At 36.5% G+C, this 72,089-nt stretch overlaps 4 protein-coding genes, 1 non-coding gene and 1 pseudogene across 9 annotated transcripts; 1 reads left to right on the top strand and 5 right to left on the bottom strand.

Moving 5' to 3' along the window:
* Positions 1–4,031: 4,031 nt before the first annotated feature.
* LOC130947993 (uncharacterized) lies at positions 4,032–6,317 on the bottom strand. The gene is made up of 2 exons (XM_057876703.1): positions 6,091–6,317; positions 4,032–4,386 (listed from the first exon to the last, which is right to left on the bottom strand). The coding sequence occupies exons 1-2, from the start codon at positions 6,199–6,201 to the stop codon at positions 4,252–4,254; spliced, it is 246 nt and encodes an 81-aa protein (XP_057732686.1). The 5' UTR covers positions 6,202–6,317; the 3' UTR covers positions 4,032–4,251.
* Positions 6,318–11,336: 5,019 nt separating this feature from the next.
* On the top strand, positions 11,337–12,044 carry LOC130949172 (uncharacterized). The gene is made up of 4 exons (XM_057877969.1): positions 11,337–11,365; positions 11,519–11,614; positions 11,685–11,778; positions 11,864–12,044. Exons 1-4 carry the CDS (start codon positions 11,337–11,339, stop codon positions 12,035–12,037), a joined length of 393 nt encoding a protein of 130 aa, XP_057733952.1. The 3' UTR covers positions 12,038–12,044.
* A 6,423-nt stretch (positions 12,045–18,467) lies between these two features.
* On the bottom strand, positions 18,468–27,235 carry LOC130948570 (long chain acyl-CoA synthetase 8). Its single transcript, XM_057877339.1, has 12 exons — positions 26,986–27,235; positions 25,009–25,596; positions 24,820–24,900; positions 24,435–24,698; positions 22,508–22,639; positions 22,262–22,435; positions 20,961–21,190; positions 20,642–20,759; positions 20,323–20,454; positions 20,081–20,215; positions 19,757–19,963; positions 18,468–19,111 (listed from the first exon to the last, which is right to left on the bottom strand). The coding sequence occupies exons 2-12, from the start codon at positions 25,543–25,545 to the stop codon at positions 18,947–18,949; spliced, it is 2,175 nt and encodes a 724-aa protein (XP_057733322.1). The 5' UTR covers positions 25,546–25,596; positions 26,986–27,235; the 3' UTR covers positions 18,468–18,946.
* Positions 27,236–30,805: 3,570 nt separating this feature from the next.
* On the bottom strand, positions 30,806–35,486 carry LOC130949171 (uncharacterized; annotated as a pseudogene).
* Positions 35,487–38,883: 3,397 nt separating this feature from the next.
* Positions 38,884–46,699, bottom strand: LOC130948717 (uncharacterized). Of its 5 annotated transcripts, none has more exons than XM_057877564.1 (10): positions 46,392–46,698; positions 45,781–45,946; positions 45,613–45,688; positions 44,402–44,576; positions 43,805–43,848; positions 42,113–43,078; positions 41,646–41,801; positions 39,946–40,236; positions 39,787–39,843; positions 38,884–39,348 (listed from the first exon to the last, which is right to left on the bottom strand). In XM_057877564.1, exons 3-10 carry the CDS (start codon positions 45,631–45,633, stop codon positions 39,187–39,189), a joined length of 1,872 nt encoding a protein of 623 aa, XP_057733547.1. In that variant the 5' UTR covers positions 45,634–45,688; positions 45,781–45,946; positions 46,392–46,698; the 3' UTR covers positions 38,884–39,186. The 5 variants fall into 5 exon arrangements, with proteins under 5 accessions (XP_057733547.1, XP_057733548.1, XP_057733549.1 ...); XM_057877565.1 differs by having other exon boundaries at positions 45,616–45,688; XM_057877566.1 differs by lacking the exon at positions 45,613–45,688 and having other exon boundaries at positions 39,787–39,857; positions 46,392–46,699.
* A 17,769-nt stretch (positions 46,700–64,468) lies between these two features.
* Positions 64,469–64,576, bottom strand: LOC130952167 (small nucleolar RNA R71). Its single transcript, XR_009074348.1, has one exon. It is a non-coding gene; the product is annotated as a small nucleolar RNA R71 (small nucleolar RNA).
* Positions 64,577–72,089: the final 7,513 nt, after the last annotated feature.

Here is a 72,089-nt window from a genome sequence, read left to right as displayed (position 1 = left end):
CGTCGTGGCTGCTCTTGATGTGTGTGTGTCGCCTCTTTACCTTCTTGCTCCATCGTTCCAGTATGTACCTAGGGGACACTTGGCTTACTTGTTCGAAGCTTAACACGCTTAGTGCGTGACGGCACAGTATCCCTCTCGACTCGAATAATAAACATTGGCATTTTACCTCGGCTGCAACTGAGTCGTAGGTAACCGCGAACTTGTCCAATATTGAGCTGGAAACTTGTTCTCCGACTTCGTATACTGAATAGCCTAGAGCAGAATTCTTTAATCTGGTGATGCAATTCGCCTTTCCTCTGAATTGGGCTTGGACTTCCCTAAACTTTGCTTGGGTGTACGCATCTTGAAACTGAGTTTCGATGGGGGATTTCGTTGCACATGGTATAACCGTATGAAAATCTGCAGCATCTGATTCTCTCTCTGCTTGCTCCCTGCTTCCGAGGCAATTATCGTACTGTTTGACGAACTGAATGAGCGAGCTGTTACGGGTGATGTACTTGTTAAAAAATGAATGCATGCTCTCGCTCCTTTGTGTGCTTCTCATCCCTGCCCAGAAGTGGTGGTCCAGATAGATAGGAACCCATATGTGACGGTCTTCGTACAGATCTGCATAATACACCCAAACACACACAGTAAAATACACCCGAGATACAGTACAATTTACACCTCTGCTGCAGAATTTAAAAACACATTACCTGAGAGTCACTTGTTGTCCGCAAGACCAAAATTCACCAGAAAATCGTTCCAATTCCTATCGAATGAGTCTTTGCTGTGAGAGTTCCAAACAACATGGCTCATTTGTTGTTCGATATCGGCGTGTGCCTTGTAGCCGTTTAATTTGCTTGGAATTTTCTTCATGATGTGCCAAATACACCAGCGGTGAACTGTTGTTGGCATACAGGCCTCTAGAGCCCTTTTCATTGATGCGCACTGATCGGTGAGAAACCCTTTCGGAGCGTTTCCTCCCATGCAACGAAGCCAACATTGAAATAACCATTTGAATGATTCAATTTCTTCGTTCTTCATCAAAGAGCATCCGAGAAGTGTTGACTGGCCGTGGTGATTCACCGCGACAAAAGAACCACAGACCAAATTATACCTGAAACGAATTGCCATGGTCCAGAATGCAAAATCATTAGGTACACCCCAACAAATGCTTATAATACACCCAATGACACATCCAATATACACCTCTGCTGCGGATTATTAAAAATAAATTAATTTAGCATCATAAAAAGGGACAGTTTGTTACCTGTTTGTATTGTAGGTGGTGTCGAATGAAATGACGTCTCCGAAATACTCACAGGCCGCTCTGCTTCTTGCGTCGGCCCAAAAGGCCAGCTTAATCGATTGATCCTCCTCGAGTTGGAGCTCGAAAAAGAAATTCGGATTCTTCTCTTTCATCCTTAACAAATATTTCCCGAATTCCTTTGCATCTTCTTGTTCGGAAACATTCCGCACTTCCCTGGTAATGTAATTCCTCACGTCCTTTTCGATGAAATTTAACTCGCGGTGACCCCGGCAGCCGCAACAAATGATTGGTAGGTTTTGCTTGGTCTGATACCGGCCTCGTCGTTATTCTCTATCGTACGACGAATGGACATGCTTAGTTCCCTGTGCTGTTTGAGCATCTCTGCTTTGCTTGGACAGCAGGGGTGTGAATGATCCAGCACAACCTTTGAAATGATCCAAGCACCGACATCCTTCAATGTGTGTATATAAATTCTTGCAGGACAGTTTAAACCGGCTGTCGGATTGGTCTTCTCGGTTGGAGATATTTTAGATTTCCATTTTCCCTCTCTGCTACATGTAATCAGTTGATTCTTAATCTCGTTTCCCTTCCTATTTGTGCACCGAACTCTTGTAGAGAAACCTGCAGCCTTGGCGTAGTTCCTGTAAAATTTTCCGGCATCTTCAAGGGTCCTAAAGGTCATTCCGACCTTCGGAACAAGCTCGTCATCAACAACAGAGAGAGGCTGCACAATAAACCGTGTCAGAACTGTGAATACACCCATAGATAAGATACAAAATACACCCAATCATGTCTTATATGATACACCCGAACCGAAACAACTCAACTACAGAATGACCTTTAAAGCCATAAACTGTGAATACACAGACTGCAGAATACACCATCTCAAAAACTAAAAACACACACAATCATGTCTGATATAATACATATAATACAACTGAACAACAACAACTCAATTAAAAATAACAAAAAACCAGTAAAGTGTATATACACCCACACTAATAGCTAAAATACACCCAAAGAAGAGATTGATCTACACCCGAGCGTCTGCTATAAATTCCAGATAATTAAACTACACAATGCTATACAAATTACTGTAAATCAAACCTCAGGAACTTCGTTAGATTCAAATTCATAATCCACATCGCCTGGATTCAGCGCAGAATCTGAGCTTGAAGGATCCATTATCTTCAAAACGAGTTCGAACTTTGATTTCAGAAAACAACAACTCAACAGAGAAAACGAAGCTCGAGTTGCAGAGAGAGAAAAAGAGAACGTAAACGAAGAACATACCAGTGAGAAAAGAAGAGGAAAAGATCGATGGAGAAGAATGAGCGAAAACGCGCGAGAAGAAGAACAACCAAATCTCAAAATAACGAAAACGAAGAAGGAAACAAATATTTTAAATTTGGAAGTTAGATATACGCGGCATATTATATAGCGCGTGTAATCAACGTAACTGGAGGAGCGAGTATCTTAAATTTATTATTTAATAAACTTGTAAAGCATACAAGCCCTAATGGCTTGTATGCAGAGCTTTTCCGTTTCTTTTTTACCTATTGCTATGTCCAGCTCTTGTGAACTCTATATATAGAGCAGTATCCCTGCTTCAATGTACACAATATTCTTCTATCTCAATGAATAAACTTCAGTTCTATTCTACTGCATTTCAGTTTTTGTTCTCATAGTTTGAACTTAACTTTATGCATTCAATTCTTGATTCATGTTCCATTGTTATCAAGTATCTGTGCAACTAGTCGAGTATATGAGCAGTGCAGGTTTAAAGTCTCTGGCTCCATCACCCTAACTTCATCTTCTTCCGAAAACTTTACCGTTCATATCAAACACTCAAATCTTCATCTAATTGACCCCTCTTAATTTTATTGTTTATTGTAGATATTTAATGCTAATTGCAATGGTTTCTGAAAATATTCGTCTAATTTTCTTTGTTATTATTGTTAGGGCTAGCAAAGATGTTCCCTTGTATTTTCACTGGGTGAGTTGAAAAGCATATCTTCCTTCTTAATTTGCAATGACAAAAAGAAGAATCAGATATCTAAAATACTTTTTTTTTGTTTATTTATTATTAAAAAATATTTTTTTAATTATTTTAAAAAAATATAAATTATAACTTCTCAAAAAATATATATTTTTTAATTTTTTTAGTATTTTTATTTTTAATGCTAGAAATTTATTAAACACATTAAAAAATAAAAAAAATTCTTTTTTATTAAAAAATATCTTTTTTATCAATTTAATGATACACAAATAAACACTAAATTAAAAAATGGATGAAGTAATAAAATAATACTTTAATCATCTTTTAATCAATATAATGGAACTCAAATGATAAAATTACAAATTCAAAAATAATTGAAGTATTACTTTATCATTTTATCATTCTCTTTACTTTAAAAGATTTTTTTTAATCTGCCATTCTATATATGTGCTACACGTCAAATTGAGAATCATTTTGGCCAAAACTGAAATACTAATCATTTTTTCATTGAAGTTCACAAACTTCATTAACCATTTTGCGTATCAACCAGCCAGTGCTTCATGTAATTTTTAGTATCATTTTTCACATAATGATCTAATTCATGAAATTGATGTTAAATAGCAACAGAAAATACCAATCAATCATAAAGTTGAAAAGTGAAATCAGCAATTCAATGACTTTCTTTTGTTCTACTCTAAGCACCATGAACAACTTATAAACGTAACTTTTAAAATTCTGTAATTTTCATGGTAGTACAAAGATACGATTTTAACATGAAAGTGAGAAGGGGAAAAAATTCTTTACTGCTATAATTTGAACACAATTTATATTTCAGACATAAATTGCTCCTTATCAGATTGTGAAGAAGTAAGATAAAATAAAACTAATGCCACCAAGATATGAACATCTAAGAGAACGCCATTCCCAGTACAAGCGTAAATGAAGACACTAATTCATAAAACAAGTAATCAAATCATGACCATAAACAGCTTTTGAAACCTTAATAACGTGAGTTATCAAAGACCCACGGCTCATGCAGAAATAGCTCCCTGCCATTCATCTGGACTGTTCCTGCAGCAATATCCTCTGCGCGTTTCCTCGATGCCTCAGCTTTTCTGGCTGATTCAGCTGCATCCTGCAGAAATTTGCATGAATACTATAGCTTCAACACCATATGGAGGATAAAAAATGAAAAACTCCATGCAACTGAAAAAGGTTCCTCACAAACAACTAGCATAAAAGAATTTCAATCTGTTTTGGCAGTCTTTTCACCTAGGAAGTTCCAAAACACCAATGTAATATTACACATTATACGATATCAATATTAATAAATAACCATGCCATATGGTTATCCAATTTTCGTTTCAATATAAAGTAATCATATATATATATATATATATATATATATATATATATATAGAGAGAGAGAGAGAGAGAGAGAGAGAGAGAGAGAGAATAAATTAATTTGCTCAAGCAGAAGGCCTGACTTTTGAATTGAATGGGGATGGAACCTCTTCTGAATTTTTTATATTGATTTGTTATGCCCATCCGCCATACATGACATTTGATACTAGAAATTGATGTATCAAAGATTACACGAGACAAGTCATGTGAAAAATTGACATGAGAGGATCCACTCCAGAATTGAATATATTTGTAGTCTAAGTTCCTTGCTTTTTCTCTTTTCATCTCAAAGGTATTATATATCACAAATGCAACCAAAACTTCAGAATACATAATACACATCCACTCTACTGTAAATAAAAGTCTATATCGGCAGCATGTGCCATCTTATCTTAGAAATTAGAAAACAGTTTGTTTTAGTACTAATTTCATAAACTTCAGCTATAATACTATAAGTATAATGTGCCAAACGCAGTTTATCAAACAAATCATATACAGTGTCCAGATAATACAAAAAGTTAGAAACTAAAAGGAAATCATATGATAAAATGAGTATACTTCCCTTTGATCCATCAAGTTTTGTACGTGAGTCATTTTAGTCTCTAATTTCGAAAATAACCTTTCTAACAGAAAGAGTCAAATTAGTCCTTAATTTCATTTTCATTTTTGTGTTGTCGTGTGTTCATTAATATGTCACGTTGGATGACATGGATGCATTCCCAGTGGCTTCCAACATGTCATAGATAACAGACAAGCTAAATTAGATCTTGAAATTCCTGAAAATGTATTACAAGCCCATGTGAATCGAGTATGTTGGTAACAAATAAAGGTAATATAGGTGAACTAATCTAAACATATTCTCAATACTATCTTAGTTGTCATCATGTAAGGTAAACTAATCTATATTTTAAAATTTTGAGGATCAAAGTCTGTGACTCAGAATTTGACTAAATTTTTACACTACACATCCTTCAGTTCCCTCTATTCCCCTCTAAAATCCCAACGTGCAAATAACCCCTCAAGTGAACATTTACTGCATCAAAATCAGTGCATAAACTGAAAATCCAGCTGTCCTAAGGAATTTAGTCACAACCATGCTCAATAACAAGACTACAGAGGCCTCTTATTGCACAGTGGAATTCAAACAGTAATACAAGATGGTTAACCACTTTTCATAATAGTAGCCTAAACCTCCTTTATTATCACAACTTACTCGCTCCCCACGCTAACATGCAAAGAAAGGCTCTCTTATACTTTGTTAATGACATCATCACTACAATACAAGAAATTTGAACAGTTTCTAATCACCTAAGAGTTATGAAAGATTAATTTGTGAATTTAATTTTTTACCTATAAGTTCATCATAAATTATTGTATGAAAAATAACAACGTCGTAGATCAAGTTTACAAGAAAACCCTAATAGAGAGAGAGAACCTTCTGGCGCTTCCAGGAGAGAAATTGATCTTGTGAGAGGGTAGGAGGTGTTGGCGTTGCTGTTGGCGCTTGTTCGGCGGGGTTGCCGTGTGGCGGTGGTTGTGCTCCCATCGTTAATTCGTTATGCTACCGGCCTACCGCCAAAAACCACAAACATTTTTAACCCCAAGGACTCCCCACTCCCCAGACCCCAACCCCACAAATCTGCAAAGTCCTCAAAACCCTGTCGTTTTTGTGCTGCTGTTATTTTATTTTTTATTTATTTTTTGGGTACATTTCTAGTGTATCCTTTGAAGTAAAATATTTGGAATTTCGGGCCTGCTACACTTACAAGTTGGCCCAACTCAAATAGAACTCACGCGCATGAAGAGAGATAACATGGCGCGTCAAAATCACGCGCTCAACACTCAAACGGTTACGTATGGCAGACTCTTCCACTTCTTCCACTTCTCAAAGCGCTTTAAAAACAAGGAAACTCTCCCATTTTCGAGCGAAAATCAAAGTTCAAAATATACAAATCATTGTTCGAAACCTCCATCAAAACACCATCAAACTCTCCGTGAAGAATCTGAAGAGAAAACAAAGCAACAATACTCAACGTAAGTTCATTAAGATTCCTGTATATTTTACTTTTCTTCTACGTCGTTCTTCTAGGGTTTACTATTATTCTTGCTTCTTTGTTACACTGTTCTAAGTTCTACATCATTCTTTTAAGTTCTACGTCGTTCTACGTTGTTGTTCTAAGTTCTCCTGCTATTGTTGTTGATTTTTGGGGGTTTATTCCGTAGATTGGGGGGTGTATACTGCTTAACCTTGTAATGTGGCTTGATATTGAAGCATGGTTGAGTGATATCTGACTAATATCTATATGTATGCATCTGAATAATATCTATGGGTGTATCTCACTGTTATCAATGGGTGTATCTTGCTGATATCTTTGGGTGTATCTGACTCATATATATGGGTGTATCTTACTGTTATCAATGGGTGTATCTGACTCATATATATGGGTGTATCTTACTGATATCTTTGGGTGTATTTTTCGTTTCAGAGAAAATGGCAGCAAGAAACCAAACAAAAGACTTTAAGTGTGCCACACATCTCCTGAGTGATAAGTTTAGAAACATGACTGAGGAGAAGAAGGCGATTGTGAGGGATCTCAGATTTGGTGGGTTGATGCACATCCCACCACTAAGGGTGGATCACCAACTCTTAAGGGAGCTGGCAAACAACTTCAAACTTGGGGAGAACAGACTGAAGACAGGATATGGTTCTTTCCAAATAACCCCAAAAAAAATAGGTCATGCGCTTGGCATCAATGCAACAGGTAACTAGCTTAAAATTATAGGTGTATATTAAGTTGTTGCTTGGGTGAATTTAAGTTGATGCTTGGGTGTATTTGAACCGACTTGGATACTTTGTTGTCTTCCTTTTTGTAGGAGATCTATTTCCTGAGAAAGTTGAGTATAAGAAACTTTCTGATGATGACAAAATAATTTATAGAAGATTCCAGGGTAAGACCCTCAAAAGGCTTACCGATGAAATGATGGAAATCGGCGTTGGCAACGAAGAGGAACGCCTGATGTTCAAGAGGATATTCATCCTCTACATACAGATGGCGTTTCTTTTGCCAACGACGATAAACAAAATATCGCCCGTGCACCTGGCCCCAATTTTTAAGATGGACGGCATATCGGAGAGAAACTGGGGGGGGCATGTTTTGACCTTCATGGTAAAGGGCATCACAGACTACCAGGAGAAGAAGAAGAAGGCAATTAATGGCTGCCTCTTCGCCCTGATGATAATCTACTTTCATCTTTCAAAAAACAAAGGCAAGAACATGGCTGAAAGACCACCAAAGCCCTGGATTGCCAACTGGACTAAGGAGCAGTTAGTGGAAAGAATGACTGCAGAAAGAGAGGAAATTTTGGTAAGTAAACATAATAAGTTGGTGTATTTTATTTACCTGAATGCTGCTAACTAAAATATCTCATGTTTCAGGGGATTGTGAAGATGGCAGAGACAAGAGAAAAAATGAAAAAAAAAAAAGAAAAAAAGAAAAAAAACAAGAAATCAAAAAAACAAAAAAAAAAGGAAGGCGAGTCCAATATCGTCTTCGGAGACAGAAACTACTGACAGTGACACTTCTACCTCTGAGTCTGAGGCTCAAGAAGACTCAGAGGATTCAGGAAGAAAACACCCCAGCAAAAAGGGAAAAAAGTAAGTACCATACTTGGGTGTAATTTCTTTTTCGAGTTGGGTGTATTTTGTTTGATCACGTTGGGTGTATGTAGTTTATTAAGCAGGGTGTGTTTCGTTTGCTGCGTTGGGTGTATATTGTATATTCAGTTGGGTGTATCTCGTGAATTCATTTGGGTGTATTTTTAGTATGTTCTAAATGATGATTGTTTGCCTTCCAGAATGGACTCCAAAAAAAGAAAGCAGAGGCAAGAGGAGTCAGATTCTGATTCAGAATCTGAATCTGAACCAAGTGATGAGTAATGTCCTGAAATTATTACTCCTTTCTTTTGGCTTCATTATAAAGATTTCGTGTATTAACTGAAGTGTCTATTATTAACTTATAGGAGCGAAGAATCATCACCTGCGGAGAAGGAGAAGAAAAAGAAAAAAAACAAAAACAACACCAAAAAAGTAAGTAATTCTTTGGATAATATTCTGTGATAAAATTAATTTTTTATTTCTGATTGGTACTCTCTTTTTTCCACCCAGAACACAACAAAAAAAAATTGTTGTGGAGGATTCACCTCCTGAAGAAGATCAATACTTTGACGGGTACAGTACCTCGTAAGCTATATTACGGTCTATCATCGTAATTATTTTTGTTAACATCTTATTTTATGAATGTAGTGAGAGATATGAAATATCAAGTGACGAACTCGATGAATGGCTAAGGAAAAACGTTGATAAATCTGCTGCAGAGGGGTATGTCTTGCTGGGCTGTGTATTTGAGATTTTGGTGTGTTTTGTTTGCTAATAATTGTTTTGTTTTGTTCGCAGGGAGAACCAACCTAACCTACGATCGACAGAAGGTCGCTATGTGTCCTCTGAAACGTAAGAAGCTTTATTATTTAATAAAATCTTGTTATCATGATTTGGATGTATTTTGTGGAACCATTTGGGTGTATTTTGTGGATCAAGTTGGGTGTATGTTGTTTACTAAGTTGGGATATTTCGTTTGTTTTGTCGGGTGTATATTGTCCATTCGGTTGGTTGTATCTTGTGCATTCATTTGGGTGTATTTTATATCTGTATCTTATTTTGTCTGAATAACATGAAATCTGTTTAGACTACCGGCTGTGAACTTGGGAAGTGATGATCCTTCCTCTCAAGGACGCACAGAACAGAGTAGTGTAAACCAGCCGTCACAGAGCATGTAATTTCTCTTTCAAATAACCGTTACTTTTGTTCTTCTATTACCTTCTACTTCTAATTCTGTATATATTTTTTTTAGAAAAAAAAGCCCTTTATTATTTTATTCAAGAAAAAAAAGGCAGCAAAAAAAAGCAAAAACTGCAAGTATGTAAGTTCTCAAAAAACAAAGCCTGTCTTCTTTTTGAATTGTTCGGGTGTATTTTTTGACCTTCTTTGGGTGTATTTTAGGTTGAGTCCGACTAATTCGAATATGATGGTTGTGAGGGAACAAACACCGTCGGAAGCGCTTGCAGTGTGAGTTTTCCCAAGAATATTTCAACCTTATAACCTTATTATTTTCAAATATGTTGTTAACCTTTCATTTTTCTTCTTGTTTAGAGTCCCGATCCAGGTTTTTGTGCCGGCATCCCAAACAACCACTGAGACAGATTTTGAACCAACCCTTATGCTACGGATTGAAGGGACTACAGAAACGTAAGAAATAGTATTGGGTGTATATTTGTTTAGAGTTTAGGTGTATATTTGCTAACAGTTTGGGTGTATATTGTTCCTGATCAATTTTTTTTACGCCATGATTAATTTTGTGTAACTGTGCAGCACTCCTGAACCCCCCAAACAACTTCAAGAAACCACACCCACGCTTCCCCCAGCTCCAACTAAAATGTAAGTTCATCAGACTAAAATCAATCTTTGCTTATCATCCGTATATTTATTCTTACTCTTATTCTTATACATCATGACGCAGTCATCCAGCCGCAGAAGACGCTGCTGCCCTGTTGATGATGGCACGGACAGCAACCTATGTTCCTAAAACAGATCCAGGGATGCCATCATTCAGCCTTGGATTGACTGATTCAAGCCAGGAGGGGGCGTCAACGCATGAGACAGAAAGGGAAAAATCTCCAGAAACTGCAAATTTGCTAGAACAATTAGACAATTTGGTCCAAAAATTAGCAAGCAATGCGGCGAAGGAAAAAGACGAAAGTCCACAAATTCAGAGGGAGACTGGGGGAGAAAGTTCTGCAAAGTTTGAAACTCCTGGGGGAATAAATCAAATTCCAGATGATATGAAACAAAAGTGCTACATCTGGGGGACGAGACTGAAGGAAGACGCAGATGGCAATACTAACGAGTATGAGGAGATGTGCACTCTGATTGGCCAAGGAGAATACATTTTGATGAGAATGCACCTTGCATCCCTCCAGGCAAAAAGTGATAGTAGAATCTCAGGTAATATTAGACTAACATTAATGTTTTTACACCAAAGTCAACTGTAATGTTTATTAATGTAAAATTGATTTCGGCATATATTTCTAGATTGTATCTGCCATCTGCCTCATCCTAAACCAGAAAAATGAAAAGAGGTTTCAGGAACAAATATACTGTCTCCCCCCCGATATTGTGGTAAGTGTTACTTCTACGAACTTTGGGTGTATTTTCTGTATTGATTTGGGTATATTTTTTAGGTTCGATTGGGTGTAAGTTGTGTATTTTCAGTATTTCATTTCTTGTTTCGCAATTCTTGCAGAGCATGGCACTTTCGGATCACCCAAAGGGGGAATTCATATCACCGAAAACGAAAAAAGAATTCAGGGTGGAAGTCTACCCGAGTTTCATTCCCTTCATAAATAGAAAAAAATTAACTTCGCATCCATATGTAAGTTTTCGTTTGCTAAATTCGTTAGTACGCTTATTTTCTTATATGCCAAATAAAATAACATACTGTTGAAATGTGGCAATCCTTCAGATTTTTGCTCCTGTTTGCCACTCGGGGCATTGGTGGTTATGGCTGATAAATACAACAAAGCGGAAATGTCAAATACTTGACCCACTACACAAAAAAGCTCCAAGCGATGAGAGAAAGGACATTAATAAATTCACTGTAAGTTGCCTCTGTCTTCTTTACTTTAATAGATAGGTCTATTTCGTTAGTTGTGTTGGGTGTATATTGTCCATTCCGTTGGGTGTATCTTGTCCATTCATTCGGGTGTATTTTCTGATTTGTTTTGGTATTTAAGGGATATGTATTTTCAAGATCGATAACATATGCCGGCGGAGAACCTCTGCAGAAAGGGGAGAACGAGAAGAAAATTAAAGCATCATATGTTAAAATATCAGGCCAAAAAACAAGGTATAAATTTGTGACTCTGAACATTAAACTTTCCTAAATGAGATTTGTAATTTATTTTCTTCGTTTTCAGCTATGACTGCGCTATCTACGTTATGAAGTGGCTTGAGTTAATTGAGCCGGAAAACATCAAAAAGGGGAAGTATGAATGGGATAATTGGCCACAGGTAACTGTCTTTAGAACTATATAACTCTGTATTACTTTACTGAATTAATATTGTTGTTTAAACAGAATATACTTTTTAATTGTAGGAGGAGGTGGACCACTATAGAGTGGAGTATGCTTCCCGGATACTATTCAGTGAGATGAATAAACAGAGAGATCGGGCAATTAGAGAGAGTAGTGCTATAAGGCTGTCGAAGCCATCCTCTGTATTATTGAGTCCGTTTTGTCAGATTAATTCTGCTGATATAGAAACTGGGTAATCCAACTGCTGGGTAGTATGTAAATTGAACAAATGATGTAAATATTTGCCATTTATCAACAACTTCTATTCCATGTATATTTTTTCCCATAGTTAAACTATCTGTGCTGGTAAACTGTTTGTGATGTATTCAAAAACTGTATTACATGTGGTAAAATATGAAGCAAAAAATCAAGGCATATATAAACGCAAATTATAAACTGTTACACCCAACGCAAGTCTAATAATACACCCAAGATTGCATAAAATATACACCCAACTGTCTGTGCTGTATTCAAAATGTATGAATTACATGTACTAAAATATGAAGAAAAACATCAAATGAAATATACACCCATAATCTGCGAATTTTTACAACTTTTGTTCTATATGTATCTATATATGTGTCTATATGTAAATTGTGAATTAACAAAAATACAACCAAAAGAAACAGTGCTTTTACACCCATATTCTATAAAACTATACACCCAAAGAGTTATCCCCTGCTGCTGGTACCCTGAACTGATAATTCATAACGTGTCCTTGATATTGGCTGGAATTTGAATGCGCCGCTGATGCAGCATCAAACAGGTTTATCTGAATATAACACTCACACATTAGCTAAACTATTAACGAGAAAAATAGACTCAATCGCCACAAATTTAAAGAACATTACTTTTACCTCGCTTAAAACTTTCGTCTTCTTCTTCTTTGTGGCATTTGCAATCTGTTTCTCCAGCTTTGAACCTAGCCTGTTTTTTGGACATCCTCTTGTTCGAATCCTTGGCGGGTTTTGAAGCTCGTTAACGGATTCCAAGTTGGCGTCTTCATGGGATAAAGAAGATGTCCCCTTCCTTTTGGCTTTTAATGCTTCCATCTCGGCCATGACGTTATCGTACGCACGGTGCAGAATTGCAGTCAGCTCCTCCGATTCGGAGGTAAATTCGCAAATATTTTGCAAACGAAAAACCAATTGGTCGAACCTCTTGCTTCTTGGCTCCATTAGTGGCTCGTCGTGGCTGCTCTTGATGTGTGTGTGTCGCCTCTTTACCTTCTTGCTCCATCGTTCCAGTATATATCTAGGGGACACTTGGCTTACTTGTTCGAAGCTTAACACGCTTAGTGCGTGACGGCACAGTATCCCTCTCGACTCGAATAATAAGCATTGGCATTTTACCTCGGCTGCAACTGAGTCGTAGGTAACCGCGAACTTGTTGAATATTGAGCTGAAAACTTGTTCTCCAACTTCGTATATTGAATAGCCTAGAGCGGAATTCTTTAATCTGGTGATGCAATTCGCCTTTCCTCTGAATTGCGCTTGGACTTCCCTAAACTTTGCATGAGTGTACGCATCTTGAAACTGAGCTTCAATGGAGGATTTGGTTGCACACGGTATGACCGTATGAAAATCTGCAGCATCTGATTTTCTCTCTGCTTGCTCCCTGCTTCCGAGGCAATTATCGTATTGTTTGATGAACTGAATAAGCGAGCTGTTCCGGGTGATGTACTTGTTAAAAAATGAATGCATGCTCTCGCTCCTTTGTGTGCTTCTCATCCCTGCCCAGAAGTGGTGATCCAGATAGATAGGAACCCATATGTGACGGTCTTCGTACAGATCTGCATAATACACCTAAACACAGACTGTAAAATACACCCGAGAGAACATACAATTTACACCTCTGCTGCAGATTTTAAAAACACATTACCTGAAAGCCACTTGTTGTCCGCAAGACCAAAATTCAGCAGAAAATCGTTCCAATTCCTATCGAATGAGTCTTTGCTGTGAGAGTTTCAAACAACATGGCTCATTTCTTGTTCGATATCGGCATGTCCCTTGTACCCGTTTAATTTGCTTGGAATCTTCTTCAAGATGTGCCAAATACACCAGCGGTGAACTGTTGTTGGCATACAGGCCTCTAAAGCCCTTTTCATTGATGCGCACTGATCGGTGAGAAACCCTTTCGGAGCGTTTCCTCCCATGCAACGAAGCCAGCATTGAAATAACCATTTGAATGATTCAATTTCTTCGTTCTTCATCAAAGAGCATCCGAGAAGTGTTGACTGACCGTGGTGATTCACCCCGACAAAAGAACCACAGACCAAATTATACCTGAAACAAATTACCATGGTCAAGAATGCAAAATCATTAGGTACACCTGATGAGCGGATAATTTGTACGCTTTTTGGCATTGTTTTTAGTATGTTTTTAGTATATTTTAGTTAGTTTTTAGTATATTTTTATTAGTTTTTAGCTAAAATTCACTTTTTCTGGACTTTACTATGAGTTTGTGTGTTTTTCTGTGATTTCAGGTATTTTCTGGCTGAAATTGAGGGTCCTAAGCAAAAATCTGATTCAGAGACTGAAAAGGACTGCAGATGCTGTTGGATTCTGACCTCCCTGCACTCGAAGTGGATTTTTTTGGAGCTACAGAAGCCCAATTGGCGCGCTCTCAACGGCATTGGAAAGTAGACATCCTGGGCTTTCCAGCAATGTATAATAGTCCATACTTTGCCCAAGATTTGATGGCCCAAACCGGCGTGGCAATTCAGCCTCAGAATTTCCAGCGTTTAACGCTGGAACTGGCATAAAACTTGGAGTTAAACGCCCAAACTGGCATGAAAGCTGGCGTTTAACTCCAGAAAAGGTCTCTACACATGAAAGCTTCAATGCTCAGCCCAAGCACACACCAAGTGGGCCCGAAAGTGGATTTTTCTGTCATTTATTCATTTCTGTAAACCTTAGGTTACTAGTTCACTATTAATAGGATCTTTTGACATTGTACCTGTACCTCATGACACTTTGCACGTTTCTTTGTGTACTTTCCACGGTATGAGTCTCTAAACCCCATGGTTGGGGGTGAGGAGCTCTGCTGTGTCTTGATGGATTAATGCAATTACTACTGTTTCTTATTCAATCATGCTTGCTTCCATTCTAAGATATCACTTGTTCTTAACCCGGATGAATGTGATGATCCGTGACACTCATCATATTCTCAACTATGAACATGTGCCTGAAAACCACCTCCGTTCTACCTTAGATTGAGTAGATATCTCTTGGATTCCTTAACCAGAATCTTCGTGGTATAAGCTAGAACTGATGGCGGCATTCAAGAGAATCCGGAAGGTCTAAACCTTGTCTGTGGTATTCTGAGTAGGATTCCATGATTGAATGACTGTGACGTGCTTCAAACTCCTAGCAGGCGGGGCGTTAGTGACAGACGCAAAAGAATCAGTGGATTCTATTCCGGCCTGACCGAGAACCGACAGATGATTAGCCATGCTGTGACAGAGCATAGGAACGTTTTCACTGAGAGGATGGGAGGTAGCCACTGACAACGGTGAAACCCTACATACAGCTTGCCATGGAAGGAGCTTCGCGTGTTTGATGAAGAAAGACAGTAGGAAAGCAGAGATTCAGAAGATGGAGCATCTCCAAAACCTCAACCTATTCTCCATTACTGCAAAACAAGTAACCATTTCATGTTCTTTTGCTTTTACAATCAATCCTGATAATTTCTGATATCCTGACTAAGATTTACAAGATAACCATAGCTTGCTTCAAGCCGACAATCTCCGTGGGATCGACCCTTGCTCACGCAAGGTATTACTTGGACGACCCAATGCACTTGCTGGTTAGTTGTGCGGGATTGCAAAAGTATGATTGCAATTTCGTGCACCAACACCCCAACAAATGCTTTGAATACACCCAATGAAACAGCCAATATACACCTCTGCTGCGGATTCGTAAAAATAAATTAATTTAGCATCATAAACAGGGACAGTTTGTTACCTGTTTGTATTGTAGGTGGTGTCGAATGAAATGACGTCTCCGAAATACTCAAAGGTGGCTATGCTTCTTGCATCGGCCCAAAAAGCCAGCTTAATCGATTGATCCTCCTCGAGTTCGAGCTCAAAAAAGAAATTCGGATTCTTCTCTTTCATTCTTAAGAAATATTTCCCGAATTCCTTTGCATCTTCTTGTTCGGAAACATTCCGCACTTCCCTGGTAATGTAATTCCTCACGTCCTTTTCGATAAAATTTAACTCGCGGTGACCCCCGGCAGCCGCAACAAATGATTGGTAGGTTTTGCTTGGTCTGATACCGGCCTCCTCGTTATTCTCTATCGTATGACGAATGGACATGCTTAGTTCCCTGTGCTGTTTGAGCATCTCTGCTTTGCTTGGACAGCAAGGGTGTGAATGATCCAGCACAACCTTTGAAATGATCCAAGCACCGACATCCTTCATGTGTGTATATAAATTCTTGCAAGACAGTTTAAACCGGCTGTCGGATTGGTCTTCTCGGTCGGAGATATTTTAGATTTCCATTTTTCCTCTCTGCTACATGTAATCAGTTGATTCTTAATCTCGTTTCCCTTCCTATTTGTGCACCGAACTCTTGCAGAGAAACCTGCAGCCTTGGCGTAGTTCCTGTAAAATTTTCCAGCATCTTCAAGGGTGGTAAAGGTCATTCCGACCTTCGGAACAAGCTCGTCATCAACAACCGAGAGAGACTGCACAATACACCGTGTCAGAACTGTGAATACACCCATAGATATGATTCAAATATACCCAATCATGTCTAATATGATACACCCGAACCGCAACAACTCAACTACAGAATGACCTTTAAAGCCATAAACTGTAAATACACAGGCTGCAGAATACACCATGTCAAAAACTAAAAACACACCCAATCATGTCTAATATAATACACCTGAACAACAACAACTCAATTAAAATAACAAAAAACAGTAAAGTGTAGATACACCCACACTTCTAGCTAAAATACACCCAAAGAAGAATTGATCTACACCCGAGCGTCTGCTATAAATTCCACGTAATTAATCACAACTAATACATTGAATCGACAGATTCATGTTAATGTGTTACTTTCACAGTCAATGTTCAGCAATTTTTCAATTACACAATGCTATACAAATTAATGAAAGAAAATTCATACTAATCCTATGTAAATCAAACCTCAGGAACTTCGTTAGATTCAAATTCATAATCCACTTCGCCTGGATTCAGCTGACAATCTGAGGTTGAATGATCCATTATCTTCAAAATGAGTTCAAACTTTGATTTCAGAAAACAACAAATCAAAATAGAAAACGAAGCTCGAGTTGCAGAGAGAGAAAAAGGTAACGTAAACGAAGAACATACCAGTGAGAAAAGGAGAGGAAAAGAACGATGGAGAAGAAGGAGGGAAGACGCACGAGAAGAAGAACAACCAAATCTCAAAATAACGAAAACGAAGAAGGAAACAAATATTTTAAATTTGGTAGTTAGATATACACGAGATGTTATATAGCGCGTGTAATCAACGTACGTGGAGCAGCGCGTATTTTGATTTTATTGTTTAATGAACTTGTAAAGCATACAAGCCCTAATGGCTTGTATGCAGAGCTTTTCCGTTGGAATATATTTGTTAGCCTTCTATACAAATTGGACATTATTTCGTACTACTACATTCTATAAAAGAAGGGTAAATTATTATTTTTATTCAAATATTTAAAATACTAATAAATTTATGTACGAAAAAATAAAATTAATATTGCATCTATAAAAAATAAAATTTATTGTATTTATTTTTTGTCGGTACAATAATAATTTTATTTTTTATAAATAGATTCATCAGTATTTTAAGTATTTATATGTAAAAAATTCATTTGTAAAAGAATCATATTGAGATCAAAATTCTTTATGCGGCTATTTTGAAATGATTAAATGGACATTATTGATTCTTCTTGCGTTTAAAGTAATAACAATAGCAATTCAATAATGCTAGACTTAATTATCTTGGTACATAAAACTATAAAAGTAATATATTCTTAAAATAAAGATAAATTTAGTGAGATAATTGATAATTTTATACGATAATCGGTTTTTTATATAAATAAATGTTAAAAATAGATTAATTTCCAAAATATGCGCTAAGGAAAAAACTTTGTACTCAACATAAATGTTTTGACCATCAGTTAGTTATTAATATTTAAAAATAGGGTTTATCTATCTTGTACCCTAAGAACATATATTAAGATTACAAATTAAAAAAAAATTATTAAAAATACAAAAAATTTAAATTTTCAATGTATTTATTTTATATCTATTAAATAAAAAAATTAAAAAACTTTCACAAGCCAAAGCCAAGGAATTACTACATGCACAAGGCAGGATTCGAACCCTCGACATTTGCTTAAGTAGACGAGTGAGCTAACTACTCGACCAACCCAAATTGGTTTAACTTTTCTCAATGTTAAATAGTCTGAAATCAAATATTAAAAATCCTATGTCAAAATATATACTACTTTTGGAGGACTATATGATACAAATACTTTTTTGAAATACAAATTCTGGGTAAAAAATTTTTTGGTGTCAATGAATTATAGAATGACATGGTTGAATTTTACAGGACACAGCAAGCAAACAAATAAGAAATATATATCTTTAAAGGGCCAAGAAATAATAACATTTCCTCTGAATCTTGAAATCCTAGCCGACTGTTCTTTTTTATGCCAAGAAAGTTGTGATGATGGACATCTTATTTTAACACCAAATCTGTGCAAGGAATTGTGGATATTTTAAATTAGTTGCAGCCTTGCAGGTCATACGTTACAGTGCCATCCATAATTCTTATTAACATGAACATAATGGTATAGTACCATAATAAGAGCCTTTATAAGGCGTCACAAAATAGTTTCACCTCCTCCATTCACTCGAAGAAGGGAGAGCCTAAACATCAAACAAAATGTCATCGGAATCACAACCGAACCGTTCAAGTGAAATGCTTGCTCATAAATTGCTCATTTTTCGAAGCAAGCGAAGTGTTATGGGTTGTAAAGCCAGAACAGTCGGATATCACATACGGTGAAAAGACAGTCAAGAAACGTGGTAAGATACTGATTCCCAAAAAATGATATATGCTTCATTCATACAGCTTCTTCAGATCATCTTTGAATTTAGCTTTCAGCTGTTCTCTCTTTATCTTAAGAGCAGCAGTGACTAATCCAGATTCTGGTGTCCATGGATCTGGAAGCAACTTTATCTTTGCTGGGATTTCAGATTTCTGCAGTTTTCCAGCTTTTGCAACCTGCAAAATAAATGTAAATAAACAATGTGATTTACCCAATGAAAAGATAAATAGAAGATAAGCCTTGTCACAGCAGCGACAGGCCAACCAAAACAATACAAACACGGCGACACCACTGGAATAGTTTGTCAACTCAACATGACACTATGGCAACTTAGGCATGAATGAACATTTAAATGGTTAATATTTTATTTATTTTTCATTTCTTTTATGCTTGAGCTAAAAAAGAAAAAGAAGACGACATGACAGACAGAGAGACATGGCAAATGCAGACTTTATCTATCTAACAGTTGTCTGGAACTACTACTAACAAGCAATAATTCATAACTTATGAACGGATATTTTTGGGTTTTGAGAAAGAGAGATAAAGTGAGTTCTGGATTCTGAAATTTATTGAACTAATGAGTTATAGTGTATGTTCATGTATTTATATGCAGAACATATAGCTTCTGCAACACGCTAGTCTAACGGTAGTTTAGAGAATCATATTCTTATGTTAGTTACTGGCAGCTGTGGCAGTTAACCAAGCTGGCATAGATATGATCAACTCAAACTATCTTCGTTTCACTCTATTAAATGGATAATCAGCTAATCTAGACAACTCCCTATAGCAGCAAAACAAGCAGTCATCAATTATTAGCTCACCTTGTTAATGGCCTGCAGGACTTCATTGGTACTTTCAGTTTTGCTACAGAGTTCAGGAAAATCTTTGTATTCAGTACCAGCTTGCTGAGCCCAATTCTCCAGAGACTTGCGTGATGGAACAATAAGAGCAACACAGTAATTATGAAAGGGATCTGCATGAACCATGACACTGTCCACATAATTACAAGTAGATAGCACTGCTTCAACCTGCAATTGAGTGAAAGTGGAATATAATTTTAAAACCCAACAAAATACTGTGAAACTTGTATCAGCACTTAATTTTGGAATCCAGAAGAATTAAGGTATAGCATTAGCTTAAGTCACCTTTCCAAGAGAGAGATATTCTCCATGTTGAAGTTTGACGATATCCTTCTTCCTATCTATGATTTCAAGACAACCATCTGGATGGAATTGCCCAATGTCGCCAGTATAAAACCAGCGTAAGCCATTTTCATCAACCTATTAGAAGTTAAAATTTGAGAAATGCAGTTTAAGCAACAGTAGGAGATCCAAAGCAGGAAATATTGAGGAGAAAATGACATGCATATGTGCATGATTGAACATACCTTGTACACTTCATTAGTTTTCTCTTGATTCTTAAAGTAACCACCAGTAACACTGAATCCACCAACTACAACCTCTCCTCGTGGCATTGGTTTGTCTGAAGTCTTGTACCCTCCTTCTTCCCAAGAAACTAGCTATACAACCAAATTAATACAGATTAAAATTTCCCCATTTAAAGCTCTTTGCTGTCAATAGCAGGAAGTTCTATTGCAGCAAGACACTATAACAATTAATCAACATTACCATAATAGAAAGCAACATTTACAAATAGAAGTCGGTTGTTCAACACTAAAATTCTCATTGACAGGATAGATAGCATACCTTAATGTAAGCACAAGGAAGAGGTGGACCAACACGCCCCACACTGTCATCATCCCACTCAGAGAAGGCAGCCCCAGCAAATGTTTCGGTCAACCCATATCCTTGCCCAATAGGAGCTCTGTAGTGTTTGGACAAATACAAGTATAAATCAGAAAAAAGTATAAGCATGTTGACTATAACATGTTCAATGATAAGGTAGAGATTAAAATAGAACCACATTCCCCTAAAGGTACAGATGTATGGTAGAACACACATGGAAGCACATGTATAAAGATGACTAGTTGAATGAAGTATATAGTGCAAAGAAAGGAATCATCACCCTATGCAGATATTGATAAAGTGCTGTGAATCTCCGGATAAAGGGGCTCCACCACAAAGCATAAATCGTATGCGGCCTCCTAGTAAAAGGCGAATTTTTTTAAAGACAATGGTATCCCACACCAATTTTTCTATTCCCCAAGCCCCTAGCCAGCTTCCCTTAACTGCAGCCAGTCGGCGATTGTATGCTATCTGGAAAAGATTTTTCACAATTCCCCCCTTTTCCTCAACCTAAATTACAATATAAAGAAGAGTAAGGAAGAATAATAACCATTTACCTAGTAGTTTAAATCATTGAATATCCATGGGTGGATAGAGAAAATCAGAGTTAATGCAATTACTGACAGCTGTTAAAATCCATGATTAACAAGAAAAATAATAGATTAAAGAATAACTCAACAAATGAGAGAAAGAATATATTACTCTTATGTGATTTGTTATACGAGAGGAATTCTAACCTCTACTTATAATACTAATAGTAAAACTGTAATGCTATATAATTATATATTGGTGAATATTGAACAGCGAAGTTCTAGCTAGGAGCCAAAGCCAGTGTAATAGTGATGACAGATGAGACGGTCAAGATAAATAACATTATCAACAACATTGTTTGTGGACAGAGTTTAAACTTGTTTAATAGTTTGCTTATGTGAGAACAATATAAACCAGAAAATAAAAGATAAACTAAAGGAAGCTATTCACATTAAAAATGATGGACAGAGATCTAAAAGTTGTTGGTAGAAATCATTAGGAAGACCATACATTAAGTGTAGTTATTGAAAACTTAGTTTTAGTACAATTTCCTCCTCTATTATGAAAAACCAACCAAAACTCTTTGATTTTTGCACTATTAAATTGTAACAAAGAAACCAAATAACATGACCACTAAGTACAAAATATTCATTCGCATAAGAATCACCAATCGCATCACTATCTTGTCAAACTCAATTCCTGTTGTTGTTTATAGCCTTAAATGATAAAAAAAGGGAAATATTATTAAATGTTAACAAAGAAACAAATAACACCACAACTGAGTGCGAAATATTGACTAGCCTTAAATAATCATCAAACGAATCACTATCTCATCGTTCAGTGGCCAAACTCAATTTCTATTGTTGTTTAGCCTTTTATATTGAACAAAAAAAAATGTGAAAATCAAATTCATTTGGAGTTGCTAATAAAGAAAAAATAATAGGGGGATTTGTGCAGTAAAGACAAATAGAATACAGAGGGAGGAGTAAATTGTTTAAAAAATTGTAAATTTACAAGCAAAAGATCTACCAGAATGAGTTCAGTTCAAACCTTTGAAACAACTCCTTCTCGAATACGATCAAGAATAGCTGGTACAGCAGTCAGAAGAGTAGGCTTCAATACACTAACATCTCCCTTGGTTCCTTTCTTGATTTTATTAGATGTGTCTGTGAGAGTCAAAGGAGAGCCATAACCAATTGCAATCCCGGTAGCCAGCATAACAGACTGGACAATCACTTTAACTTAGGGTTAACAACATCAACTATTGAGACAACTATACGGTTAAGAAGATATTACCTCTGCAGCCATTTCAAAAACATGTGCAAGGGGCAAATAGGCTAAATATACATCCTTGGTACCCAGATTTGGAATCACCGTGATAACAGCTGCTGTAGTGGCTACGATGTTACCATGAGTAATCATAACACCCTACACAAGTACAAATAATTAGCACATCATCAGATTACGGCGGAAGATATATTGAGCATATGGAGATCATATTGGCTCAACAATGTTAATATACAACAAATGTTCTACTGGAGAGCCAGAGATTGATATTATGATATGCATAGATGAAGCAATGGACGTGGTGTCACAGCTGCACAGGCTAAAATGGATTATATAAGGTAAATCCCATTTCTAATGCTGGCACATGCTTGGAGGAAAAGAAAGTTTACGATCAAGATATATGTGATCAAGCTGTTGTTTGCCAGAGAATTGTCAAAAATCAACTGACTCAAGAACAGGAAATATCTCCTTAAGAAGAAACTGCACTCTTTAAGCAATGGAACCAACGTCAACATAGCTACACTATAAGAATTCTTTCCTGCCAAGTTTCATGGTTTGTCACCTAGGAGGAAATCTTTTCAGCAAAAACATTGGCTTTTCACTCCATGCCTTGAGGACAAGGAGATATTTTAGGGAGGGAGGTGGAAGTATTGATCCCAAGTTTGATAGTAGTTATGAGTATGAGCAGAGGAACTAGATGGGTCTAATGGAGCAAGAAAGTGGGGAGAGGGGGGCTAGTTTTGTTGACATGGCATACAAGAGAAAATGTGCAAAAGAATTTGCGGGTTTTTGGGTAGGAAACAGTTACGGACTTTGGTATTGTAAAATGTCCAAAGTACCACATCAGTAGCAGTATGTGATGCTTAATATTGTATTTAAGGAGGATGGTTCTTCTCCCTTAACAGCTAGCTTTCAAAATGTGATTTTCCCACTTTCCTTACTTAACAATGGTATCAGAGGCAGACTGTCAGTGGCACAGAGAGGGCTAAGGAGACAAGATGAGGCTTCTGATTGACAAGAGGCTAAATAAAGTACCATAGATGCAGGGATGCTTGGTGTTGTATTTAAGAAGTGATTCTTCCCCGTTACTAGCTAGATTGGTATATGAATGAGGGAATGTATATTACATAAAGCAAGACCTAGGAAGGTGAAAGGTCCTTCTACCACCCAGGAGTATGTTTGTTTGCAGCATTTTTTATTTTCTATACCATACTTGTTAGTCCATTTGGACTGTATTTCACCTTGGGATCTTAGTATCATACCAATCTACAAGAAATGATTCAGCTGAACGATACAAATTAATAATGTTAAAAAGTAGAAGGTACATGAATGTTAAGGACCACAGAGCAGGAACGGCCTAACTAGCTTGCTGACTCAGCAGGGGGTGAAGGTCAAAGAGGGGTAGGCTTCATTTCGGTGACACTAGAAAGTGGGATTGCTTAGCTCCCTTAATTGTTTACACATTTTCTTGCATTTTTGTTTCTGTTCTTCTCTACCTAAGCTGATATCACTCTGATAAAACCAAAGAGAGTGATGATATAGAGAGTTTTTCTTCATTATTTGTGTAAATTCAGTGGCTTTTTTCCCCAGTCAATATACAGAGCATATTTTTTATTTCTTCACTGATATCAGTTTTAACAATAGAGTTTTACCCCATGGTACAGATCTTGTGCATATTTACCACCTAAACCAGCATATAATAAGCCATAGCAAGACCCCAGTCAGAATACCAAGGTCTCTAGACTACATGCTTTAACAAGAACATGGTTTTTGAGAGTTGATACATTTATTAAGCATCATTCTGCAAATATAATAACATTTAGCACACCCACAGAAAACTAGAAAGAGAAATATAAGATTTTACATATGATATGCACACACACATACACACAAAAAGGAATAATAACATACAAGAAAACTTGAAGAAGAAACCAACCTTTGGCAGCCCTGTACTACCACTTGTATACATCACAACAGCAATAGCATCCTTGGAAGGAAAGCTCGGTTCAATGGGACTTTCTTTCCCAAGTTTCTCAACTTCACTAAAAGATGCAGTTTTCCAGTTGCCCAAACTTCCTGAGGAAGCATCTTTGTCTTCATCTTCAAAGTAAATAATGTTCTGAATAGATGGTAGCTTAGAACTTATTGCATCCAACATCTTCAACTTCTTTGAGTCGCATATCAGGGTTGAAACTTGGGTCTGTGGATATTCCAAGCAACGACATACCATACCACTTATATTATTAGATCATATACTTTTCTTATGACTACTATAATCTAACTACACACTGTATAACTATGCAAGAGATAACTTTTCCTACCTCATTTAGTGAGTGAATTAGGGCATCCTCCCCTAAAGTAGCATAAATAGTAACAACTGTTATACTCTGTCGGAAGCAACCCTGCAATCAGCATGACTTCTGTTAAAAATTTATGAACAAAACCATTATTTATCCTCAAGGCTACAAATGAAATAACACACAGAAATGAAGCTGATAAAGCAAACTTACCTGAAGGGAAATGAGCCACTCAGATCGAGTATCAGCGAAAATTGCAACACGGCTATCTATATTATGGCCAAATCTAAGGATACCAGATGCAAAGTTGCACACACGAGCAAAAACCTGTCCATATGTTTCCCATTCATACTCTCCTAAGTGTACTTTCTCAAACTTCCGGCCATCACTAGATGTAACAAAATCCTTTCCGATTAGCTTTCTTGTTCCTAGACATTGATTGTTGGTATATTTCTTACAACTTTGTTCAAATAGATGAGCCATGGTTGTAGCTCCTTTCCAAGGAACTTCAACCAACTCCTTTTTCCGAGCATTACGCACTGCGTAACCTGCCTCACCACCAACCTTTACTGGAACACCTCGTACCTTTCCTCTTCTCTTTCCCAAGAAAAGAGTTGAAAACAAGATAGGAAGTAGGATGCCTATGACTATAGCAGCTACAACTCCATATTCTCCATGATCTTTCATGAAATATATATTGTTGATATTAAGACTTTTTAACCAGGAGGGCATAGCATTTTGGTCGGCCATTTATTATTTTTTATGATTTATCGGTCCTTCTTAAGCAGCATACAAACTTACCTAAAAGCAGTAAAAGAAATTCAACATGAAGTGAGAAAAATGCAGAAGGATTGGCGGAAAAGGAATTCATTTCGGCAAGAGTATAAAACAGAATATAGCATTCAAATATAAATGAATCAATAAATAGATAAATTTAAAAAAAAAATTATGTACGGAATAAGGACAAAACATGATGTGAAGTTTATGTACGGAATAAGGACAAAACATGCTATCGTTACATGTATGAAATTCTTCAACTTCAATAACTGAAACACTTCCAATTACAACAGCATAACCAGTCTGCCTAATACTTTATATTAAAGCTGTCAAGAAATTCAAATAATAGAAACTAGAAACCGGATGCACACAAATATCATAGGATGGGAAGATAAAAAAAAATAAGTTTCTAACTAAAACCCAATTCCCAAAAGGAAACATATTTTGTAAATGTAGATTAGGAATTAACTAAATCAAATTTCAGAAAATTGGTGACTTGATTTTCTGTTAAGTGTAGTCATAACTTCCTTTTACCCACAAAAGCTAGAGGTCTAGATTAGGGAATCCATATCGGCCTATGAAAAGAGCTACATATAGGTCGGATTAATTAAGGTGCAGCGGGGAATATAATACAGAATATTGAGAGATGACTGAATCTCCTGTAAGACTTGCACTGCAATTTTTTTCCTTATTTAGAAGAATTTGAAGTTTTATTCACTTTTCATCATGCTTCACAAAAATTATGAGAAGTTTTGAGAAATGTGGAAACCATTAAACAAATTTCAGGTTTCAAAATCCATCTTGAAATCGGATATCGGTTATATAACTTATATCTAACTTATATCTCACCGCAACTTTGAGATTAAAACAAAATAAACAGCTGTTTCAAGCGATATTGAAAACTAAATCCGCTCAAAGATAATAGGCACAAACCACTACACATATAAAATAAGGCATATAGATAACAAGGGATCTAAGTTAAACAGAACAAGAATCAAACAAAAAATATACATGTCTCTCAATTCATCGCAGTAATAATTAAGGTCAAGGCAGTAAACCCTTTTAGCAGGATAAGTTCAATCAGATAAAAATAAAATAAAATAAAATAATAAAAAAGTAATCTGATCAAATCAACGATTCACCCATAAAATACAGAAAGCAAGGTTCATGTAACTTCAGCATTAGCTACAACAAGACCTAAGGCATTTTCCCCCAAATGAAATAAATCGACCCTTCTTCCCGTGAGGTGAAACTGTTCCCAATGAAAAAATATCAAAGCAGAACTCAACGCCTCAGTAACAAAATCATGAAATTAATTTTGGTATAGAATACAAAGCTCTATGGACGATTTGATTATAGCAACAATGGAACTGAACAGAACTCCCGAGTGGCGATGACGTGGACAAGAAGTACCTGAACAACAGAATGGCAGACCTGCAGTGTCAGCCTTGAGTGCAATGGCCAGGGAATCTCGCCGGCGATTGAGATTTCTGAGTCCGGCGGTGGTTGATCGATTCACGAGGTTCGGCGGTGGTGGGGGTAACGGAAAAGAAACGAAATGAAGAGAAGAGAAGAGAAGAAAGTGGGTAGTGGACAAATGGAAAAGAAGATGTTCGAATTATCAAATGTTGATTTCTTTATTCTGTTTTGTGTTTAGAGGAATCCACACTAAGGGGACGGGTGTCCCTAGTTACACGTAATCAATCACCTTGTCATATTCACACAAGTGCAACTCCAGTTTTACTGTTTTAGTTTCAGAGTCTAAGTACTATGTTTTCTATGAATAAAGGGTTTTTTCCGAAAAAAAAAAGGATTTATGATATATATTCTATAATAATATATATTTATATTATAATGTAGAATATTATTCAAAAGAGTAAGGTTAAGTAATTAATTTTTTTAATTATTTTATTTATTTTAATTTTTAGACTCTAAATTATAATTTTTTCTATTTTATATCTTAAATTATAAATACTAATTATTAAAATTGGTTAATATAAAATAACAAGAAATTGGGTTTTTAAACTTTTTCTACATAAAAACTAGGGATGTTTAAATCCAAACCGATCTAAATTAAACCGCTCATCCAATCCAATCTAAACCAAAAACCGATTAAAACCGCACTAATTCGGATTTGATTGGATTTTATTTTTTACAAACCACGAGATCAGATCGGATTTTGGATCTACTTTTCACAACCGATCCAATCCAATCCAAACCGCACAATGTGTTATAATATTATTATTTTATCATTATGTTTATAATTATACTTATAACATATTCAATTTATTATACATTTTTATATTTTTCATGTATTATTATTATTTAATAGATGTTTTATGTTCAAAATGTGATTTATTTATTTATTTTAACTAACCTATAATTTTATTTCTATTGTTATGTTATCGTTGATTTTTTAAGATATTGTTAAGACTTGCTATGTCATTGTTGGTTATTTAAAATTTGATGTTGAGACTTGTTATATATATTTAGTTTTTTTAATTTACAAAACCGCAAATCCAATCCAATCCAAACCACTCGAAACTGGATCGGATCGGATCGAATTTTTTTAAAAAAATCATCCAATCCAAACCGCACCGCAGATAAACATAGTGTTCGAATCGAATGAGTTTTTGACTCAAAATTGATGCAAACCGCACCGCGAACACCCCTAATAAAAACCACACAAATTTATGTGGTATTTGGTGGGTGGTTGTATAGTATTTATGACTTTAAACTCTCACTATTAGTATTTAATTACAAAGCTAAACAATTTAGAATTTGGTTATTGATTTGGTAGTAGAACAAACTTAACCAAATTTAAGCCAAATTTTTGGTTGCATTAAATTTCATAAAAATTTGCATATTTCTATCATAATAGATACAAAATATATTAATTTAATATTTTTAGACATAAATATTTATCTATGTTTAATTTATAAAATACAATTTTATATTTTTGTATTTCTGTTTTAGTATCCTGTGCCTATAAACAAACATAACTTTATAACACTCATTTTTAAATATCTATTATAAATATATTTTGTTAAAATCTCACTAAAAAAAATTCAATGAAACAAAAAATAGCAAAAAGTTATATAATATATATATATATATATATATATATATATTATTTTTAAATGAGAATTGTCACATCAAAAACTTTGTAAAAATAATCATTAAGAACAAAAATCTAACTAAAAACGAAAAGTACATTCTAGGATTAATCACTAAAAACGCTCTTGAAATATTCTAACGTTCACAAAAATAACCTAAATTTTTATTATCGATAAAAATACTCTTAATTAGGTTATTCCTGTCGTTGTCAAGTCTCGTTCATTACTGGTGTCGATTGGACTGCTGCCACTATTGGATTCCAAGGGAGAGAGAGCTCGCTGGAGGGAGGCCACTGGGAAGAGTGAGACGCAAGGCAAAGAAGGCGCGGTCATCTTTGCCGGTGTCGTCGTCATTAAGTCATGCATCCTCAATTGCATCTTCTCTCTTCTTTATTCTCAGATCTTCTCTTCTTCTTTTTATATGCTTTTCACTTTTTGTTAATGGTTATTGTGTTGTGGTAGTTGTTGGCCGTTGTACAACAGCTTCTAGCATTGAAAAGAGAAGAAGACGAAGCTCTCGCAGCAACGGTGGCTATGGCGCCACGAAAGTGGAGGGATAGAAGTTGAGAGAAAAGTAATTTCAGATTAGGTTATGTTTAATTTGGGAATAGAGTTCTATAATTGAGATAGCAACATTGATTCTTTTCTTTTTGCAGCTCCAACATCACTGTCCTCTTATTTTCCTCCAAGTATCCTGTGCAAACACTCTAATAAAATATGATGACTTGGGATATGAGAAATTGAGGACTTTTGGTTAAGAAGAAGGTTCTATAAGGTGAGGATAAGAGTGTTGATGGTTGTGTTAGTGGTTAAGGTTTGAGAGAAGAAAAGTAAATGCGAAAAAATGAAAGAAGAAGAAGAGGTGCTAGTTCGCCGACAATTCTGTCACGACTGACAAAGGTGATGCGGATGGAAACTTAGAGGGTATGTGAGAAGAGAAGAGGGGAGGGCGAGAGGAAATCAGGAAGAGATAGGAGAAGAGGGTGCGGGCTACATCATTGCTCCGTTTGCCATATAAATTACTTTGTTTGCCACATCACTCTAAAATGTTCACATGCCATGTCTATCTTTACGGATAGGTAGTTTTGACACATTTTTAAAATATTTAAGAGTATTTTTGTCGATAATAAAAATTGGGGACGTTGTAGTTGCTTAATCCCTCCTAATGATAGTATTTAAGATATCAAAGTCGACGTCTAATCTTATGTGCCAAATTTTTAATAAAAGATGTGAGAAGTGACTTTGTTAATAAATCTATCAAATTATCACTTGAGCAATTTGTTGAACATCAATTTCCATTTATGGGAATCAAAAAATTGTATTGCATTTGTATAGCTATTTGTAACTGGGGTTCATACAAGTGAAATAATTCTATATCAACTTTTTTAGGAGATACTGAAAAACTTCCTTGATTCTATTACAATGTATTCTAGTCGGAGAGAAATTATAATAAACTAATAAATTTATAGTAATAATATATTGGGTTGTGTATTATTATTAACAAGATATATTAGTTCTCTTATAACGCCAAGATATTAAGATGTATTTGGATTGAATTTTTATTTTCAGTGTTTTCTATTTTTTGAATTTTGTAAAAATAAAAATAATAAAATTTTATTTTCTATTTTTTATTCTCACTTCTTGTTTTCTCTTTTCTCACAATTCTAAAAATAATAAAAATAAAAACAATTCTTATATTTTAAGACCAAAGACATTTTCATTTTCTTTGAAGAATATTTTTCTTTTACATAAAAAAATCTAACAACTATTGTTCATATATAAATCGAGATAAAATTTAGTTTTTTCAATCTTTCATCTCAAACTTTTATTTTCTTTCAAGACATTTGTACTTTTGTGATTGTGAAATCATTTTAAACTTTTAGAAATTTCAATGATATTTAAATTATTGACATATACAACAATTACGATGAATATATCTAAATTCTTTATATTAAGTTATTAACATACCAACTACTATCATTCTTGAAATTTTTTTAGGGTAAAAAACCATAATAAGCCAATGCTCTCCAAAATTTACGTATATCAGCCAAACCGAATTTCGTTTCAGCAATAAGCCAAGGCATATTTATATATAAATCGAACCAGTGTGGTTCGAACTACAAACGTGAATAAATCGAACCAATCAAGTTCGAATTAGGGTAAGAATGGTATGTGCATAATTCGAACCAAGGAGGTTCGAACTCAAAACGCTCATAATTCGAACCAAGGTAGTTCGAATTACTCATTGGAAAGTGTTGCACGTAATTCGAACCAAGCTGGTTCGATTTTAGGGAAGAGTAATTCGAACCAAGCTAGTTCGAATTACTCATGATTCGGTTATATAAGGAGTTCGAATCAGTCTCATTCGAACCATTCTTCCCTTCCCCAACCCCACCAAATCCCAGAGAAAACGACCCAGATTCTCTCCGACGAAAACCTGAACGGAATTCTCTGCTGAATGGGGGACGATCCGGCACGGTTATATCGCTTGGACAGAGTCGCTCATATAGCAGGGGTCATCAACGAGGAGGTTAGTACAGAAATAAGTTCGTGGTAGTGGTATTTTTGAGTTATTGGTTTTGCATGCGGTTTTAGTGGCATGTTGATGCTAGATGGTGCTTCAGTTGGTGGTTTATGTAGGCGGTTTCTTTTAGTGATTTCTGGTAGCGATTTTTGTTAGTGGTTAACGCAAGTTGTTTTATGTTGGTTGTTTTATGTTGGTGGTTTAGTTGGTGGGTTATGTTAGTTGTTTTATGTTATTGGTTTATCTTAGTTATTCTATGTTAGTGGTTAGTGTTAGTTGTTTTATGTTAGTTGTTTTATATTTGCTGTTTTATGTTAGCCGGTTTTATGTTAGCCGGTTTTATGTTAGCGGTTTTATGTAAGCCGGATTTATGTTAGCTGTTTTATGTTAGCCGGTTTTATGTTAGCCAGTTTTATGTTAGCTGTTTTTATGTTGGTGGTTTATGTTAGTGGAATGTGCTAATTGTTTTATGTAAGTTGGTTATAACAATGCGGTTAATGTCATGTGCAGCCCCAGCGATGCATTAGGAGCATGCGGCGGCAGCAGGGCATGCGACTAGATGACAGATACGTTCCGTACTTGCAGATGGCAGGACTATACCATCTTGTAAGGCTGAACGATAGATGGTTCCGGTTAGACGAGGCCCTTGTCAGTGCATTTGTCGAGCGATGGCATCCGGAGGGCGGGGATGGTGCCGAGGCTGTTGCAGTTGGTGGTGTTAGTACCCACGATGGCGGATATGAAGGTGAGTGGTATGGGTCAGGCATGGGTGATGGGGGTGAGCCTGGTGACATTGGACTTGGGTCTGGGCCTCTTGGGGATTATTTCGTCGGTGTACCCGCCCATGACCAGCCTCAGCAGGAGGGTACCCCATTAGTTATTACGGAATCACAGTGGTCAGACTTCCTTGGCGCAGATACGCTTGATCCGGACTTCGGGAGTCCACAGTTTCTAGCGGACATTACCGCCATCATGCAGGAGGACGTGCCGGCCAGGAGGCGTGGTGAGACATCCGGCACGCAGGTACCGTTAGATGTTGATCTGAACGAGCCTCCTACGACATCTGTTGGTGATCATTTTGGTTTGGGAGGCACCCCACCATCTGCCTACGCTGCGGCCTCAGAGTCTGTTGCTGGGTCGTCTGCTGCCCCCGTTCATTTTGCGCCACCGGCACAGCCTGCCCCGGACGAGGACGCCGATGAGATCGAGGATGAGGAGCCTTTTATCCGCAGAGGTCAGAGAGCACGGGTTCCCCGTCGTTGCTTTACGGGCTCGCATCTGTTTAGATGATTCACTTTTCATGTATTTTGTTCCTTAGAGTTCATTAATGTATAAATTTGTTGTTATTTTGGAGCTGAGTTACTTTGTTCTTATTTTAGAGATGTTTTCCTTTGTTGTTTGTTGATTGATATGTACTTTGAAAAATGATGTATAGCAGTCGTTATTAGTGATATTTTTTTCATCATCGCACCATTAAACAGTCTGTTACATACATTTATTTATTAAATTTTGCATTTAGGGGACTATTCATAAGACTCAAAGTGAAACATAACATATTCATTACTTAACGCAGCATGCACAATACATTATATTAGAAAAATCAACATTAAAACTTAACTAAAACAAGTACTAACGCTAATAACATGGCTACTAAGGGCCCCCAGTGTGGGACGATCGACCAAGCTGTGGGCAACTCCGTCGGGTGTGTCCGGGTTGGCGACATAGACCACATCTCTTTGGACGGTTCGGATCTGCCTCGTCCATATTTGTTCGTATCCTGGTGGACCTTGGACGACCCTCTCTCGCACGCCTCTTGTCAGGGTCCGGTATGACAGTAGGCCCGTCGTATGGTGGCCAGAATCCCTCTGGAATGGGAGGGGTAAATCTCATCCGATACACACTGAATACCGAACTAATCTGGTACACGCTGTGAACATACGTAGTCCAGTTTACCCGTGAGTAGGCACAACATGCAAGCGCGTGCTGACAGAGAAAATGAAGCGCCTGGAAATAGCCGCAGTCACATGTCCGAGAGGCAAGCGATACTCTGTAGCTACCCAATGAGAAGGAACCAGTCGGAGTGGTTTCTGTCACGGTGAACTCGGAATTATCCCTGTCATACAAAGTCACCGTGAAGCACCTCGCCGTCTTCAGGTTTGCCTCAATACACTTTACCAAGTGTTGACTGAATTGTTGTCCGGTTCCCATCTGGGCCTCAGCCTCTCTCCCCTTGCGAACAAATAGTTTGGCAAGCCTTCCATATGTTGCCCTCACTAGTGAGGATACCGGTAGGTTTCTGACACCCTTGAGGATTGAGTTCACACATTTCGAGATATTCGTCGTCATGTGACCGAATCTCCGAACCTCATCACGATGCTGAGTCCACAATGAATAATCAATCCAGTTCGCCCACTCACACATCGCCGGGTCTTCAGACCGCAGTATATCAAACCAGTAATCAAATTCAACCTCGGTCTTGGCATACACCGCATTCACAAGAAGCCTCCGTGCATCTTTGCCCTTGAAGGTTAGGGCAAAATTAGCAGCTACGTGTCGAATGCAGAATGCGCGGTATGCAGATAGAGGTAACCAACCTCCATCAGGAGCCTCTAGCGCAGCCTTAATGCCGTTATGCCTGTCCGATATAACCAGCAGACCCGGCTGCGGTGTCACGTGCTGACGAAGGTGGGAGAGAAAGAATGTCCAGGACTCAGCATTCTCACCCTCTACTAGTGCGAATGCAACAGGTAGAATGTTGGAGTTCCCGTCCTGTGCAATTGCGATGAGCAACGTTCCCCCGTACTTGCCATACAGATGGGTGCCGTCGATGCTGATTAGCGGCTTGCAATGGCAGAATCCTCGATGCAAGGTGGAAACGTCCAGAAAAGCCTGTGAAAATAACATTGAGAATCGTCTACCTGCCCTCCAACTCGAACGGGGCTAGTCCTTAGGACTGCAATAGTTCCAGGCATCGTCAACTGGACTCCCAAAACCCACCTGGGCAGCTCGTTGTATGACTCATCCCAGTCACCGTAGATGAGGGCAATAGCCTTCTGCTTCGCCATCCAGACCCTCCGGTAAGTCGGCCTAAACCCAAAGTGTGCTGCCGTGGCATTCAGAAGCACCTTGATGCTAACGGATGCATCAGCCCTAACCATTGGCATAATAAACGCCGATATCACATGATAATCCAAACTCCTGTGGTCACTGGATATGGAGGTGGCAAGACAAGTGTGAGGTCCATTGTATCGTTTGACCTCCCAAATGCCCTTGCGCTGCCGCAGACTCAGTCGAATCAACCATGTGCACCCATTCCCAAACTCAGAACACTTGCCCACATACCGACGATAATCAGACTCCACAACCTTATACTGTACCCCTCGCCGGATGCTGTAAGTCTTGACACTTAATAGGGCCTCATCTTTATCCTAAAATTGCTGACCAACCTGGAACTTTGTCAGACCAACAGTCCCTTCCGCATCTCTAGCTCCGAATCTAACTAAGTGCCCAGAAACCCCCTCCTGCCTCATGGCATCCAAGTCCAGAGAGGAAAAATGTGGTGGATACTGCTGTGTGCCAGAGCTAGAACCACCTACCGCCAATGCAGGCTCACTCCCTCCAATATCATCACCGCTGTCATCGTCAATCATATCCGGCTCGACGTCATCCTCCTCTGCATCACCCAAAAATCCGTCTCCAATGCCAACCGGTTCAACACCCACTAAAGCGATCGGCATATTTTCCCTTGCCCCTACCTCGTCGCCTACGCTGCCATTGAGGTCAACAGCAAAAGACGGGGAGGCGACAGGTTGGACCACTGGTGGATACATAGGGACGGAAGAAGAAGCAACGGCAGGCCGGGAACTAGAACCTGCTGGAGTGGCTAAACTGGTCGTATTCCGGTTCGAACCGCATGAGCCGGATACCACATCAACCAGCCGTGCCAATAACTCTGGTGTCCTCACCTCCGGAAACTGCCGCCGACAAAGAAACATTACTTGTAAGTCCACATCACTACTAATCGTGAAGCAATCATACTTCACGATATTCTGTAGCACCATGATTGGAATGCGATAGAAAAACCTCTTAACCCGCTTTGCACCCTCCAGACCGAGCTTCGTCAGTACGGCTCTAACAAGGTCATCATAGCTCGTCGTAGGAGTAACGACAATACAGAGAGGATTCTTATCTGTGAACTTCACTCCGGAACGGGTTTTCCTCTTAACAGATCCTCTGTGGTGAACCAAAACAACAAAACTCTCCTCACTAGCCATCTTACTCCCTCTAATGAGACTAACTCATGTTTCCACCCATATATATAGGCCTCGGTCTCCAACTAATTCGAACCGGTCTGGTTCGAACTAGGATTTGTGTAATTCGAACCGGCCTGGTTCGAATTACTTCCAGAAGCATCTCTCTATAATTCGAACCAATCTGGTTCGAATTACATTCATTATTAGTTCGAACCATGCTGGTTCGATTTATTAACAACCCACAACAAATAATTCGAACTGGCCTAGTTTGATTTATTACCAAACGCAATTCGAACCAACTTGGTTCGAATTATATTAATATATGATCTGGCTTATTGCTGAAACGAAATTCGGTTTGGCTGATATACGTAAATTTGGGAGAGCAATGGCTTATTATGATTTTTTACCCTTTTTTTTAGGTAAGATACTCAATTGGACAATTATACCACATTTAAAATTAATTTAATATAATTCCTAAGACAATTCATTATATGATTTATATATCTTTTAATCGTTTAATTTTTTTATATAAATATTACAATCTAATGATCTATATAAATAAAATTTAACCATATTTATTAATCAACTAATATAATAATTCAAGATTTTATCATAGAATAACCAAACTTTTTTTATAACAAAAATGTTTTGCATCCAAGTGATTTCACTAATCAAGTCCAACCAAGTGATTTAAAATCACGCGCCATTTATAACAGACTTTTAACATAGACCTCCCCTTGTTCGTTCTCTTCAACGTAAACGTCCCATTTTTTTCTCATTTCTCTATATTTTTGTTTGATTATCATCTCTTTCTCTTCATATTTTTGTTTTCATCTTCGATTTTCTTGTGTTCTCCTTGGACTTTATTCTCTTTTTCTCTTCAGATTTTTGATATGCATTTGTTTTTTTTTTTAAATCGAACAGTGTAGTTAAAATCGTTTCGTTTTTGCGTGTTCTAAAATTATGAATTATTCAAGTTCAAATAAGTTGAATGAGAGCGATTTGGATTATTCTTCTGAATCGAATCAAGTGGACGAGGTTTGAATCATTTTTAATTTTATCTAGTTTCATTCTTCAACAATTTTGAATTGAATGGAATGGAATCTAATGCAATTGAATAAAGTGATAATAAATAATTTTATTCTTCTTTGCTAAAATCAGTGTTGTTTATGAATTTGAATTTGGATAGAATGCAGGAGTTTTTGAATTTATAAAATGCACAATTTTTGGTTCATTTGTTATTACACAATGGTGTTGTTATAATCATATTTCGGTTTATTTGCAGTCCAGGTGTATTTTCGATGAACAATTTGTCCCAAAGGTTGGGATGATTTCAAGACAAATTGAATGGAATCTAATGCAATTGAATAAAGTGAGAACGAATAATTTTATTTTTCTTTGCTAAAATCTGTGTTGTTTATGAATTTGAATTTGGATAGAACGTAGGGGTTTCTGAATTTATAGAATGCACAATTTTCGATTCATTTATTATTAGAAAATAGTGTTGCTATAATCATATTTTGGTTGATTTGCAGTCCAGATGTGTTGTCGATGAACAATTTGTCCCAAAGGTAGAATGCACAATTTTTTATTCATTTGTTATTAGACAATGGCATTGTTATAAACTTGTAATCATATTTCGGTTCATTTACAGTTTAGGTGTGTTGTCGATGAATAATTTATCAAGACAAATTAAGTTGGAATTCAGTTTATTTGAGTTTTACTCATATAATGTTTTTCCTTTACTGAAAATGAGGATTAATTTCTAATTTGTGTTATGTTTTATTGAATAGTCACTTTTTGGTTTTTCAAATTAGTTTCTATAATTGTGTTGTGGTAATCAGTTTAGGTGTTTATTAGAATAAATTTCGGTTTATTTGTATTTTTGTCGTTGTTGAAGTTTGATAAATGCATTCAATCTATTTAGTGTGAACCTAGATTCATTCAAATTAATGTGATCTCAATACATCCCATACATTTTTAACAAATAAATCAAAAGGAACTTAAGAAACAATTTTCAAATATATATTAACATTTACAAAGAGTCAAAGAAGTGTTTGCCTCTTTACAATTTCTTACAAAATAGTATTCAAGAATGTCAATAAAAATTCATTACAATTAAGAGATTGAACCTATTTACTTTCTATTTCCTCAGATGATAATCTATAGAAAGGACTTGAGAGAATAGTAGATGGCTTTGAGATTCTTATGCTTTTAGATCCCTCAATGACTTTTTTCAATTTATTTATCTTGTCCAAGAGAATGATTGGACCATATTCATGCTTGAAAGGATCAATTTGTTCATACAATTGAAAGAAATTTATTAATATGTATTAACTTATTTAGTAAGAAATAAAATTTTGGTCAATACTTAATAGCTGTATCAAGTGAAACTCAGTTAATTCACAAATGAGATGAAATTAGTTCAAATTTGAACAAGTAGTCAAAAAGACTCAATCATCAACAAAAACATATTGAATTTATTTCTGGATCCAAATGAACCTCAAATAAACTAAGAAATGAACCAAAATTATAGTAAAATGTAGTACAACTACTACAGTTTCATTCGATGCCCTAGTTACAGAAAAAAAAATTGAATCAGAGAAATTCAATCTACTAAATAAACGAACTTGATCCACTAAACTCTAAACCAAACTAGTAAAAATGCAAGAAATGCAAAGGAGAAATCTGAACAAATAGTTTTGTTAGTATCTTGAAGAATTTTTATTCTTTTTTTTTGTATTTTTTTGTTGATGATTTCAAATGCAGAACCGAATTTTCCTATAATTTCCACAGAGAATTTGAAAGATTTTTGAGAGATTTTAAATTTCTTTATTACAATTTTAAGTAGGAAATGTGAACGGTTTTTCATATTAGAGTACGAAGCAAGAGGTAACATTTGTTTGGAATTTCGATTACGTGGTATACACTCTTTTAATGAGAGCACTTTTTGTTAATGTTGAACTTACTTAGTTGAATTTAAATGGCAGGCAATAAAATTTGAATGTGTAACAAATCTGTTTTTATAAATACCAAATCTATATCCCTATAGATAATTATTCATGTAACATTATTGATTTAACAATTTGTTGGCTATTCATTGTTATTGTTATTAATAATTATCAAATATACCAAAGAATCACCAGTTCTGTTAAAATTTCCAGATTTTATTTAACATTCATGTCAATCTTTTTTTTTTTTTTTTGTCTTATACAACACACACACACTATTACAGCTACTACATGCAGCTCCTAGTGAGACAGATGATGGCATGATGCTGCCATTTATCCAATACCTCGGCTGCACGTTCATGTCAATCTTTAACCGCATCAAGTCGAACAATTAATACACAAATAAATAAAGCAAAAAGTCCTATCTATCGAAATTGTATGAAATATGAATGGCCTACAAGGGGATATATTATAAGGAGTAGGTAGTATTAATAACGTCATTACCATGACTAAATATATAACCGTTTAATGATTCTAACCAACATTATAGCATACTAGGACAATTTACAACCATCATCAAAACAGTTAAAACATACAACTCAACATAACATGACTCTAACAAGCATTCATCAGTTCACTAAAAAATCTACAAAAGATCGCATGTATCCTATGCTCCACAAAGCGCTGGCCTAGGAAAATGCAGAGTTAGCTCTTTCTTCCAAAGTTTTTGTTTTTTTTTTTTTTTTTTCTTTTGGGTATTATTTACAATACTACAAGTACCCTGGTCTATCTCCGTGTGCATTTCCGGCACCAGCTACTAACTTGCTTGAGCTGAAATTTGGAGGTGCCTGAGAATTCATCTGCGCAAGCTCTCGTACTCGTAGCAAAATCGGTTCCGGGATTGGCGCTGTACCATGCTTCCGCACGTTCATCTATGTCAAGAAAACAAATTTAACAAGGAAAATAAAGTTGGAACTCAAATTCCTAATCTAAGAGTTATTATAGGTCGGATGGCAGAGAAGAACAACTCAGGAATTCAGTAAACAGAAGAATTAGGTCAAATTTTTCCAATTGTAATCATCCTATTAAAGAGAAGAGGAAAGAGGAAAGAAGCGATAAGGAGAGTTGAGGGTAGTTTTGTAAAATCAATCTAGTTTATTAAAAAATCAAATGTTTCCAATTTCCTTAATTCCCATGCCTAATTAATTTTGGACAGGTAGTAAAATATTAAGCAACTTAAGTCGCATGCATGTTGAAACAGTTCCTGGAATGTTTGTAGGAACTAATTTCCAAATAGTTTTTAAGCACAAATCATGTTTATATAAACTCACTAATAAGCAAGATTAATTTTGCAAAATCACGACTCTTACCCCTTCATCTGCAGGTGCCTGAGCAAAGCTAGCCTTGAGCAAATTCCTCCACTTGTCCTGCAAAGCAAAATCTGTTTTCAGTGCAATTTAGTGACAACAAAATCGAGCCATGTACTTTGCTGACTAGTTTTAACACGACCAGACCTCAAAACTGCTTACCTTAAGATCGACAGAGGTACGATACGAGTGTGATGAAAAGGAGAGCCGTTTGATCTCAGACCACCTCCCTGCGCCACACCGTGATACACCGTCAACCAACTTCATTACCTCAACAAGAGTCCACGCTCGATGATGTTTCCTTCTCATTCCACCTTTAGCAGTGGGAACAGTAACTATACTGTCCTCTGAGGTATGGCTGAGTGGATCCACCCTTTTTGGTCTCAATTCCTGCTGTGGTTCACTTGTGCTTACTCCTGGAAGCTGCTTCTCTTTTTCAGGTTCACAAGAAGGCTGTACAACAAACGTCAACAACACGATGAAAATAACAAAAATGTTTATATTATGGTAGATATTGAATTAAAAAAGAAACAATGGCATATCTGCAATTTCATGTTTTGGGGGGGGGGGGGGGGGGGGGACTTCAAATTTAATCAGGAGAGAGGACATGAGTACCAAAGAGGATAAAGCATCCTCACAATGAAACCAAAACTGAATTAAGTGAATAAACTGTGTATTAAAGAACATAAATAGCTTTGAGCATCTGATAAAGAAACCATATTAACATTAAAAACACCATGAGCAAAGCAGCAAAAGAAGGTAAAAGGTAATCATATCCCAAACCCCCAAAGAAAATCTCTAACTAATTATTTTCTAGTTACTTTTAAACTAGGGACGGCTAACAAATCTTCGCTTCTTACAATTCCGAAATCTCTGAATTCAGTGAGGATAAAATGATGAAATATATAGGCAAACCCAAGACCCTCCAAAAATTATAAAAGGCCAGTTCCAAAATATTTCACCCATATAAGGCAATGCAGAAAGAGAAGTTCATGACTCTGCATCTATACAACACTTTATGCACATGCTTGAGGACAAAGCAGTTGTTTTGGTGTAAATATGGAAATTCTATATAAAAGGACCACAAAATGAGTCACGGAAGTGCACTTAAACTCTTCTCTAACTCAACTCCAGAAGGCTTGCCTCCACTCCGCCTCATTAAGAAAAAGAAACCAAAAGAAAAGAGAAGAGAAAGAGGGGAGGTGCAGAACTCGAGGCAGTGACCCATTATACTTTTTTTTTACAGTGTGCAGGAGCATGCTTGGAATGAAAATGAGGGACACGGGGTGGCATCTATGGTGGTCTAGTGTACCAAGAAGAGAAACGATTAGCAGTGCCAGTGAATGCATGCACTTCCAAGTATAGGAAATATTTTTTATGATCCCCCCGGATGACTGGTGGCCACTTCAATCAGTGGTGTGTGTAGTTGGAATCAACTCAATCAATCTTACTCAATCACTTCTGCTAAAACATGCGTTCAAAGAGAAGGGTGCGAGAGAGCATTTTCGAAATTCAAGTTGAAAAAATTGCATATCAGCAGCAGATTAGCCATCTCCTATTCCCCTTTGCAAGTTAGGACCTTAAAAGTACCAAAGTGAAGGACTATGAGGAAAAAATTGCACAAATAGTGCAGTTTATTAAGCGAATACTTCCATTAGTTGTCATGAACAGAGATCCCATTAACATCACAATATTAAAGAAGCTCCACTTAAATTATCTCCCCCCACCTCCCCCCCCCCCCCCCACACACACACACACAAATGAGGGGAAGGGGGGGGGGGGGGGGGGGAGGTGCAACAAACATAAAATATATAACTAAAAGAAAATGTAGTGGAAAAGAAGAAACTACAATTTAGTATTACCAAAGTCTCAGTTGCTCTCACTGGCTGAAGCTTTCCAGGAGCGGATCTTGCCTTCAGGATTTTGTCTGGATTCTCACTAGCAGCACAAGAACCATTTTCTGCAAGAACCTTATTATCTGATTTTGCAGTCTTGGCAATGCCAATTGGAAGGAATTTCTGAAATAAAGTTATAACGGTTTATATTAGTCAGAAAATAAACAGTTTCCAGAACTATTAGGAGACCGCCAGTAAGACGCAAGAAGAGTACAATAATGCTGGAAAAAAGCACAGCAAGAAAGAGACATTTTCCTACAGGTGCAAGACTAATGTACTAAGTAGAAAGTACTAAGTTCCTAGGTGTATTACCTAGTTTATATTACAAAAAATCATGATTGTCCTACAATAAAGCATGAACCATGCTATGGAGCAGATAAAGTTAAAACTAAGTGTCGCTTTCATATAATCAAGTATGAAACAGTGTCACTTACCGTAAGTGATGTAAAATCTTTCCTTGGATGACTTCTTCGAACCCGAGAAACACAAGGAACTTGAACATCAGAACCTCCGAGTGAGTCTACCCTGGTGATAAATGTTCTCACCTCTGAAGAAGCATCCCCAGAAAGCCTCACATATGAAGTTGTAGAAAGTCCAGGTCCCATATTTCTACTTGAACTTAACGATGCCATGGGGTTGGGCTCTCTAGATTCATTTTCAGAGAGCTCTTCAATATATCTCTTGGTGGGCTTCCGAATTCTTTTTGCAGCTCTTTGGTGATCCTCACCTCCCAATCCATGTTCCATATCATGTTTTCCCAGTTTTGTTTCAAAAACAACTTGATTATCTTCAGTTCCACAACCGTCCAAAGCAGATGAATCCTTCAAGTTAACATCTGCTTCTACAGGTGCATTTTCCATGGAGATTACATCTTCAGCATCTCCATTTCCAGAACTGTCTTCACATTTTCTTACTATTTTGTTATCTTTAATAATGAAAGTTGTTGCTGAAACATCACGCGAGTTTGTTAAACTCATGGCAATCCTCCTTTTCAGCCACTGCTTGTCTTTCACAGTAGTTTCCCGACCAAAAGTTACTTTAAACAGTTCATGTAGTTCTCTGATGGATAGCTTGTCCAAGCATATTTCTCCATCAAACATTGAAAAATTGGACTTCAAAGCGGAATAGACAGCAGAAGCAGATGATCCGCTCTCAATCACTCCTTCTGAAGGTCTGGAACACTGATCAACACTCCCAGATTGATTACTATGCGTATAATTTAAGCTTGATGCTAAAGAAGGAATTTCCTGGTGTGGCCCATCAGATTGATTATTCTCAACTGTGACAGCTTTATCATCAGAACACTGGTCGTCCTTCTTTACACGAGAAGGAACAGGTGATTCACAAGACAATCGAAGTCTCTCTTCTTGTTTGACCTTTTGCAACATCTGCTCAATGTACTACAAAAAATTTTTGAGGTCAAGAAGGATTCTAGAAACAGAATATAATACTAATGGGATTTGTAGACATACAGCAAAAAAAAGAGAGAAAGCCCAGACCAACTGGAGAAAGAAGGAAAGGGAAAAAAAATGAGGATCATACATGAGCCACTTTCTAAGATAAGTCCACCAACAATAAAACATTTGAAAGAGAGAAGTTGAAACTAAGAGACTTGAGTCCAAACTTTCACATAAATGGAAGAAAGATCATAGTTACAATATAGCTATTTTAAATTCTTTCTTGCAGTGTATGTAAAATGTAAATGCAAACAGAGTTTTCGCTCTCGTACTAGCACACTGATGCACCATCAATTAGTTAGTGCTACCATTCATAAAACTGTTTTTATAACAGGAAATAGCTTCCCTCAAATACTTTACAAATGTGTAAAATCAAGTAAGCTATTAAATAGCTTATCATTCGTTCCACATCTTATACACATAGTTAAACAAAAGGAAGGTCTATACAGATAACTCCTTAAGTAAGCACCAAAGGATTCTATTGAAAAAGATGCACACAGTGATTGGTTGAGAGAATCAAGTTAGATGCACCATGTTTTCCAAATGCACAAACATAATTGCATTGTTAAAAAAATGTTGGAATCAAAGGAAAAACAAGCAATGAAGAGTAATCAAGATTTCAGAGAGAAAGAGAGAAGTAGAGAAGGAAACCAAAAGAGATCCCAATACCTGTAATTTTGCATTTAGTTTCCCAAAATCTGCATCCGCAGTGCCTAGTTGTGAAATGGAAATGGTATTAATCAAAGAAAATATGTAGAATGTATTGGTAAGGGAAGGTAATAAGTTCGTCCATGGCACTTGCCTATCATTTTAGAAAGGTTAAAACCATATAATAACAAATTAAGAACATCCGTCAGCAATTTAAATTAGAGAACAAAAAGTAAAGTCGAAAACAAGCAAATAAAATAATTGCAGGAAGGAATAACAAGAATAACAGTGTGTCTCGGTAACAAAAACTTAAGGCACTATGTGTGAGAAGCACATTCAACCAGATAGCATCTTTATACCAGAAAAAACCAATTGCAAATTAACGATGGGTGGAAACAGAGGCTATCTATAATACAAACATTACAACTAAAGGCACCAACATAAAAAATTTATTCTTTGAACTACTATAAGGAGCAGACTAAGGCAGGAAAAAAAACCCAAATCTGTGATTTTAGTAGAGTTAGGGCTATAGTAACAAGTAGCTAAGTTTATGTAACAGACTAACAGCTACTGAAATGCGTCAATATGCTGTTCAAACAACTGAGATTGAGAATATACCTTTTGGGCACTCCAATCGAAGTTTCCCAGAAGATGATCTTTCAATTGATATGCATTCCAAACTTTGCCCAGTGTCTGCAACAACACGCATTTCACTGTTTTCATGCTCAAGAAAATCCTCCATCTCCATTACTTCATCATCTGTTGCAGGCACTAACCTCCCATCACCTTCAACCTAAAGATTAAATTAGACATGAAGAAAATATTGAACAAAGCCTAGACAGAAGTATAAATTGCCGAAAATAAAGAAGGCAACACATAATCAGTTATTGAAATTCAAACATACTTCTCCTTCTCCTTTAGTTGGGTGTGCATCAATGATGGATGCACCAAATGCTCAACAGCAATTAACATGACATTGACAACATTTTTACCCGACAAAACAAAACAGCATAGCATGAATTTGCAGTATCACTAGGACAAAAGAAATCTAGTGATGACAATGGCGTGAATGCGGCAAGACGTGGATGTGAACATGGTTTTTTGCTGAGCATGAAGAGCAGCAAAGTTGAAAATCACCGAGTTTTTCAAAACCAGATCAGATCAGGGCACACAGGTTGCCAGTTTGATGTGGTTAAGGTGATCGAATGGAAGTGTAATGGCCGAAGTGGATTTAGCATATGAATCAAACATATACAGCTAACCACTCAAATTTCAAAACATCTAATAAAACAGAACCCGAACACATTGTCACAATCCATTTTCAAATTTCAGCATTTAATTTCACTCATTGAAGAAAACTAGGACAGGTTAAGGCAATGTAATCAAACCTCAGAGAAGCTTGGTTTAATTAACAAACAAAAGTAGTTAAGCAGAAATTGAAGATTGTGATTTGATAGAATAATAATTAGACCAGAAAAGGAAGATGGAAAACCATTTGGTTAAGTTAATTTGTTTAAGAGATCCCAAGGCCTTTCTGTATATTAAAATGTATCAAGTCAACAAGTCATTAACAATTACAAAAGTGAAGCAGCTAATGTAACAAACAATCAAGGATGCCATGGAAGGAGTTTCCATAAAAAAAATGAAACAAAATTAAGGAACATGCTAACAATCAAGGCTTTACTGTAGCAAACAGGTGCATTACAACGCTGAGGAACACACATACCCACACCCACACCTAAAAAGGCCTAGAAAAAATGCTTGAAAACTCATAAAAGGGTACTGGTATCCTGAAAAAAAAAATACAAAAAAAAAAGAACACCAGGTACCACCATGGCAACTCCGTTCATCTTGATCGTTTTCCCAAGAACTCATAAACTAAAAAGTTGCAAACTTTCCCCACACCTGAAAAATGCAAAGCTAACTATAATTTGCAAACCCAAACACATTCACAAATAAAACCTTGAAGCAGTAAAGAAAAGACACTGAAAGCATACCCGGACGAGCTTGTACACAACTGGGTTTGCAATCTGCTTTGGAGAAGACAAGGAAAAGCTACTTCTATCAACTCCAATGTCTTCAAGTTTTCCATCATCATCATTATGTTCAATTGCAACTACTGTTTCCATGGAATATCAACCACATGCACCTCAAGTCCACATTCTAAAAATAACAAGAGTGTAAATAAAGTAAAATCAGATTTCTTTTTCTTTTAAAAAAAAAAGCAATGAAGATAACAGCTAGCAAAAAAAAACTTGGATGAAACAAAATCCTCTATTATTTGTTCCCAAATAAAATAAGCAGCATGCACAACAAGAAACTAAAAATTAGCAGTGTCCAAGTCTTAGAACTTCAAAAATTGAAACTTTTCATAAAACAATCATAACTCAGAAGACTTACAAACAAATTTACCATAAAAAAATTATGAATATGATGCTATACAAACAGACATACCACAAAATCGTCTCCCAAGTTCAAATGCTAAAACAGAAAGGAAAATATTACCCCCAAAAGGCATACGCATTTTGGGATTGCTTAAAAGCTCAATTGAAAGCAACTTAGATGAAATATAAAAGAAAATAATAATAAAAAGGAAAATTTGGCTCACCATAGAGGAAATGAGCGAGTCGACTCAGTAGGTGAAGCAGTAAAACAGTATCACTGAGAGTGACCGATTCCAACGAGTCAGAAGCGCCAGAGAGCACAAATCTTTTGAGTTTCAGTGTGTTGGGATACGGATCGTTAGAGAAGAAACTTCTCACCTAAGAAATAAAGCAAATGGAAGGAAATGAATTCGAACTTCAGTGACAGTGGATTTTTTTTCTGAATTTTATTTATTTATTTTTACTTTAATTCAATTATTTTGGCAAGTTTGTGCGCAGCTGACAGTGGTTATAGACTTTTTAGGTCTGCTTTCCGGGTACGCTGAAGTGAGTTAAGCTTCGGACTCCAAATCCCTCTCAATTATATTTCAATTCCAGCCATTGATTCCGATTTTTTTAAATTTTGCTTCCAATTTTTTGAATCCATTTTTGTGTTGGTTTAGATTTATTTTTTATATAAAAAAATTATTTTAAGAAGAAAAAATATTTTTATTTAATTTAAAATTTATTTGAATATATTTTTTTAAAAGAGTAAATTATTTATTTGTTTTAAAAATTAATAATATCTTATTTTAAAAAAATTAGAAATAAAAGACATTTTTAATATTTAAAATTTTTTTTTAAAAAATTATACAAATGTAAAATAATTTATATTTATTAAAAAATTTTAAAATAAAAAAATATTTTTTCAAAAGCCAATTTAAAATAATTCTTACTTCCTCTAATTCTAAGGTTATGTTTGTTTATAAAGACAAAACATTGAGACAAAGACACAAAGACACAAAATTTATGTTTGACAGATGAGATATGAATACAAATATTGTGTCTTGAAACACTGAATTAGAATATTTTGTGTCTATTCTAGCAAAAAAAGACACATAAACATTAACAAAAGATAACTTATTTTTTATCATTATTTTGTTAATTTTGTATAATTATTATATTTTTTTCAAATTTTTTAATAAAAAATAAATTAAATTTTATAATTCCTTCTAAAATATCACTAAATAGAATACAAAAACACTAAGTTTTGTATTTCTATTTTCTGTATCTTATTTTTAGTGTTTTGTTTTGTCGTATCCTATTTTTAGAAACAAACGTGATCTAAGCCATGAATTTTTTCTAATTTCTTCTCTCAATTACGGTTGTAAAGTATATTTTTCATTATATATTCTTTAAATAAAATAAAAAAAATATATGAAAAAACATTAAATAGTAAAATTTTATATTTAATAAAATAATTAAAAAATTTTGAAAAAATCTATTTTTCTAATCTAAGATCGCAACAAGGGATACCGCTCATGAATAAGTATTATGGCTTGTGTTTAGAGATGTAAATTTAATTTTAATATTTTATTTGGTCTATTTTAACTCAATTTTAAATTGACCTAAAATAAATCGCATTAAACTAAATTAATTTGATATAAAATTTGTATATGCAAGTATAATAAAATTTTATTTTTAAAAATTATTCTTAACAAATATTATATCATATTTATACCAAAATAAATTAGTTTAAAATAAACACAATATTTTATAATATAAAAAATATTAGTTAAAATAAAATATAATATTTTATTAATAATTTCATTTTAAAATATATTTTTAATTTTAAAATATAATTTTAGATCAAAATAGGTAATTGAAACATGACCCAAAAATAACATCAGATAAAATGATAAATTTAAATCCGACAAAATATATTTCGAATTTTAACTACGTCGAAAAACATCCTTACTTGTGCCATATATTAAAAAATAAAAAATTTTATAATTTAATATCAACTTCTATCTCAACATTTAATTATATAATTATTCATATAATAAACATCCTAATTTATCATAATTTATGCTAATTTACTATAATTTTTTATTTCTATTATAATAATATTTTATTATAAATTTAATTATTCTATTAATTTTTATAATTTTATTAAATTTGTCCTAAATTTGCATTAAATTTACAATTAGATCACTTTATTTTTTTCTTTCGAGTGAATCTCTAAATTATTTTAAATTTATTAAATAGATCCTTATTAACAATAAATATTAAAAAAAAGTTTATAAAGTATGAATTTACTAGTATACACATTCTTTATCACCATAATACTTTTTCTTTACCGTGGTAACAAAGACCGATGGTGCTCATAAGTCATAACCATGTCTTAGGCTATGTTTGGATGCACTAGAGAAATAAAAACAAAGGACAATATTATATTTTGTAATATGTTTAGTTTATGAGAGGGGGATAAAATACATAGTTTTGTATGTATATGTCTCGTAGTCAAACTTTTATATCAGTCTCTATTTAGGACATATGGGAACACAAAATTTGAAGACCATTTTAATGATTTTTTTTATTTTTAATATATTTTGTAAATATCAGAGTTTGTCGAAGCAAAAAAGTAAAGAAAACGAAAAGGTGAAAAAGACGAAGGAAGAATATAAAAGTGGAATAAAGAAAATAAAAAATTAAAAAGACGAAGAAAAAATATGAATGTAAAGTAAAGAAGATAAATGTTAAATTAGTTAGGATTTGATCGAAAAAGATCAAAAAGATACATGAAAGAATTTTTTTTATTATAAGATGAGATTTAATTGAAAAAATATTTTATTTTAAAAAAAATTTAAAAATATATAATATCTTTTATTATGTATTTAATTAAGTGTATCTATCTTTTCGAATACAAAATAAAGACATTTGACAAGATTTTATTTATGGTTTCAAACATAATATAAAAATATAAAAATATTAAAAATGGTCTTTATCTTTTTATTTTTGTCTCTTTATCTTTATATTTTTGTCTTAGTTACAACATCTAAATATAGCTTTAATAATTATTTTGTTTAACTTTTTTTTTTCCTCAAACGACATTATATGACTTTTTGTCTAATGAATTCCAACGTAACCACAACAAATGTCTTCGGCATTGATGCTGTGGTGCCCAAGCTTGCCATCATTATCATCTTTATAAAAAAAATTAAATTCATATCTTTCGTTGTTTAAATGCAGAAAATCTTAAAACTTGTCCAATAAAAATGGAAAATCCATCATAACTGTATATACGCATTTGAATATGCATAATAATTAGTTATTCTTTTCAATCTACATTTACTTCAAATTGTAAATATTTATGTAAGAAAAACAATTATATAGGGTTAAAATTCAACATAGAGAAAACATATGACCGAATGGAGTAGAATTTTCTTAAAGAAATCCTCATTTCTATGAGATTTTCAAATAAATGGACGAACACAGTTTGAAATTGCATTAGTTTAACATCATTTTTCATTTTTTTCAACGGAATCTCCACAAAATCTTTAACTCCGACTAGAAGTTTAAGGCAAGGGGGTTTACTATTTCCGTACCTTTTCATTCTTTGCGTCGAAGTACTCTCTAAATTACTTAGTACAACTCAGAACAGAAGTTTGATACATGGGATCAGAATTTCGAAGAACGGGCTAGAGATTAATCACTTATTTTTTGCGGATGACAGCATACTATTTACTAGAGCCTCGACTCAAGACATCCAGAAAACAAAAGATGCTTTGACTACATACCAACAAACTTCAGGGCAACGCATTAACTTGAAAAAATGCGAGTTGTCTTTTAGCCGAAATGTACCAACAACCAGACAAAGGCTTATCCAAGCATGGATGGGAATAAAGGTTGTGGAAAGACACTCGAAGTACTTGGAGCTTCCAATATTTGCGGGGAGATCCAAGAAACAAGTTTTTTAGTTTGTCCAAGAAAGGGTGTGGAAAAAGCTAAAAGAGTGGAAGGAGAGACTCTTATCCAAGGCAGGAAAGGAGGTGCTAATTAAGGCGGTAGTCCAATCTATTCCTACCTACATCATGAGGTGCTTTAGGCTATCAAATAGCCTATGCTATCATATAGAGTCAATGATAAATAGATTTTATTGGGGTGCTAAAAATGGACAGAAAAAAATTCATTGGGTGAAATGGGACAAACTCTGTCAACCAAAACAGAGTGGAGGGCTTGATTTCAGGGACATAGAAGCTTTTAACTCAGCCCTCCTGGCAAAGCAAGGTTGGAGACTTATGAGGAGCCCATAGTCACTAGCAGCTAGGACAATAGGCAGCAGGTACTTCAATAGAAGAAATTTTCTGAATGCAGGAGTTGGGTTCTCCCCTAACTTTACATGGCGAAGAATCTGGCAAGCAAAGGGTGTTTTGGAGATCGGAGGCTGCGGGAGAACTGGAGATGAAAAAACAATCAAGATTTAGAAGGATCCCTGGCTCCCCAAACAAAATAGTTCCAGAATTTGGTCTCCCCCAAAAATCCTAGACCCTAACGCTACTGTAGAAACACTGATAAGGGAAGAAAAAAAGGCCTAGAATATAGATCATATTAACCAAATCTTTTCCCCATTTGAAGCTAGACAAATTCAAGAAATTTCAATCCCAAGACCAGAGCAGACAGATAAATTTATATGAAAAAAGGCAAGAGACGAAATGTTCAGAGTCAAATTAGTCTACCAACAAATTAAAGTTCAAAACAGACACCAATCTGGTAACAACTATGAAGAATAATGAGAGGACAATACCTGGAAGGAGTTATAGAAGGCCAAGGCACACCAAAGGACACTCAACTTTATCTAGAGGCTGCTACATAAGTCCCTGCCAACCAAGAAGAATCTGAGCAGAAGAGGGGCTAGGTGCACACCCACTTGCATGCGCTATTGGGAAGGAGAGAAAACCGAAGAGCATCTGATCAGGCAATGCGACTTCGCAAGGAGATTCTGGTTTGCCTCACCGCTAAATCTAAGAACTGAGCAAGAAGATGGTTTAACATTAAGAAAATGGTTTCTTGATATTCTGGGAAAACTCCAACTAAAAGAGAAGGGACTTTTCTGTACCTTAATTCACCAAATATGGAGAGCCAGGAACTAACTCATGTTTGAAGAGAAAGAGCTGCCAATTATAGAGAAAATTGAAACTGCAAACAGGGTGTTCGAAGAGTTATAGAAGGCGCAGAGGAAAGAAGAAGAATTTCGCATCACTCAGGTAGATAATCGACCCCATCAAAAAATTTGGGAAGCACCTCCTAATTCGATGGTGAAGATTAATGTGGACGCTGCGAAAGACATGGGAAATAAAGGAGGGGTAGGTGTGGTTCCTAGAAATTGTTGGGCCAAATAATGGCAGCGACAACCTGGTCTTTACCTTTTCCTTTGGAAGCCCACGAAGCAGAGGCATATGCAGTTCAATGGGGGATAAACTTTGCTACAGAGTGTTGTTTCACGGAGATTATTGTTGAAAGTGACAATTTAGAAGTAGTGAGAGCTCTAAAACAAGGAAGAATCTCTGACTCTTATTTTGGATCATTCATTGCTGATGCCTTGGAATTATGCAAGAAATTTAGATTTGTTTCCTTTAGTCATTTGAAAAGAAATGAAAATAAAGTAGCCCAATTGGTAATTACCACTCCAAATTATGTATGGATGGAGGAGCTCCCAGGTCATGTAACCAATTTAGCCATGTGCGACATATTGGCTCCAATTGAATGAATATTTCCATTTCCAATAAAAAAAACACTTTTGTTCAGTCCTTAAAAATCATGTCTTATGCATGCTAAAGAAACACATATAAAAAAATGTGTTTCATCCGAGTTCTCTTAATCTCTTCACGAACTTCATTTCACCGCCGATTATCCCACAGAATGAAAACTAAAAATAGAACACAACTCACAAAGCTAACAAATCTTGCCTAGTAATAAAAAAACTTCCATAATCTCATCCTATATATTTGTGATTACCTAAAACACCAGCTCTTATTGGTAGTCCATCAAAAATCACATTCCTTCCCACAAAATCAAATAAAACTCAAGCAACCAATCAAATAGGAGCATTTTTTGAACTTTAAAAATCAAATCATCATCTTCACTTGAGCATGCAGCAGTGAAGTTCTGAATGGCCAAAAATGCATCTAAGAATTCGAATTCACAAATTACCAACTTGACCTGACCATATCCACTGCAAGTTCCTCCATTTTAGAATCGATCCCAAAAAGTTACCATGCCAAGAGAAGAAAAGGTGATGGATAGTTTCGAGTTTTTTCTTACAAAACACACAGTTTGTCAAGTCTTCTAGAAAAGTAAATGTCATTTTCGGCCCCTAATCATTTTTCCAATAGACTTCGCACCTCCTAACAAATATAAAAACCCAAATCGATCCTTATCTGCTTTTATATATGTACAATCCAGTCCCTGCAACCGGTTTCCAATAGGTCACTTCCTGATGTGTCAGTAACTTGTCCACGTGAATTTTTGTCCTTTCTAATAGAGACAAATCACCCCCTGGACCTTTAGCAAAATACTGCGTTCCATAAATAGGCTTATTCCATAAAATCCCTTCCTCTCCCTCGTTATTTACGTTTGGCTCTAATTCTGAAAACCTTTATCCTTTCCTCGAAAAGAGTGTTACGTTGAGGACGTGTGAGCATGTTGCATCACTGTGTGGCAAGACATTGATTGCATTTGGAAAGTTTCTTTGAAACGCTAAGAAATGTTTCGTTCCCTTCTACTTACTTTATCTATTACTGTAGTGTATTGAAGAGTGTGTGAGATAGTGGCCACGAAATTAGCTTTGATAACTTTGCGAGTGTTATGCATTGTGATTATGGGTAGATGTGGTGAAGTGTGGTTTATTGGTAACTTAAGTACTGTCTTTGTGAGATAAGTTGGGGTTGTTGCAAAGCAATATTAGTGATGTTAACTTTGAAAATTTCTACCTTTGTGTTTACGAATGAGTTAAGAATTCTTAACTGATATAGACATGTAGTTGGCAGATTGATAAGTATATGTAGCATTATAGTTATTTGCTCTTAATTAGGTTAGAAGTTTAACTCTGTTACTGAATTGTGGTTAGGATTTTTGCAGATGTATGTGTTTGTTGTCCTTGTTTTTCATCATAGTAGGAGACTAAAGAAAGATTCAAATGGAGTGTTACGGTACGTAGATGGAAATAGTGAGAAGTTTCCACCCATGGATCTTGATTTTGTCAACAAGAATGACTTGGAAGAACTCTTTAAAGGATTAGAATCTAGAATACAAAGAAATTTGCTGGCTTGATCCAAGAGCAAAAAACATGAAATTTGGGCTTCATATCCTTAAGGATGACCAGGATATTAATGACATGTGTGAAGTCACCATAAGTTGTCTAGACAAAAATAAGTTCTACATCCACTTGAGCACCCTATAAGTCAACCAATGAAAATTGAACTAGAGCTACAAGCAGAGCCAGAACCAGAGGAAGAGCATGTTGTGGTCACAGATGGTTCTTCATCGGATGATAGATATCATATTTCCAAGGATGAGGCCGACAACCCTCCTCTTCCTGGTTATGAGACTGATAGTAGTAAGTCTAAGTCTCTAAAAAGATGTGGCAAAAAAACAAAGAAAAAAAAGTATTGGTATCTCCATCAAACAAGAAAAAAGTGTCACCTAAGAAAAATGGTAAGAAATCTTCAAAGAGGTATGCCGGGAGGAGGAGGAAGATTAGATACATGTGCTATATGGCGAAACAGACATGGGAGGCCCAGTAGTGGTTAATGAAAAGAGTGACATTGATGACTACAACTATGAATATCCCTCTGAAGACTATCATACCCCAGTTTCTTCTAAGGATGAGAGGACAATGCAAGGACTTGGTTTCAATGAAGAAAATGAATATGGAGAGCTTCATTTTGAGCTTGGAATGCAATTTTTGACTACAGAGAAATTTAAAATGCCTTGAAGGATATATTTGTCTGGAATGGAAGAGATTGCATATATATCAAGAATAGAGAGGGTAAGGGCTAAATATGCAAAGGAAAACTGCCCATGGTTGATATACATGACAAGGAACTAAAAAAACAATGGAATTTGAAATAAAGACATTCTACAACAAACATACATGTGGAAGGAATTATGGAAACAACTTGGTCGATAGGGCGTGGATCACATATAAGCTGAAAAAAGGTTAGCAACACAGCCTAAGCTCGCACCGAGGGAAGCAACAGAGCATATGAAGCAGGACTACAATGTTCAACTCCATCTAAAAATGATCCAAAGGGGCTTTGAAAGCAGTTAGAAAAATTGTTGTTGGAAACGACAAGGCATAATATGAGAAGTTGTGGGATTATTTACAAGAACTGCATACGAGTAACCCAAGTAGCACGACTAACATGTGTGTTGACCCAATTCTGCAGCCTTTACCCCTGTTTTACAAAATTTACATATGCTTAAATGCATGTAGATATGGGTTTATTAAGGGTTGTAGACCACTAATAGGCCTAGATGCTTTTTAAAAGAATATTATGGATGTCAACTCTTAACTGCAATGTCACTTGATGCTAACAATCATGTATTCGTTATTGCATATGCTATGACAAAAGCAGAAAATACAAAGAACTAGATGTGGTTCTTAACTCAGCTTCAGGATGATTTAGGTGACCATCAAATGCATGAATGGAATCTCATGTCCGACCAACAGAAGATAGAACATTTGCCAATGTAATGTGATCTTGTTTATAATTCTGTAGAGTATAATTGGATTATAATGTTGATGTTGTTTAGATTATTGGATTGTATAAATAATTTTGTAGCATATAATTGACTTATAATTGGTTTTAGTTAGACTTCTGTAGCATATAATTGGCTTATAATTAGAATTCTGTAGCATATAATTGGCTTATAATTGGCTATAGTTTGACTTGTATTGCATATAATTGGATTACCATTTTTTAAAACTCTCGTTGCAGGGACTTATGCGTGCAACAAAGAAAGTCATGTCCCATTCACAACATAAAAATTGTGTGATGCACATTTAGAAGAATCTTCAACAAAGGTTCAATAACAAACAGGTAAAGGGACTCTTATGGCATGCAGCTAAGTGCACTACTCAGGTGCAGTTCAAAGCATCAACGGAGAAGTTTAAGAGTGCGGACCACGGAGCATGGGAGTATATGAATCAGTTTGACCACAGAATTTGGTGCAAAGCATATTTTAGTCATAGTCCAAAGAATGATAGCCTCACAAATAACATGTGTGAGGTTTGAAACTCTATGATAGTTGAGGTTAGGGAGAAGTCGATTTCAACAATGTGTGAAGAGATAAGATGTACAATAATGAAGAAGATGGCCAAGCACAAGAAGATTCTAAGGAGGTATAGTGGAAAGTTGGCACCAGGTCAATAATAGAGGCTTGACAGGCACATTAAAACACAGAGTCAGAAATGAAATGCACAATGGAGCAGAGATAATGACAGGATTCTGTTTGAAGTTACTAGAAAAAAACACAAATTGGGAGTCATTTTTCAATAACTTACATGCACTTGCAATGCATGACAGTTGACAGGTAAACATTAATTATTATTTCTTGGCCTATTATTTCCACTATTTTTGGCACATCATATTCATGCTTTTGTTGTTGTTGTCTAGGGATGCCATGTGTTCCTGCAGTTGCTGTTATCTTTAGACTGAGGATCAAGGATGTCGAAGACTTTGCAGCTCTTATCTCACCATGGATGCTGTGAGAAAAACATATGACTTGTCTGTAAATCCAATTAACAGCGAAGAATTTTGGGAGAAGACAGGCCATCCAAAACCACAACCTCCTAGGATTGTAGAACCAGTTGGTCGTCCAAAGAAACGTCAGACTGAATCCAGTGCACTCTCTCCCTCCCCCCAGTGAATGGCGACATAGTGAGAAGAACTTTTTAGGTGATATGTTACAAATGCGGAGAGAAGGGGCATTACTATAAAACATGCAAGGGAACACTAGCTAAACCCAACTGGCAAACAAAAAAGAAGAAAGCAAAAGCTGCTAGCAAAGTTTTGGTTGTGGTGACTGAAAATGTAGCTTCTGCGAGCCCTATAGGAAATGTGGCTGGTATTGGTGATGGTGCCAATAACATGCCTGTTGAAGAACTTGAACCTATTAACATGGACCCTCTTGTAAGTTTTTTTTTTTTTTTAGACCAGTATATTGTTAGTTGTGTAAATTTTGGGTTATATATTTGTGTATTCACATTAAGTTATTCTTTGTAAACATATGTGGCTGTAATACATCTTTTTGTGATATAGAACAAGGCTAGGAAAAACAAAAAAAAGTGCCAAAGAGGTCTCATGTAAATTCAGATGAGATAAACATTTCACAAACTGCCCTAACTGCATAGATAAATTTAACACCTTCACTATTAGAATGTCACCCTTTCGACTGCGCCACTTTGATAGCAAGAGTGTTATAGTTACAATCCACTATACGTATCAAACAAAATACAAAAGTATGCAAACTTCATGAGTAAGACAATGTTTTTCAATTTGGGTAAAAGATTATCAATAAAAAAAAAAAATACAAAACATGAGATTGAAAATTTTAAATTCTCCTAACATAACACAAGACATGAGGACCTTTTGAAACACTAGTTGAATTTCGCTTTGACTTTGAATCAAGTGCTTGTTTCAATTTGTAACTAAGACAAACGGATAACGTACTCAACATGTACACAAGAAAATGAAGCCGACAAAAACGAAGAAAAAGGAATGCTGAAAAAGAGAAAGAGAAAGCACATCGGCAATGAAAATGATAGAAGAAAAAAAGCAAGAAGCAAAGACACGAAGATGAAAAGAGAATAATAAAATAATTTTGTTATTTTAAATTTTATTTATTGGTTCTTCCTTAATATAATTTTTATCTGGTCCTTCTTAATAATTTTAATGTAATTGATCTTTTTTATTAATTAAAGTCTCTTAATGATCCTTGATACTAATTTTTTCTTTAAACTTTTACTATATAAAACATAAATTCTAAATATTAATTTTTATTTTTTTATCATATGAAAAGACTTAGCTTGATTGTGAAAATAATACGCTAATGGAAAAAAGATAAATAATTTACTCTTATAAAATATATTTTTTTATATTTATAAATACAAATATTTATATTTATAAAAAGTTGTCTAAAGTAAAAAGAATTATAAAGTAATAAAATAAAGAATTAATTATCAAACATTTATAATTTTTAACATGTATGAGAGTTTTAGTATTTTTATTTATGGAGGTTCTCATGTTATTAATTTTTTTATTTTAGAAAAGCTTATTCTAAATTATTAATTATATGTAATATTTTAAAATATTTTTTTAAAACAAATTTACTGTTTAAAATTAAAAAAAATATAAATTTAATTGTAATTTATTACCATGTAAAAAAGAATTTTTAATTCACGATTGAAGTCAGAATCAAATAGAATGGTGGTACAGAAAGTTTTTTATTGTTTTAAATCTTATCAAATTAAAATCATAGATAGAATTAATAACACCGTCTAAATCCGTATATATCCATCCATGGTATTTGTATATAAGAAGATAAAGTTGACAAAAATGAAGAATAAGAAATGTCGAGAAAGAGAAAGAAAAAATACATCGACAATAAAGACGATAGAAGAGGAGAAAACACCAAATAAAAACATAAAGATAAAAAGAGAATAATAAAATAATTTTATCATTTTAAATTTTATTTATTAGTTCTTCCTTACTATAATTTCTATTTAGTCCTTCTTAATAATTTTAATATAATTAACCTTTTTTATTAATTAAAGTCTCTTAATGATCTTGACACTAATTTTTTTATTAAACTTTTACTATAAAAAACATAAATTCTAAAGATTAATTTTTAGCCTTTTTATTATACGGAAGACTTAGTTTGATTGTGAAAATAAGTCACTAATAAAAAAAATAAATAATTTACTCTTATTAAATATATTATTTTTATATTTATAAATACAAATATTTATACCTGTAAAAAAATTTTTAAGTGAACAAAATTATAAAGTAATAAAATAAAGAATTAATTATTATTATATTATAATTTCTATCATGTATGAGAGTCCTAGTATTTTTATTTAAGGAGGTTCTCATGTTATTAATTTTTTTACTTTAGAAGAGGTTGATTCTAAATTATTAATTATATGTAATATTTTAAAATATTTTTTTGAACAATTAAAAACAATATCAAATTAATTATAATTTGTTACCATGTAAAAAAGAATTTTCAATTTATAGTTAGAGTTAGAATAGAATGAAATGGTGGTAAAAAAAGTTTTTTTTTATTATTTTAAATTTTATTGAATTAAAACTATAAATAGAATTGATAACACCACTTAAATCTGTATGTATCCACCAACTTCACCGCTATTTAGAAATGCATAATTATTCGACCTAGTGTGAGAATCGAAATCTGTTGGTGAGTCCCCAAACTAAGTGGGGCCCACAAGTTTTAAAAGAAAAAAAATAAAAGAAAACAAGAAGTGGCTAAGAGCCACGGGGAGAGAGAGTGAACTTCTTTCAATTTGAAAGAAAGGAAGCAAAGCACAGTGCTGCGGCGTCGAAGGAGAAGAGAAATTTGGGGGAAAAGGGCAAGCCAACCTTGATCACATTGACTTGGTAAACTTGCTCCATTTCTTATGAAATTTTAGTATGTTATTCCTAGTGTAGAGATGAACATTAGGATATAACTTGTTAGTTGTATTGCCTTCTCTTTTGCCTGATTTGAGATACCCACTTTGTGGAGGATTTATGTTGATTGTTGAGATGCCCTAGTGTCACTAGAAAGACTATTTGTGTACCCATTATTCTGATAGTGGAAGATTTTTCTGGACTAGGTCCCGTGGGTTTTTTGTCCCTCTTTTGGATTTTCCCATGTTAAAATTCTGGTGTCTGATTATTTAATTTCTGCCATTATATTTGCTGTTTGGAGTATCTTTGGTGTTGCCCATTTAATTGCACAGGTTGTGGGAAAATTTTTTTTAGTGCTTCCGCTGTTAGACAGGTTCTTATTTTAAACCTGTGTTGAGTTTTTCCAACAAAGTGGTATCAGAGCCGATAGTTAATCGGTCTGGTGGTTTTAAGGGGTATTCAAGGTGAAGCATCGAAAGTCTTCCCGGCAAAGATGGTCCGGGCGGCGTGTCCCGTGGTGTTTTGCGGCGGTGTGATGGACGAATACTCATATGTGGTGGAGGAGCTAGAGGGGAGTTGATGCTTGATGTGGAGGCTCACACTTGAGGGGGAGATTGTTAATGTTGCAAGTGTGAGGAGTGTTGAAGTTAGTCCCACATCAAAGAAAGCATGGAAGAGTGAGGAGTTTATAAGATGAGAGACCCATTAACTTGACACCTTAAGGTTTTGAGTTGGATCTGGTGTCTTCTCATCTTATGTTCTCTCACTTGATTCCTCCCCGAAGTCTCCCTGATTGTCGAGAGCTCCCCACGGTTGGCCCAACAAAGTGGTATCCAGAGCTTTGGTTATTTATTTCTGTGCTGATTAAATGGAGGAAAATACTCATGGACCGAATATGGTCAAATTGAATTCCCAAAATTATTCAATTTGGAAGACCCTCATGGAAGATATGCTGTATAGCAAAGACTTGTATGATCCTGTGGAGGGAGATAAATCCAAAGGTACTAAATCCGATGCTGAATGGAAGAAGCTGAATCGAAAGGCAGTTGCTTTGATTAGGCAATGGATTGATCTTAGTGTATATCCACATGTTGACACCGAAACGAATGCTGAGAAGATGTGGAAGAAATTAAAGGAGTTATATGAGAGAAAGAATGTACAAAACAAAGCATTCTTGATTAGGAAGCTTGTCAATATGAAGTATGTTGAAGGTAAATCAATGCCGGAGCACTTGAGTATTTTTCAGGAGACGGTGAACCAACTGACAAATAATGAAATCACTTTGAATGATGAGTTGCAAGTCTTGTTGTTGTTGAGCTCTTTGCCTGATAGTTGGGAAGTTCTGGTTGTGACACTGACTAACTCGGCTCCAAAAGGAAAGTTGACGTTAGCAATGGTTAAAGAGAGCATGTTAAATGAAGAAGCCAGAAGAAGAAAGCGAGGTTTGACTAATGCCTCCTCACAGTCAGAAGCACTTGTTTCAGAGTCACGGGGGAGAAGTCAAAGTAGAAAACCTCACAGTTCTGACAGGTCAGAGAGTCGAAGCAAGTCAAGAGGAAAGTACAAGCCAAGAAAGGAGTTCATTTATCACCATTGTGGCAAGCCGGGGCATATCAAGAGGTATTGTAGGTTCTTGAAAAAAGAACAATCAAGGGGAAGAAATGAAGACAGAGGTAAAGATAGTGATAAAGAAACTGCTGCTATTGTTTATGAAGATGTTCTTATCACATATGATGAAAATTATGTGAATCTTGTCTGTGATGATTTCACTTGGATTATGGACTCTGGTGCCTCATGTCATGTCACTCCGAAGCGTGAATTTTTCACTTCCTATACTGCTGGAAATTTTGGCAAGATCAAATTGGGAGATAAAGGAGTGTGTGATTGATGAGCGGATAATTTGTACGCTTTTTGGCATTGTTTTTAGTATGTTTTTAGTATGATCTAGTTAGTTTTTAGTATATTTTTATTAGTTTTTAGTTAAAATTCACTTTTCTGGACTTTACTATGAGTTTGTGTATTTTTCTATGATTTCAGGTATTTTCTTGCTGAAATTGAGGGACCCGAGCAAAAATCTGATTCAGAGACTAAAAAGGACTGCAGATGCTGTTGGATTCTGACCTCCCTGCACTCGAAGTGGATTTTCTGGAGCTATAGAAGCCCAATCGGCGCGCTCTCAACGGCGTTAGAAAGTAGACATCCTGGGCTTTCCAGCAATATATGATAGTCTATACTTTGCCCAAGATTTGATGGCCCAAACCGGCGTTCAAAGTCACCCTCAGGAATTCCAGCGTTAAACGCCGGAACTGGCACCTAAATGGGAGTTAAACGCCCAAACTGGCATAAAAGCTGGCGTTTAACTCCAAGAAGAGTCTCTACACGAAATTGCTTCATTGCTCAGCCCAAGCACACACCAAGTGGGCCCGGAAGTGGATTTTTTATGTCAGTTACTCATCTTTGTAAACTTTAGGCTACTAGTTTTCTATAAGTATGACATTTTACTATTGTATTTTAATCTTTTGATCACTTTAGATCTCTAGATCATATCGGGGTAGCTATCTTCATTTTATGCTATCTTAGATCATTGGGAGGCTGGCCATTCGGCCATGCCTAGACCTTGTTCTTATGTATTTTCAACGGTGGAGTTTCTACACACCATAGATTAAGGTGTGGAGCTCTGCTGTACCTCGAGTATTAATGCAATTACTATTGTTCTTCTATTCAATTCCGCTTGTTCTTTGTCCAAGATATCACTCGTTCTTCAACTTGATGAATGTGATGATCCGTGACACTCATCATCATTCTCACCTATGAACAAGGTGACTGACAACCACTTTTGTTCTACAAGCAACCAAGGCTCTAGTGAATATCTCTTGGATTCCTGATACACGATGCATGGTTGATCGCCTGACAACCGAGTGCTCGCCTGACAAACGAGCCAGCCATTTCGTGAGATCAGAGTCTTCGTGGTATAGGCGAGAACAGATGGCGGCATTCAAGAGAATCCGGAAGGTCTAACCTTGTCTGTGGTATTCTGAGTAGGATTCAATGATTGAATGACTGTGACGTGCTTCAAACTCCTAGCAGGCGGGGCGTTAGTGACAGACGCAAAAGAATCACTGGATTCTATTCCGGCCTGACCGAGAACCGACAGCTGATTAGCCTATGCTGTGACAGAGCATAGGAACGTTTTCACTGAGAGGATGGGAGGTAGCCACTGACAACGGTGAAACCCTTGCATAAGCTTGCCATGGAAAGGAGTAAGAAGGATTGGATGAAGACAGTAGGAAAGCAGAGAGACGGAAGGGAAGGCATCTTCATACGCTTATCTGAAGTTCCTACCAATGAATTACATAAGTACCTCTATCTTTATCTTTATGCTTTATTCGTATATCACTATACCCATTTGAGTCTGCCTAACTAAGATTTACAAGGTGACCATAGCTTGCTTCATACCAACAATCTCCGTGGGATCGACCCTTACTCGCGTAAGGTTTATTACTTGGACGACCCAGTGCACTTGCTGGTTAGTTGTGCAAAGTTGTGTTTATGCCATGGTATTGAGCACCAAGTTCTTGGGGCCATTACTAGGGATTATTTGAGTTGTGAAAAGTAGTGATCACAATTTCGCACACCAAGTTTTTGGCGCCGTTGCCGGGGATTGTTTTGTGTATGGACAACTGACGGTTCATCTTGTTGCTTAGATTAGGTACTTTTTTTTTCAGAGTTCTTAAGAATGAATTCTAGTGTTTCATGATGATCTGCTGAAATCTGGCTGGCTGAGAAACCATGTCTAATCTTATTGGACCGAGGTTTCAACTGATCATCACAAGAGCTTGTTGATCTCTATCAATCTTGCTATTGGAGCAATGATCTGCTAAGGCTTGGCTGGCCATTGGCCATGTCTAGTGTTTTGGACCGAAGCTTTCTTTGAAAGTTTGGCTGGCTGTGAAGCCATGTCTAATTCCTGGACCGGAGTCTTAGACTAGCATTGCAATGATTCCTGGAATCCAAATTAAGAATTCTGAAACTTTTATTTTCTATTTTCATATAATTTTCAAAAAAAAAAGCACAAAAAAATTTTTAAAATCATAAAAAAACCAAAAATATTTTATGTTTCTTGTTTGAGTCTAGTGTCTAATTTTAAGTTTGGTGTCTTGCATGTATTGTTTATTTGATCTTGGTTCTATTTTCAAGTCAATAGTACAGGGAACTGAAGATTAAGAACATGCAGCAGAGGAATTACACAGAAAAAGCTGGGCGTTCAAAACGCCCAGTGAAGAAGGACAGACTGGCGTTTAAACGCCAGCCAGGGTGCCTGGTTGGGCGTTTAACGCCCAAAAAGGTAGTGCATTGGGTGTTAAACGCCAGAATGTGCACCATTCTGGGCGTTTAACGCCAGGATGGCACAAGGGGGAGGATTTTGTTTTCAAATCAATTTTTTTTCAAGTTTTCAAAGTTTTTCAAAATTAAATCTTTTTCAAATCATATCTTTTCAATCAAATGTTTTCAAAATCAATTTCTTTCCTTTTTCAAAGATACTTGCTAACAATTAATGATTTGATTGAAAATTTCAAGTATGTTGCCTTTTCTGTTGAGAAAGGTTTAATGTTTGAATCATATCTTTTCTTGTTAGGCAAGTCATAATTTTTAAAATCAAATCTTTTTAAAATTATTTTCAAATAATATCTTCTCAATCACATGTTTTTTAAAACCAATCATATCTTCTTAACCTCATCTTTTTCAAAATAGTTTTCAATCAAATCTTTTTGACTTCTAATTTCAAAATCTTTTTCAAAAATCACTTGATTCCTTTTCCACTGTGAGTTTTCGAAAATTGTCAATCAATTTTTCAAAATGATTTTAAAAACTTTTTAATTAATTTTCGAAAATTCTCTTCCCCTCTTCCCACATCCTTTTATTTATGAAGTACCACTCCTTCTCAATGCACAATTCGAACTCTATCTGATTAAGTTCGAATTCTTCTACCTCTTTCTTCTATTTTTCTGTTCTTCTGACACCTCAAGGAATCTTTATACTGTGACATAGAGGATTCCACATTTTCTTGTTCTCTTCTCTTTCATATGAGCAGGAGCAGAGACAAAGGCATTCTTGTTGAAGCTGACCCTGAACCTGAAAGGACTTTGAAGCGAAAGCTAAGAGAAGCTAAGGCACAATTCTCTACAGAGGACCTAACAGAAATCTTCAAAGAAGAAGAAGACATGGCAGCCGAAAACAACAACAATGCAAACAATGCAAGGAAGGTGCTGGGTGACTTTACTGCACCTACTCCCGACTTCTATGGGAGAAGCATCTCTATCCCTGCCATTGGAGCAAACAACTTTGAGCTTAAGCCTCAATTAGTTTCTCTAATGCAACAGAATTGCAAGTTTCATGGACTTCCATTGGAAGATCCTCATCAGTTTTTAGCTGAATTCTTGCAAATCTGTGACACTGTCAAGACTAATGGGGTAGACCCTGAGGTCTACAGACTTATGCTATTCCCTTCTGCTGTCAGAGACAGAGCTAGGACATGGTTGGATTCACAACCCAAAGAAAGCCTGGACTCATGGGAAAAGCTAGTCAATGCCTTCTTGGCAAAGTTCTTTCCACCTCAAAAATTGAGTAAGCTTAGAGTGGAAGTCCAAACCTTCAGACAAAAGGATGGAGAATCCCTCTATGAAGCTTGGGAAAGATACAAACAATTGATCAGAAAATGTCCTTCTGACATGCTTTCTGAATGGAGCATCATAGGTATTTTCTATGATGGTCTCTCTAAACTGTCCAAGATGTCTTTGGATAGCTCTGCTGGAGGATCTCTTCATCTGAAGAAGACGCCTACAGAAGCTCAAGAACTGATTGAAATGGTTGCAAATAACCAATTCATGTACACTTCTGAAAGGAATCCTGTGAACAATGGGGCAAATCAGAAGAAAGGAGTTCTTGAGATTGATACTCTGAATGCCATTCTGGCTCAGAATAAGATATTGACTCAACAAGTCAATTTGATTTCTCAAAGTCTGTCTGGAATGCAAAATGCACCAAGCAGTACTAAGGATGCTTCATCTGAAGAAGAAGCATATGATCTTGAGAACCCTTCAATGGAAGAGGTGAATTACCTAGGAGAACCCTATGGAAACACCTATAATTCTTCATGGAGAAATCATCCAAATTTCTCATGGAAGAATCAAGAGAGACCTCAACAAGGTTTCAATAACAATAATGGTGGTAGAAACAGGTTTAGCAATGGCAAGCCTTTTCCATCATCTTCTCAGCAACAGACAGAGAATTCTAAGCAGAACCCCTCTAACTTAGCAACTATGGTCTCTGATCTAATCAAAACCACTCAAAGTTTCATGACTGAAACAAGGTCCTCCATTAGGAATTTGGAGGCACAAGTGGGACAGCTGAGCAAGAAAGTTACTGAACTCCCTCCTAGTACTCTCCCAAGCAACACAGAAGAAAATCCAAAAGGAGAGTGCAAAGCCATCAACATGGCCGAATTTTGGGAGGAAGGAGAGGAAGTGAACGCCACTGAGGAAGACCTCAATGGGCGTGCACTGACCTCCAATGAGTTCCCTAATGAGGAACCATGGGAATCTGAGGCTCAAAATGAGACCATAGAGATTCCATTGGACTTACTTCTGCCTTTCATGAGCTCTGATGAGTATTCTTCCTCTGAAGAGGATGAGTATGTCACTGAAGAGCAAGTTGCTAAATACCTTGGAGCAATCATGAAGCTAAATGACAAGTTATTTGGAAATGAGACTTGGGAGAATGAACCTCCTTTGCTCACCAAAGAACTGGATGACTTGTCTAGGCAGAAATTACCTCAAAAGAGACAAGATCCTGGGAAGTTTTCAATACCTTGTACCATAGGCACCATGACCTTCAAGAAGGCTCTGTGTGACTTAGGGTCAAGTGTAAACCTCATGCCTCTCTCTGTAATGGAGAAGCTAGGGATCTTTGAGGTGCAAGCTGCAAGAATCTCATTAGAGATGGCAGACAACTCAAGAAAACAAGCTCATGGACTTGTAGAGGATGTTTTGGTGAAGATTGAAGACCATTACATCCCTGCTGATTTCATAGTCCTAGAGACTGGGAAGTGCATGGATGAAACCATCATCCTTGGCAGACCCTTCCTAGCCACAGCAAAGGTTGTAATTGATGTTGATAGATGTAAAACCCGGTTAATTAACGGCTAATTAACCCATAAATGAGAATTTATTCTAGAAAGCCTAAAATGTGATTTTTATGGCTAAATGTGATAGAGGAGATTGAGACGAGAATTTTGGTACCAATTTTGTAGAATTCGGACCAAGATTGGACCGAACGGGCCAAACCGGGCCAACCGGACCCAAAGTGGGCCCTTGGCCCAACACAACTTAACCAAAACCCTAGTTTTCAGCACTCTCTCTCCTCATTTGTTACACACACAAGCTGAAATGGTGGAGAGGAAGGGAAGAACATTCTCTCAACTTCTCTCTCTCACTTGATCTTCAAATCACCATAACTTTTGATCTAGAGCTCCGATTGCCGCCCCGTTTGCGGCCACGCGTTCACCGCGGAGAGCTCTACAAAACCCATATAATCAATCTTGAGGTAAGTCACACCTTGCTGTTCGAAATCTCAGCCCTATTTTCGAGTTTCATGGGTTAAATGTTGAGATTTTGGGTTCTTTGATGTTATAGGACCCAACTCTCTTGAAGGAGAAGGTTAATCTTGTCTCCTTGGACCTTGGGTGAGGTAAGGTTCTTAACCCTAGTGTAATTTTGTTGTTTTATGATGTTGGGTTTTGAGATGTTGTGTATGGGTATGATGGTTGTGGCTTAGGTTGTGTGTGTGTGGATATTGGAGCTTGATTGGTGATTTTGAACAAGCTTGGAAAGGGCTTGGTGGTGAAAAATCTGCTCTTGGAGGTGTTGAGGCCTTGTGAGCTTGAGGATAAGTGGCTTAGAAGTGCTCCGGTGGAGCTTGGGAAATTCGGCTAAGGTATGGTTTCGGTTTTCCGTATCTAATATGTAATGTGGTAGGAAATACTTAGGCTAGAGGCCCTAAGATAGGCATTGAATGGTTGATGTTGTTGAATGATTGAGATATATGATGTGGTCATATATGTGATGATGAGTATTGATGCCTTGATAGTATGATGTATGAGAAATATGCATGTTGTGATATATGCTTGATTATTGGTTATGGTTGAATTGTGGGTTGAACCATGTTGATGGTGAGTATGATGTTGTTCGTGTACCATGATGATTTATTGGAATTGGTGTTGTTGAGGATTGGTATGAGGAATAGTATGTGATATGTCAATATGTTTGAGTTTGAGCCACTTGGGTGAAGTGGGATATAATGGTGAAATAGTGATCTTGGTAAATTGTGAGTTATGTGTCAATGTGTGAGTTGAGGAGGCTTGATGTTGAACTTGATGTATTTTGATTGATTTCAAAGAAAAGGGATGAAATTGGCATGTTTTGATTGATTTTGGAAAGAAATGGAAATGGCTTGTTTTGAAAATGGCACTTTGTGGTTTTTATGAAAAACATGGTTTTTGGGCATACTTTGGCGGGACATAACTTGGACTACGGATCTCTGTGTTGTACCAAATCTTTTTAGAAATGAAATTGGATCCGGGATGTCCGTGCCGTTCGAAGAACGGACGAAAAACGATTTAAAATGAGGAAGTTATGTCCGTTGGAAGATTGGGGTCAAAATCTGTGAAATTCTGCAGCTTTTAACTTAGAAAATTTTTAGCAGAATGACCCCTTGCGCGTGGGCGCACCTGGCGCGTACGCGCCGATCTTCCGTAAGGTGCCATCCACGCATACGCGTGATGTGCGTGGGTGCGCCGATTGTGCTGCACCCAATGCCCAGCCATTTTCCCGAGAGTTATGCCAGAACTGTGCCGGTGTTGTGCCTGGGGCACGAGAACACCCGCGCGTACGCGCGGTTGACGCGTACGCGTCGATTGGCAAGTTTTTAACCCACGCGTTAGCGTGCATGACGCTTGCGCGTCGATGAAGTTTTGAGGCCACCCACGCGTGCGCGTGGAGTGCGCGTACGCGTGGCCCTGTTTTCATCCCAAAGTTGATTTTTGAGTTTTAAAAGCCAAATCTCATACTTCTAAGCCTCCGATCTCACCATTCATGTCTTAAATCATCATAATATGCCTAGCTATTAAGAAGGGGCTAGTGAATGAGGTAACTTGCGAGTGAAGCAAGGGGAATATGAATGATCAATGAGGATCAAGATGATTATGTGAGATGCGGAGGATGGTGGTGGAAGTGCTTGTTATGCCATGGGCCGAAAGGCTATAATTGTTAATGAAATGGCTGGTTATGGATTTAACCGTGAGCCGGAATAGCTGTGTATGCTATGAATATTGGCTGGTTCTGGATTGAACCGTGAGCCGGAATGGCTGATATGGATGTTGATCCATGGATGAGAATTCATGCATGTTGATGCTGAATTATTGATAATTGTGAATTGCACTTCCACTATCTGAGGTACGAGTTTCCTTGGGTAGTAGCAGTGGCTAGCCACCACGTGCTCCAGGTCGAGACTCGAAGCTCTGTTAACCCTATGTCGTAAGTGTGGCCGGGCACTGTGAAAGGCCCGGATGAGCTCGAACCCCCGTAAATATTCACCAGTGAGGGTGATGGATATGGATCATGTTTATGATCCAGTTTATAACGAGTATAACTCGAGTTTGGGGATGCACGACAGAGGGACAGTCCAATGGTTAGCGACCAGGACTTGTCGGGTTGGCTCTATAACCGACAAGATGATATCATCGGCCACTAGGGACAGGCATTCATCATATGCATACTATGTGAATTGTTTGAGATTGCCTATATGACTGCATATTACTTGCTAATTGTCTAAATGTCTTAACTGCTACTATTTGTATATTCTTTGTTTGATATATCTGTGTTTGCTATAATATACTCCTGCTGGTGGTTGGGAGGTTTGAAGGAATTGGAAAGGGAAGTATTAGTTAGACTGAAGAATCTTTAGTCAGTTGCCTTATATGGTTTAGCTTGTTTATAAGCTTTGATATTATCTGGAGGAAGTTCTAGGATTGCCTTCGGCTTTCCTCCATTATTATGTATTATATATGTGGAAGCTGTTACCATGCTGGGGACCTCTGGTTCTCACCCATGCGGATTTTGTGGTTTTCAGATGCAGGACGTGAGGTTTCCCGCTGAGGCATGCTGGAGACTTCTATACTTGCGAAGATCCTTTGTTCTCGGGGCTATTTTTGGTTTATATGTTTTGTTTAGATACTTTTATCTCCATTAAATAATACAAACTGTGATGACTCCTTTTATGGGAGAATTTTGGAGAATAGGTTTTATGTATTTGTGTCCCTTTGGGTTTACCTTGGGGTTTTCCTTATTTTATCATATGTATATATATTGTTATGCTCGGGCCGGTTATCTTCGCAGCCGGATCTTGAGTCTTGATATTCCTGTTTTTGGCACTCAGTTGTATATATATAATCTCGCGTTGGTTTATCCTTGTTCGTTACGTTATCGATCGGAGTGTTGCGCTTTTAAGTTGCGGTTTTTTGTTTACCCCCTTTTTCTACAAAGGCTCCTAGTTATAATCAATCATTCATACTACTATACGTACTAAATTTTTATTTTAGAAGTCGTAATGCCTTGCCATCTCTGAATTATGACTTAAGCATAAGACTCTGTATGGTAGGGTGTTACAATAGAGGCGAACTGATCATTCAAGTGAATGAAGAATCCTTTGTGTTTAAGGCTCAAGGATATCCCTCTGTCACCATGGAGAGGAAGCATGAAGAGCTTCTCTCAAATCAGAGTTAAACAGAGCCCCCATAGTCAAACTTTAAGTTTGGTGTTGAGAGGCCACAACCAAACTCTAAGTTTGGTGTTGAACCCCCACATTCAAACTCTAAGTTTGGTGTTGGGAGGTTCCAACATTGCTCTGAGAAAATGTGAGGCTCCATGAGAGCCATCTGTCAAGCTACTGACATTAAAGAAGCGCTTGTTGGGAGGCAACCCAATGTTATATGTTATCTATTTTCTTTTGTTATTTTATTTTATTTTGTAGGTTGATGATCATGAGAAGTCACAAAATCAATTGAAAAAGCAAAAACAGAATGAAAAACAGGAAGAAAAACAGCACACCCTGGAGGAAGAACTTACTGGCGTTTAAACGCCAATAAGGCTAGCAGGTGGGCGTTTAACGCCCAGTCTGGCACCATTCTGGGCGTTTAACGCCAGAAAGGGGCACCAGGCTGGCGTTAAACGCCAGAAAAGGGCAAGAACCTGGCGTTAAACGCCAGAAATGGGCACCAGCCCGGCGTTTAACGCCAGAATTGGCTCAAAACGTGATTTTGCTTGCCATTTGGTGCAGGGATGACTTTTCCTTGACACCACAGGATCTGTGGACCCCACAGGATCCCCACCAACCCCACCACTCTCTCTCTTCTTCACTCATTCACCAATCACCTCAATACCTCTTCCCCAAAAACCCTTCACCTATCAAATCCCATCTTCCTCTTCACCACTCACATCCATCCTTCATAAAACCCCACCTACCTCACCATTCAAATTCAAACCACTTTCCCACCCAAACCCACCCTCACTTGACCGAACCTTACCCCCCCTCCCCTATATATACCCTTCTTAACCCCTTCATTTTCACACAACCTAAACACCACTTCTCCCCCTCTTTGGCCGAACATAAAAGCCATTGCCTTCTTCCTCATTTCTTCTTCTTCTACTCTCTTCTTTCTTCTTTTGCTCGAGGACGAGCAAACCTTTTAAGTTTGGTGTGGTAAAAGCGTTGCTTTTTCGTTTTTCCATAACCATTTATGGCATCCAAGGCCGGAGAAACCTCTAGAAAGAGGAAAGGGAAGGCAAAAGCTTCCACCTCCGAGTCATGGGAGATGGAAAGATTCATCTCAAGGGTGCATCAAGACCACTTCTATGAAGTTGTGGCCTTAAAGAAGGTGATCCCCGAGGTCCCTTTTTCACTCAAAAAAGGTGAATATCCGGAGATCCGACATGAGATCCGAAGAAGAGGTTGGAAAATTCTTACCAACCCCATTCAACAAGTCGGAATCTTAATGGTTCAAGAGTTCTATGCCAATGCATGGATCACCAAGAACCATGATCAAAGTGTGAACCCGGATCCAAAGAATTATCTTACTATGGTTCGGGGGAAATACTTGGATTTTAGTCCGGAAAATGTAAGGTTGGCATTCAACTTGCCTATGATGCAAGGAGATGAACATCCTTACACTAGAAGGGTCAACTTTGATCAAAGGTTGGACCAAGTCCTCACTGACATTTGTGAAGAGGGCGCCCAATGGAAGAGAGATTCAAGAGGGAAGCCGGTTCAATTGAGAAGGCATGACCTCAAACCCGTGGCTAGAGGATGGTTGGAGTTTATCCAACGCTCAGTCATTCCCACTAGCAACCGGTCCGAAGTTACTCTAGACCGGGCCATCATGATTCATAGCATCATGATTGGAGAAGAAGTGGAAATTCATGAGGTTATAGCCCAAGAACTCTATAAGGTGGCGGACAAGTCCTCTACCTTAGCAAGGTTAGCCTTTCCTCATCTCATTTGTCACCTCTGTTATTCAGTTGGAGTTGACATAGAGGGAGACATCCCCATTGATGAGGATAAGCCCATCACTAAGAAAAGGATGGAGCACACAAGAGACCCCACTCATCATGAGATCCCTGAGATGCCTCAAGGGATGCACTTTCCTCCACAAAACTATTGGGAGCAACTGAACACCTCCCTAGGAGAACTGAGTTCCAACATGGGACAACTAAGGGTGGAGCATCAAGAACACTCCATCATCCTCCATGAAATTAGAGAAGATCAAAGGATCATGAGAGAGGAGCAACAAAGACAAGGAAGAGACATTGAGGAGCTCAAGCACTCCATAGGATCTTCAAGAGGAAGAAAGAGCCGCCATCACTAAGGTGGACCCGTTCTTTAATCTCCTTGTTCTTTATTCTCTGTTTTTCGAAAATTAATGCTTATGTTTGTCCATGTTTGTGTCTTGTGATCATTAGTGTCTTAGTGTCTATGCCTTAAAGTTATGAATTTCCTATGAATCCATCACCTTTCTTAAATAAACAAATGTTCTTAAACTGAAAAAGAAAAAGAATCATCATACTTAACTAGGAGAATCATCATACTTAACTAGGAGAATCAATAACACTATCTGGATTCTGAGTTCCTAAAGAAGCC

The sequence above is a fragment of the Arachis stenosperma genome, chromosome 9 (genome assembly GCF_014773155.1).
Source record: "Arachis stenosperma cultivar V10309 chromosome 9, arast.V10309.gnm1.PFL2, whole genome shotgun sequence".
Lineage (NCBI taxonomy): Eukaryota > Viridiplantae > Streptophyta > Magnoliopsida > Fabales > Fabaceae > Arachis > Arachis stenosperma.
This window is presented reverse-complemented; position numbering and strand designations above follow the sequence as displayed.

Excerpts from the sequence above, each read along its gene's own strand:
- LOC130949172 (XM_057877969.1), top strand. The coding sequence starts at position 11,337 with ATGAGAGAAAGGACATTAATAAATTCACT. Across the intron at positions 11,366-11,518 it reads AGGACATTAATAAATTCACT|ATCGATAACATATGCCGGCG; the intron begins GTAAGTTGCCTC and ends TGTATTTTCAAG. Across the intron at positions 11,615-11,684 it reads ATATCAGGCCAAAAAACAAG|CTATGACTGCGCTATCTACG; the intron begins GTATAAATTTGT and ends CTTCGTTTTCAG.
- LOC130947993 (XM_057876703.1), bottom strand. The coding sequence starts at position 6,201 with ATGGGAGCACAACCACCGCCACACGGCAACCCCGCCGAACAAGCGCCA. Across the intron at positions 4,387-6,090 it reads TCTCCTGGAAGCGCCAGAAG|GATGCAGCTGAATCAGCCAG; the intron begins GTTCTCTCTCTC and ends AAATTTCTGCAG.
- LOC130948717 (XM_057877561.1), bottom strand. The coding sequence starts at position 45,912 with ATGGAAACAGTAGTTGCAATTGAACATAATGATGATGATGGAAAACTT. Across the intron at positions 44,577-45,780 it reads TTGTGTACAAGCTCGTCCGG|GTTGAAGGTGATGGGAGGTT; the intron begins GTATGCTTTCAG and ends TTTAATCTTTAG. Across the intron at positions 41,802-42,112 it reads AAGATTTTACATCACTTACG|AAATTCCTTCCAATTGGCAT; the intron begins GTAAGTGACACT and ends ACTTTATTTCAG.
- LOC130948570 (XM_057877339.1), bottom strand. The coding sequence starts at position 25,545 with ATGGCCGACCAAAATGCTATGCCCTCCTGGTTAAAAAGTCTTAATATC. Across the intron at positions 22,436-22,507 it reads TTTTTGAAATGGCTGCAGAG|TCTGTTATGCTGGCTACCGG; the intron begins GTAATATCTTCT and ends GTGATTGTCCAG. Across the intron at positions 20,455-20,641 it reads TTCCTTGTGCTTACATTAAG|CTAGTTTCTTGGGAAGAAGG; the intron begins GTATGCTATCTA and ends TTGGTTGTATAG.